Source organism: Oculina patagonica, chromosome 12 (assembly GCF_052425735.1).
Source record: "Oculina patagonica isolate OP01 chromosome 12, crgOcupat, whole genome shotgun sequence".
Taxonomy (NCBI): domain Eukaryota; kingdom Metazoa; phylum Cnidaria; class Anthozoa; order Scleractinia; family Oculinidae; genus Oculina; species Oculina patagonica.
In genome coordinates this window covers 1,508,725-1,569,672 of record NC_135769.1, presented here as the reverse complement: position 1 = coordinate 1,569,672, position 60,948 = coordinate 1,508,725, and the positions used below count along the sequence as shown (strand labels likewise).

General features: G+C 39.7%; 6 protein-coding genes across 9 annotated transcripts; 4 read left to right on the top strand and 2 right to left on the bottom strand.

The window, feature by feature from the left end:
- Positions 1–1,291: 1,291 nt before the first annotated feature.
- On the bottom strand, positions 1,292–13,137 carry LOC144633759 (uncharacterized). Of its 2 annotated transcripts, none has more exons than XM_078492626.1 (7): positions 12,242–13,137; positions 9,798–10,135; positions 8,782–8,931; positions 6,647–8,534; positions 5,277–5,719; positions 4,390–4,557; positions 1,292–3,092 (listed from the first exon to the last, which is right to left on the bottom strand). In XM_078492626.1, exons 1-7 carry the CDS (start codon positions 12,339–12,341, stop codon positions 2,916–2,918), a joined length of 3,264 nt encoding a protein of 1,087 aa, XP_078348752.1. In that variant the 5' UTR covers positions 12,342–13,137; the 3' UTR covers positions 1,292–2,915. The 2 variants fall into 2 exon arrangements, with proteins under 2 accessions (XP_078348752.1, XP_078348753.1); XM_078492627.1 differs by having other exon boundaries at positions 9,798–10,117.
- Positions 13,138–13,815: 678 nt separating this feature from the next.
- On the top strand, positions 13,816–23,262 carry LOC144633758 (uncharacterized). 2 transcript variants are annotated; one of them, XR_013567096.1, is made up of 8 exons: positions 13,816–14,502; positions 15,818–16,018; positions 16,815–18,053; positions 18,539–19,181; positions 19,639–19,990; positions 20,236–20,284; positions 20,810–22,375; positions 22,790–22,810. XR_013567096.1 is itself a non-coding variant. In XM_078492625.1 (7 exons), the coding sequence occupies exons 1-7, from the start codon at positions 13,890–13,892 to the stop codon at positions 21,100–21,102; spliced, it is 3,390 nt and encodes a 1,129-aa protein (XP_078348751.1). In that variant the 5' UTR covers positions 13,816–13,889; the 3' UTR covers positions 21,103–23,262. The 2 variants fall into 2 exon arrangements, 1 of the variants encoding a protein (XP_078348751.1); XM_078492625.1 differs by having other exon boundaries at positions 20,810–23,262.
- A 2,772-nt stretch (positions 23,263–26,034) lies between these two features.
- On the top strand, positions 26,035–35,831 carry LOC144632360 (uncharacterized). The gene is made up of 7 exons (XM_078490988.1): positions 26,035–26,678; positions 29,853–30,053; positions 30,851–31,813; positions 32,357–32,975; positions 33,419–33,770; positions 34,191–34,239; positions 35,539–35,831. The coding sequence occupies exons 1-7, from the start codon at positions 26,057–26,059 to the stop codon at positions 35,829–35,831; spliced, it is 3,099 nt and encodes a 1,032-aa protein (XP_078347114.1). The 5' UTR covers positions 26,035–26,056.
- Positions 35,832–39,379: 3,548 nt separating this feature from the next.
- Positions 39,380–46,950, top strand: LOC144633771 (uncharacterized). Of its 2 annotated transcripts, none has more exons than XM_078492638.1 (8): positions 39,380–39,507; positions 41,946–42,571; positions 42,860–43,036; positions 43,980–44,114; positions 44,824–44,973; positions 45,061–45,192; positions 45,587–45,877; positions 46,759–46,950. In XM_078492638.1, exons 1-8 carry the CDS (start codon positions 39,462–39,464, stop codon positions 46,816–46,818), a joined length of 1,617 nt encoding a protein of 538 aa, XP_078348764.1. In that variant the 5' UTR covers positions 39,380–39,461; the 3' UTR covers positions 46,819–46,950. The 2 variants fall into 2 exon arrangements, with proteins under 2 accessions (XP_078348764.1, XP_078348763.1); XM_078492637.1 differs by having other exon boundaries at positions 45,587–45,883.
- A 413-nt stretch (positions 46,951–47,363) lies between these two features.
- Positions 47,364–51,030, bottom strand: LOC144633785 (uncharacterized). The gene is made up of 3 exons (XM_078492659.1): positions 50,823–51,030; positions 48,438–49,180; positions 47,364–47,559 (listed from the first exon to the last, which is right to left on the bottom strand). The coding sequence occupies exons 1-3, from the start codon at positions 50,899–50,901 to the stop codon at positions 47,383–47,385; spliced, it is 999 nt and encodes a 332-aa protein (XP_078348785.1). The 5' UTR covers positions 50,902–51,030; the 3' UTR covers positions 47,364–47,382.
- A 3,597-nt stretch (positions 51,031–54,627) lies between these two features.
- Positions 54,628–57,268, top strand: LOC144632358 (uncharacterized; the record flags this gene model as incomplete). Its single annotated transcript, XM_078490986.1, has 3 exons — positions 54,628–54,926; positions 54,974–55,547; positions 56,136–57,268. Coding segments are annotated over 3 exons (963 nt in total), but the record flags the coding sequence as incomplete, so codon positions are not given.
- Positions 57,269–60,948: the final 3,680 nt, after the last annotated feature.

Sequence of the window (60,948 nt, the reverse complement as noted above, 5' to 3'; positions counted from 1 at the left end):
ATCTTTGTATCCGAACAACTCTGCCATTATGAGTCAGTTAGCAGCCCTCCCAAGACCTCAAATGAATGGCTCGCTACACTGCGAGAAAACAATAGAACAAACGACAGGAATAGTGCCTCAAGCCCTCAAAACAATAGCAACTGCTACACTAAAGGACCAGTCAATTACAAGCTTACAAAAGCTGCTTCACCCAGTAGTATACGGGGTAATCTAACAAAATGCTAAGTCTGGGTTCATCTGCGATGGACTAACATTTCATCAATGGGGAGTAGCATGATACCCCAGCCACTCTATGCTACGGAAACCGGTATTGAGCGCCGGCAAAGATCAGCCACGCCTAGGGCTTTCCACGAGTTGCTCCAAATTTCCCAAAAAGTTGCCCGTAATTTCTCAAAAAGTTGCTCAAAAGTTGCTCCAAAATTCCAGAAAGTTGCTTCTGATAATAAAAGTTGCTCGAAAGTTGCCCCCAAAAATCCAAAACGCTGCTTCTAATCAAGACAATTTCTCTAAATATATGCTAATTTCCCTTTGAGTATAAGATTTCTAAGCAGTTTTATGCAATTTTACAACAAATGAAGTATCTGAATAAGGGGAAAATTTGTTAAATAATAAGGATTTCTTTAACTGAGAAAAAGATATCGATGACGTCATGTTTGCCGACGAGTTTTGTATCGTTTTTTTGCAGAATGACTGAAAGTTAAAACGTCGTCAGATGTTCCTCAAAAATCTTCGGCAAACTTCGTTAATCTCCGGAAACGTTCGCTTGGCCTTTAAACAACACTCGGATAATCTTTGGAGATTTTCGGTCGGAAAATTGCTCAATATCCAACAAGTTGCTCGAGAGGAAAAAAGTTGCTCGAATAGGAAAAAGTTGCTCGTAATATGAAAAGTTGCCAAAACGTTGCCGAGCAACTTGTAGAAAGCCATAGCCGAGCAACTTGTGAAAAGCCTTGCTTTTGATTGGAGCTATTATAAGCCACGTAAGGGAGGCGCGGTGGCCTAATAGTTTGTGCGCTGTACTCCAGATCGAGCACTTAGGATTCGAGCACTGGGTACCGGTGAATTTAATGCCGTAGGTAACACTGCGATATCGATGGACTAACATCCCATCCAAGGGGAAGTAAAAATACTCCTATTCGCTTCATGTTACTGAAACCTACATAAGCTCCCGGATAAGCTCCGGCCTGATGGACCATTAGGCTCGAATACAGACTTTACCTTTACCTTACCCATTAAAGATACCGAAATTAAGATCTCTGCGGCATATTAATGGCACAAAATAATATAATGTACAATGTTGACTGTCATTGTTTTAATTAAGCTGATCGAATACAAAACACCATCGTCACTGTGGACTTTAAATACAAAACGTTGCTCTCAGCTAATTAATAAATAAATCTATTTTACTTAAAATAGCACACAAAGGACTTTTGTTCATCAATCCAGTTCCTCTGAATACTAGATAATAGTGACGTCACCTGTTATATTATTATACCAACCACAAATACTTTTAATTATAACGGTTTGCAAATTAAAATACAAAAGAAAAACACTCAATACGCGACAAAATCCAAGTGCGACCGTCATTTGATTGAATACCTATCAGAGGGACGTTAAAGGGGCAGTTGTCATGGTGATTTTGATGCAATTGTGGCCATAACGGAGTTAAAATTATGACTAAATAGCTCCGCTCATTCACAAGATGCGCCTAAAACACAAAGGTGAAGATATTAAGTGAATCATTCAAAGGAAAGCAAAATGTAATTAGTTTTAACGATTCATCCAAGACACATGGGCAGAGTTTGAAAACGTCTGCCAGAAGTTTTCAATTTTTGATTGAAGTCTCATGCCTGTATAACTCATGATAATACCTCTTTTGTTACCTTAGTGGACTGTAATAGTCATTTTTGACAAAGCTAGGTTTCCATTAATATAAATATTTCTTTTGACTTATGACTTTTCGAAGTGGAGCTCGTGATACTGCCCCTTTAAACAGGGACATGATACTCCCTATGCTCTGCTTGAGTATCCCTGCTACTAAAAACTCATGTGCACTACCTGTCAAGCTGAAAGTTAATCTGTTTTGAAAAATTCTTTTAAAAAAAATTAAAAAAATTGGCTTAATATTTGTTTTAATAAAGATGCAGGGTTTACACACGGCCTCATTTTGAAACAGAGGTAAATTAAGGTTACTCGTAAATGGTCTGTTAGCTCGTATCACAGCTTAGGGTTAAAACTAATCAGTTACTAGCAAGCATTTAATTCTTTGTCTCGACTCTCAATCAAATCTCTGTGCAGTTTTCTCTGTAGGAATATGGATACTTCGTTACTCTTTAAAAGGTTTCATTCACGTTCTTTAATCATCGAACAATTAATTTTTACGCCCACTTAAGACACTTTATCAAAGTGGAAAAAGGAAAATATTCAACATAAAGTGCGCCGAGGTGGAGTGTGATCACCACTGACCTACCAGGGAGCTGGCTCCCAGATTTCGTAAATTTAACCAGATATCGTCTTACCCTTACAAATATAGAGAGCTAAACCGTAAAAAGGCGAACCGAACTTACCGAAGTGAATAGTAGGAACTAGTTACCAGTCAATGACCGTAAGTGGCGGCCATCTTGAAGTGGGCGGAAAAAAAATTGCCCTCGTCGGTTGGTTGGCTGATTCTACTACTTGAAATTTTCCTTACTGCCTATCGCAAACTCTTACAAAAGTTATATTAGCTCTGAGAATTGTGTATTTAATTATGTTATAACAGAATTCTGAACAGTAAGGAAAAACTATCCGTCGATCTAACAACTTTTTGCCCTCTTATTTCACTCTTGCCACAGACCTTGTCGATGACTTTAAACCTCGACGAACTTTCACGTTTGTCCACCGTTCCCTTAACAATTGATTACACAGCAATATTACTAAATGAAACCATTTTCAGGCGAGAAGCTAACATCTTCATCTCTGTCTTCGTCTGATGCATCACTTTTATCCCCGTCTAGCAACTGATTCTTTTCTCGCTCTGTTGTGCTCTCATCGGATTTTTGGTAAGCTGCATTACTGGCGCCATTGAAGCCTTCATTATCAGCGCTAAATGTCTGTAGATACAAAAAACAAATGAACATCAATTGAATTGCAGCTAATGGAAATACTGATAAAGTCACTGCGTAACTCCACTCCGTTAATAGGGGAACAAGGGAAAACTAAACACCATTTAATCAAGTAACGATCTTCCTTATCACTGGACAGGGGCGGATCCAGGATTTCAAAAGGGGGGGGGGATGGCAGACCATTAGGGCCTAACCCTAAGTGGCGGCAGACGGCGAAACGTGGCGTAACAACAACCAGACATGAGCGAGAGCTAATTTTTCTTTCTTTATTTATTTTCTATTTCAAATAAAATGACATTTCGATTTTTTTTTACTGAAAAATGGGGGGTGGATATCCACCCTATCCACCCCCCCCCCCTGTATCCGCCCCTGCTGGAATGACTCACACAATAATACTGCAGCTTAGTAGCAGAACTTTCGACCGAGTTACGGAAGTTCACTGATTATCGGTAAAGCTAGAAGTCAGCAATATGGGGCTGTATGGGATTATCCTACCGAGTTCAAGCGACCATAGGTGGCTGTATGGTTAGTGACGGTGGTGTAAATCCCTCTACATTTTTTAAACCACCACTAAGTGCCTAAGTCCCTAAATTAAATTCATTCGAAGTCGTTTCTAAAGTCACTGAAAGTCACAGCGACTTCATCACCAAAAGAAATTGTTTTAGTCTTCTGGCCGGGTTGTTGAAAGCACGATTAAGCTAATCCAGGATTAATGTAAATTTTGATTTAAGTTCTTTTCTGTCCTCCAATTTTGACATCGACTTATCTCAAACTCCACAAAACATAAGCAATAAAAACACTTTTATACACGAGAAATTGAACCAATTGAACAGACTTTTAACTTAGTGTTAATCGGCTTCCCAACAATCCAGCCCTGTACTACAAAGGAATTGCCTGACCGATAAAAGGGCCTATGTCACGTTATTTTAGGTAATTTTATTTATTTTCATTATTTAAGAGCTCTAAACTTCAAATTGGCAGAGCAAAAGTCTTTTATTGGCAAAATCACGGCAACATAACCAACAAGGATGATTTTCGAGCATTGTAAATGAAACTTTCATACAAATTGAGATTAACTTGAAAAAAAGCGGCCCGACGTTTTTCAAGTTTACCCTGCCGAACGCAATCCCCTTTTTGATCTTTCCGTGTTTCTTTTGAGTTCTTCTACAGTTTTAAGCCGTTATTGTGATATTTCAGTTAATTCTATGACCAGTTGGTCAATGCCGAAATTGCCTAAAATTGCGTGGCATAGCCCCTTTAACCTTACTAAAAACATTAAACCTACCGTTAAAGCATGACTACTCGTGCGGGCTGTATTCTCTTCAGGACCAGATAACTGGTACATTTCCTTGGAAGATACGCTGTACATACGGGGCTGCACAAACTTGTCGTTGTCATGGTGATGTACAGAAAGATTCCTTATATGTAAACTCCTCAGCCTTCTGTTTTGCCGCTAGTGTGTTGAAAAAAAGACAAAGGATGCAGTTAGTATTGCAATTGGTGACAATCAAGTGCTACCAAGAAAGAAACAACAAAATCAAGAAACAAAAGGTGGTGGGAAAACCGCGAAGTAACTGGTAGACATTTCGATTTCCTAAAGTTTGTTCACTGGCTGTCAAATATGGTTTATCTTGTAAAAATCTGTGAATGTGTACCTTAGATCTGTGAAGTCTGTGAAGTGTTTTATTGGTTGATACTTGTGCGGGAAAACAAACTGAGCAACAACCAATTGCAATCCGAGATTGATGTCTTAAACGATGTTATCAACTTAATAAATGTAGATGTAGATGTAGAGAGGGAAGATTTGAACGCGCGAAGAGTAACCTCGTCCCCAGGGTCTTCTTTCTTGAAAGCAGAGATGGCCCTGAGGACGAGGCTGCGCGAAGAGTGAAATCCGTATATTCTGACTAAAGCTATGAAGCAAAATAAGGAGGGCATATGTCAAACACGAGCGATACCATCAGTTTCATCAGATTTCCAACACGAGAACAAAGCCACAAATAAGACGCAAAGCGCAGTCGGCTGTTTTTCTTATGAAATTCGAAGTAATTGGAAATCGGATGAAAAATACTGTCGCTCGTGGTTGATTTATCACATCATTTCCAGCTAGGTAGCTAGAGATCTCTGTATTTTTGTGGGTATGGTGACAAAAGCATTAGACTGAAGACTTACCACGACAACAAGCAGTGCAATAAGTAAAATAACAATGACAGCTCCAGTTACTATCAAAACAATAATCCATTTCTCTAATCCCGACTCTGGCTTCTCTGTCGAGCTCGTGGTTGGCTTGGGACCAGAGACCTGTGTCACACTTACACCCGAGATATTGAACTTTGAACTTCCGTCTCCCTTCTGTATTACATCTTTCAGTGTGTCCTCGCTAACACTCGTCGTGGCTTTTAGGTTAACTATAAAATCGAATTTGATGCTTCCACGCCGAAAGTTTTTCACTTCTACTCCAATAAAATCGTCTTTATATTGTTTCTTGAGGACTGCAGTCAAATGGTTTTCGAGATCGCTAGAGAGTTGCTGGTACTCGGGAGTACTGCTGTTGGCATAGTTACTGTTCCAATCAGCATCCACTGATCCACTTCCTTCAAATTGCTTGGAGCCTTCTGTTGTTGTCATATGAAAGAAACAACTTGACATTAAGAAAGGTCATATAAAACATTTGATGATTGTAAATAACAAAACATATGTTTTCAGGGACTTTGGCCTACAATAAGGCCTTTAGACTTTCAGTTCCTACTCAAAGGGATTCTACACCAGAGATCTGAGACGTGGATGCTATTCAAATATTTCCAATATATGGGTATTCTACTCTTATCTGAGGTACCGGACTGAAGGTAAAAACTAATCAAAACATGACATTTTGCGGCATTGGTTTGGGTTTCTTTAAAAAATTAGCCTGGACATGAATTAAATTCAGAAATGCCCAATTCCCTGTATTAGATGTGCCTGCAGGAAGTAATGGAAGTCGTATTCAAAACATGTGCAAGTCTAAGCAACATTTAATAAAACTATCATGATTCAGAGTACATGGAAATGTTTTGAACCTTTAAATTTGTGCCGCATAAAGGTACATGGAAATTTCCATGTGCCTTTATTCACGTACAGGTAGCGTACAGGTAGATGGAAATTTTCATGTACCAGGAGGGCCACAGACTTGTAAGCTCCTTTGAGCTTAGTATTGTCACCCTCGTAGAATAAAGACATTACTGACTGACTGACTGACTGACTGACTTGCTTGCTTGCTTACGTGGTACATAGAAATTTTCGTGTATTTTTATACTTTTGCCAGTTCTTTCCTGACATGGCAACACCAGTGATATTTATGTTGTTAAAGTACTAAATTAAAGAAAAGAAAAGTCAAATATTCTCTTGACAAAATAACGACATTCGATATGATTATTTCCGTATTTGATCATCATATGGCAGAAAACGTGGTTGTGTTTTAGTTTACTCTTACTACTTGGTATCAGCAAATTAAGTAACGTCAGTTTCTAGAGTTTGTTAAACTAAATCTCATTAACTCTCATTACCTGTTGACGGTGTTGTAAATGATTCCGCTGTCGACGACACCGAAGCTACGATAGACGACGTTACTATAATTTCCGTTGTCATCGGTGTCGCTTGTTCTGAATATGTTAGTGTTGCCGATGATAATGATGATAATATTGGTGATGATTGTAAAGATAATGATATTTTTGCTGATGTCGATAAAGGCGGTTGCTTTGATGAAGATGGTTGATGTGGTTGTCCAGTTGCCGATGATGAAAGCGATGGTGGTGGTTGTGGCTGTCCTGTTGCCGATGATGAAGGTGATGGTTGTGGTGGTGGCTGTCCTGTTGCCGATGATAAAGGTGATGGTGGTGGTGGTGGTTGTCCTGTTGCCGATGATGAAGGTGATGGTGGTGGTTGTGGCTGTCCTGTTGCCGATGATGAAGGTGATGGTTGTGGTGGTGGTTGTTCTGTTGCCGATGATGAAGGTGATGGTGGTGGTGGTGGTTGTCCTGTTGCCGATGATGAAGGTGATGGTGGTGGTGGTGGCTGTCCTGTTGCCGATGATGAAGGTGATGGTTGTGGTGGTGGTTGTCCTGTTGCCGATGATGAAGGTGATGGTGGTGGTGGTGGTTGTCCTGTTGCCGATGATGAAGGTGATGGTGGTGGTTGTGGCTGTCCTGTTGCCGATGATGAAGGTGATGGTTGTGGTTGTCCTGTTGCCGATGATGAAGGTGATGGTTGTGGTGGTGGTTGTCCTGTTGCCGATAATGAAGGTGATGGTGGTGGTGGTGGCTGTCCTGTTGCCGATGATGAAGGTGATGGTTGTGGTGGTGGCTGTCCTGTTGCCGATGATGAAGGTGATGGTTGTGGTGGTGGTTGTCCTGTTGCCGATGATGAAGGTGATGGTGGTGGTGATGGTTGTCCTGTTGCCGATGATGAAGGTGATGGTGGTGGTTGTGGCTGTCCTGTTGCCGATGATGAAGGTGATGGTTGTGGTGGTGGCTGTCCTGTTGCCAATGATGAAGGTGATGGTGGTGGTGGTGGTTGTCCTGTTGCCGATGATGAAGGTGATGGTGGTGGTTGTGGCTGTCCTGTTGCCGATGATGAAGGTGATGGTGGTGGTGGTGGTTGTCCTGTTGCCGATGATGAAGGTGATGGTGGTGGTGGTGGTTGTCCTGTTGCCGATGATGAAGGTGATGGTTGTGGTGGTGGTTGTCCTGTTGCCGATAATGAAGGTGATGGTGGTGGTGGTGGTTGTCCTGTTGCCGATGATGAAGGTGATGGTGGTGGTGGTGGCTGTCCTGTTGCCGATGATGAAGGTGATGGTGGTGGTGGTGGTTGTCCTGTTGCCGATGATGAAGGTGATGGTGGTGGTGGTGGTTGTCCTTTTGCCGATGATGAAGGTGATGGTGGTGGTGGTGGTTGTCCTGTTGCCGATGATGAAGGTGATGGTTGTGGTTGTCCTGTTGCCGATGATGAAGGTGATGGTGGTGGTGGTGGTTGTCCTGTTGCCGATGATGAGGGTGATGGTAGTGGTGGTGGTTGTCCTGTTGCCGATGATGCAGGTGATGGTGGTGGTGGTGGTTGTCCTGTTGCCGATGATGAAGGTGATGGTTGTGGTGGTGGTTGTCCTGTTGCCGATGATGAAGGTGATGGTGGTGGTGGCGGCTGTCCTGTTGCCGATGATGCAGGTGATGGTGGTGGCGGCGGCTGTCCTGTTGCCGATGATGAAGGGGGTGACACCGGCTGTGTTATTAATGGTGGTAGTTGTGGTTGTGCCGTTGTTGATGACGAAGGTGATGGCGCTGGTAGAAGTGTTTGGTTATTAAAACCTTTTGTACCGTATGGCTCGTGAGAAGGAAAGGTAGCTGGTTCAACATCGTCTGTAAAGTGATAGGCCCATACAACAAAAGGCGGAATCCCTGGCTGTCGAACCAACGACAGAAAATCTTCATTAGTATTTTACAGTTGCTCTTTTCCCTTAATGCCAAATATAATTTTCTACAAGAGCTTAAAAAAATCTCGCACTCCCCAAATAACGATTTTGTATGGCCATACTCAAACTGCTGCCCAAAAAGGTTACCATACTGCCAAAAAGTTGATAAACTAGTCGTTGGTAGTGCTAAACTGTGAAAGGTGTCTCAGTAGAGTTGTCAAATGGTACCATTTTTACCTGAATGACGGTATCATTTACAGAATCACTGGTGTCTCGCTGACGATAAAACTTTAACGTCGTTACACCATTTTCTTCTTTGGCGTAGGTCAAGTTCCAGTCCTGCTGGGAATCCAACTGGGGCTGTTTGCGTCCAACAGTCAGATAATCCTGGCAGAATAATGCAGATTAGTAACGTATATTTAACGTATATTGTATAGGAATGTAGTCTGGTACTTTTGTTTTTGACATATTTTCCCCACTATTTTGTTATTATTTGAAAATTTAGTTTAATCGAATAATTGGGTCTAAGAAACCAAAAAACTTGGTCTCTGCTACCACGTTTGAATGCCTCAAATCCAACACCGCTTCCGGTTGTCTGAGCTGTGAAATTTTGGCCAATCAAAGCAATCTGCGATGGGTTGTCTCGTTTTTCTGCATGACCGATTTTTTAAAAACACGAAGCACAGTGATTGAACGCACTTACTTGAAAGTCTGTTCTCAAAAAAATAAACAGATCAATTCAACAACCACAACACACACACCTCTTTCTTAACCCTTTCAGTTCCTTTTTACATAAAGTAAGACGGCAATTAAAATAAAAACAAGGGTACTGGCAACCCGAACAATCTATCTAAGGGTACGAATGCAAGGTTGTCAGTTTACAAATTGACCCTCCTCACAGATCTCGGATCTTGATTTTAATTTATTATATATCCCCAATATTTGTTCATAGAAACGTTTTTCAAATCTGTTTTCTACGTTTTGACAGAAACGTCCTTTAATTTAATGTAGCTTTTTCGCCAATAAAATAGAAGCCATTGCTTTTTTATCTGTAATTTCTTGCTTTACAAGCCAAATCATCTAGAAATTGGTTTCATTAGCAAATAAATAAAGCTAGCTGTTGTGTTCTAAAGAAGGGACTGGCGTACTTTCGTCCTGTGATCAAACTGAAGGTCGGCAAACCCGCAAGCGACTTGTGTACATGTATCTCAAAGGAAAAATCAAAGGATGCAAATAGCAGATAAAAGTGTTACCTTTAAGTAGCCTGCTCCATTCAACACTCCTCCTACAGCGACATCGTAACCCATCATGTTGTTCGGGGCTTGACTAGCAATGCCAAAGCCTATCCAACCCGTGGTCTTCACTTGGACCAGAAAGTGCAAAGTGTCCATACTCCTATTGAACATCCAGGACATGTTGTAGTTGCCATTGTCGAACGAGAGAAAGTTTTTTGGTGTGGTTGGTGGTCGGGGCTGTGCTGTTGCCGATGACGAAGGTGATGGCACCGGCTGTGCTGTTGATGATGGCTGTAGTTGCGATGTTGCCGATAATGTTGATGATGGTTGTGCTGCTGCTACTGCGATCGTCGCTGCTAAAGATTCAAAGGAAATTTTTTACAGTTAATTTTTAAATGATTTATTGAAGCTTATATCTTCCATTATTGTTATCATCATCATCATCGTCGTCGTCGTCATCGTCTTCAATAATGAAAACTAAAATTTCAAGGGCTCTGTAAACCCCTTCTGTAGAATATTTTCAAACTTTGCAAAATGTTTCATCTCACTACTCTATATTTACAATTTCATAGTAAAAGTAGGATTCACCCGGCTCAATCTTGAGTTTTAAGCATCTAAAGCTAGAAATAAGAGCTGCTGCTATGACGAGCTGTCAAGAAAATGTCAAGAAAATGACGTCAACGTTACTTGCATGACAAACAATGACTGGGCATTTGTTTGATAACGTTATTGTAGCATGAACTGATAAAGGGCGGTTCTATTGAGGTATCAAAGTAGAAATGCAGAAATCATTTACAAAAATAGAAATGAATAGAAATAAGAATGACTGCATTGTATAACTTATTTTTTAGAAGAAATATTTAGTCAGAAGCCGGTTTGCTAGATTGTTAATTGGTATCTTGGTTTTCTTAACTGATACACGACATCTTAATAATCTTCGGTTGATCAATTTGCTTGAATCGTAAGTCCACATTTTCAATATTTATTGAGCATTTTAACCACAAATGAAACAGCCTTAAAACGTGCTTCAAGGGTCACTGACGCTTAAGTAACTTATTCAAATGATGACTACAGCTCTACTAAAGCAGTTTGAACAAACATGTATTCATTGTCTGTTCCGCAAAAACCCAGTACTCCCGGGGGGGGGGGGGGGCACTGCACTATATGAGCTATATAGGTATGTGCCGCTGTGAAGGGTATGGTTTTCAAGCAGTTTAGTCTGGGATAGGGTATAGAAATCACAGAGTTTTTGGTCTAGAATAGGGTGTCATTTGCCGGGAAACTGATCGGTGTATGATGAATTATATCCAGAATAGTAATAGAAACTGGAAAGAGAAAGAGGCTTTCCTAAACGCAAATAAAATCATCATGGCATCGTTGTTGGCAGATAGTTTTCTATTAAAACACTGATAGTGATACAGTTCTAAAAAATGCAAGTCTGGGATAGGGTAGGGATTTTCGGTGTCTAGTATAGTATAGGGTTGCAAAATCAGCTAAACATGGTCTGGTATAGGGTGAGGGTTTCAAATTCCTAGCGGCACACCCCCACCCAAAAATATATAGGGTGCCCCCTCCCCCCGGGCCAGCCACAATAGATTCAGACGACCGTAAACGTCATTCCCACGCTGTCAGACTACCACAGCCAGCGGGTGGTTAAAATATAAAGGAAATATATAAACGGATGGATGGTTTTTAATCTGAATAAACACTTAAGTAACTCATAGTTATTAAGGAAAGTTCGTGGACCGTGAAGTGCATAAATTGTTTTCACTCACGCTACCTGAAATAAATAGTTGTGACAGTGCATTGTTGTCCTTTCGAATAGTTATTTACTTCCTTGTTAGCTGACTGATGACAAGTTATGCTAATTATATCAATTAGTCTTGGCAAAGAACTCGAGAAATTGAAAAAATTATAAAAAGCAGAGAAAGCATATCAGATTTTTTTTCATATTTTTGGCGCCTATGTTAATAGCAGTCTGCTTGGCTTCCTTGTCATAACATGTCTATATCTTAGACAAACAGCGCGCGTAAACCATTCCTCACTATCGGTATTGCCTAATCGGTTGATACGGCATACCTGAGCATTGATTGAAAAGCACCAAAGGAAGTAACCACAGCTAAATGATAACTCGAACTATTCTCATGATATAATTATCGCTTTTCAATACTAAATGGTTTGAAGAATACAATACGTTTTGACCTTTGATACTGTGAAAGCCTGCTACCGTGTGCTCTGCACAGTAAACTGATAAGAATCTTATTTATGTGTCTGTGCAAAGATTCTTCTGAAACCTTAATGGAACATCTGACCAGCAAATTAAAAGAGAGATTAAACTAGTTAGTTGTTGAGTTTTCCAAAAAAGGCAAGATCAGACATTGAGACTACAGCGAACAAAGTGCAAGCTTGCCAAAATGTGATTTCGCTCACGCACTCTCAAACTCATAAGAATCTTTGTTTACCTTGAGCTGTACTTGAATTCTCAGACGCTCCAAGGACGAATAAGAAAGATGTGACCGCAAGCAACACGCAAAGAATGATGCAAAATTTGATTGGATCCATTTTGACTGCTCAGGAAGAGTTGTCCGAATGTTACTGTCGCGTCCTGTGTGATGTTTCTTTTTCGTTGAAGTGCAGTTCACTGCTACCCTCAGGCGGAAACAGGAAGCTGGGTACTGGTTGGCGTACTTCAATGGGATAACAAAGTAATGTTTATCTTTTCCAGCCGTTAAAATAAATCAAAAAGCAATTGTTCTATGAGTTATCCTACATAGATTCCTTTCTATTCGCTTCAGGTGGCCTGTAAAGGAAAATTAGACAGGAATTAATTCTAGAAACAGAAACATTTCATGTAAATTAATCTCGTGTCTGACGTGAGAGTCCCGATTGGTGCGGCTGCTGAGACGACTAAGAACCTCTTTGTTCGTTGAATGTAATTATTTTAACTGACTGCTTGATTGAGTCCACAGTCAATTATTACACGGAACATATTCCATAGCCAGTGCCGGATAAACACAGGACCATTTGTTCGGGAAAAAACGCTAAGCTTATCTGCCGTTCACTCATACTATCTGACGCCGTATATGTTTCGATCTCTGCGTTTCGAAAAAGGAAATTTTCCCTTTTATATTAAACGTCAGATAAAATCTTTTGATTAATGCCATTGAAGCGTGATATTTGTAAGTGACAGCTATTTTGCTAACTAATTTAAATGATTATGAAAAGTTGAGTGCATTTTTCGTACAGGCCAAATTACCATCAGTTTCGGCTGACAACAGTTATATTTTGTCACTGGCAAGTCTATCGCCTTGATTGTCAGTCGGTCGACTCCTAAAGCTTTTGAATTTGGGAAAAAAATTAAGGGATAACGGTAAACAGTTCTCGTTCGCCTTATTCTAGAGGCGACAAATCCAATTATCTTGAGGCGAACATGTTGCTAGCTTCTATAACGAAGAACGAAAGCTGGATTGAGTCAAGGGACCACAAACGTTTTAGAACGGAATGCATCGATTTCAAGAAGACTGAATTAACTCAGGGAATAATTGTTCGTGAGAGGAACCGGAAGTCAGTTTGTGACTGATTTGTAGTATCCTGGTCCCAGAGGCTTTAACTATTTTTTTCCCGATATCTTCTCTTTTGACGATCCAATTTGATCCGTTCGCGAAGCGATGGCGACGGGTCGAAGATTGAACGAAAGAAAACCTATGGGGCCGTAGGACCAGGGTTTGGAGAACTTCTGAAAGAAAGAAAAATCTGTTTTTCTTTCGTAAGATAACATTTTCTCGATTATTAAAGCAGGGATTATCTGTTATCAAAATTCTGCTTAACAAAACAGCGCAATCAATTCTGTATCTTTTCTCAACCTCGTTCCCAGGGTTGATCTTTTCTTACTTTCAAGACCGCAAAAATGTGGCTTTTGTCGAAAACCGGAAGTATGCTCGCAGTATTCCGCGAAGTTCAGAGACGCGAAGGAATGGGAACGAATTCTTGGGAAATCAGAACCATGCGGATTCTAGGAAACTTCGTGTAACAGTAGCAGGTATTATGGGGTAACAGCCGCTATTTAGGCTTCATTTAGGGACGTTTTCTCGTTATATTATTTGGAAGAAAATGCCGTTCATCGACAAAAATAAGCCCTGTGTAAGGGCTATTCACAGCTGCTCTAAATGCCATCGAAGATTCACGGGGAAAGATTCAAAAGAGAGTTTGATACAACATCTAAGCGCAGAACACAAGATACCGTGCGTGCCCGAGAGCTGCAATCATTGTGGAAGATCCTTTTCGGATACTAAAGCTCTGATCCAACACCTACAAAACAATCGACATCATCTAAAAGATCTACACCATGCCGCCTGCACGGGGAAGTTTCAACTTGTAGATCAACTTTTGAGAAATGGATTCGCGAACTCACCGGGAGATTCGCATCGTCCGCCGACTTCGAAAGACCAGACCGGCTATACACCGATGCATTGTGCCGCATTTGGCGGTCATGACGATTGTTTGAAGATCATGCTTAGCTGGCCGGATGGAGAGCCCAATGTCGTCGACCCTAGTGATGGCAGAACGCCAGTTCATCTTGCGGCGTGGAAGGGACATGGAAAATGTCTCACGTTGTTGCTCAGAAAAGGAGGTGATTTACATCTACGAGATCGCGGTGGAAACACTCCAATATCCTTAGCACGAGATCCATATTGTTTGTCAATAATTGCATATCGTTTGGCCGGTAAGTTTAGTATGTAAGTTGAGTTTAAACCCACTGATAAAAATAGGTAAACATGCACTTTACAGTGGCGGATCTAGACCTCAGATAAGTGGGGCCCGATCATCTAGACCCAGGAATGGGGTGGTGGGGTCGCTTTAGAAAATAATTTTCCCGTACTGGCCACTTTTTGTCCTAAAAATGAGGTGGGGCCCCGGGCAAATTTTTTTTACGCCCACTTTAGACACTTAGTTTTTTTTTTTCGAATTTTATGAAAGAGGAAAAAGGAAAATCTTCAATGTAATGCGCCCCGGGGTAGAATCGAACTCGGGTCGTCTGCCTGAAGAGCGAGTGTGATACCGCTATGCCACCGGGAGCCGGCTCCCAGAATTGGTAAATTTTAACTATACACTAGCTAACTGTAAACAGGCTAACCAAAGTGCATAGTAGGCTAACCGAAGTGCATAGTAGGCTGACCGAAGTGAATAGTAGGCTAACCAGAGTGCATAGTAGGCTAACCGAAATGAATAGTAGGCCAACCGGAGTGCATAGCAGGCTAACCGGTACTAGTTACCAGTCGACGACCGTAAGTGGCGGCCATCTTGAAGTGGGCGTAAAAAAAAAAATTGCGGGGCCCGGTCCCCCGGAGCCCTCCCCTAGGTCTGCCACTGCCACAAAGGAGGACTATTGGAAAATATATTTCCCAATATAAGCACTGGTCGTTTGATCTAAAATTACTGGGGACTTTAAATTGTGACTGTGCATAAAGTAAGTTTCAAATGGGGTTTGGATTTTGGAGTACAGTCGCTGTACAGATCTAAAAATATGATGGGTACCTGTCAAAGTTGATAGTGGCATAAAAGCATAAAGACAAAGAAAAAAAGCACAACTATTAATTTCTCTTAAAATGAATTATAACTTGTATATAGGTCATGCATAATTGTAATTTTAATTTAGCTGCTTTTGCATTTAAGTATATTATAAAAACAGATTGATGCAGGCCATGTGTTAAACTAAAATACACATTCATCATTATTTACACCCGCTTTCAGTGTTACGTGCATAGCTATCTTTCTACATCCATCTTTCGACATCATCTTTCGACATCGTCTTTCGACGTGCTGTTTGAAATGAGCCAATCAAAACCTATACATACCGTTGTTGATTTCATGCAAATGTGCGAAAAGGTCAGAAGGTCATGCTAGTGGGCTGTGATTGGCGGATTTCGATCCGTGTTGTTTGTTTAGCACGTCGAAAGATGGATGTCGACAGAAAGCCGCTATGCACGTAACACTGAAAGCGGGTGTAATCTGAGACTGCAAATGATTGTTGTTTATAGGAAGAGAGTCACAACACAATATAAGACTTTCCCAGGGGATAGACAACTCGATGATACTTGTATTGAACAGCCTTTCTGGTGAAAATCGTTCGGGGCACGCTGTGCAGTTCAGAGCTGTACAAGAATCCTGTCAAGTTGAAGAGGTCAGTCAGGGAAGTGAAGTAGCCTGTCAAGTGTCACAGTTTCAATCAAACAGTGAAGGTAAATTACCAGAAAGTGTAATATACACATTTGGGAGATGTGGTGGTCGTTAATGGTTAGGGCATTGGACTTTGGATCAAGCAGTCCAGGTTCAAGTGCTGAGTACTGTGTGTGTTCTTGGGTAAGATACTTAACTTGGATCGGTAGTGGCAAACAGTTAGGGCAGCCTGTCAAGCATTTTGAGGGGAAACCATAACCTGACATTGGAGTAGTGCTGGTACCCAAAAGGTTTAGCAAATTCTCGTGGTTGCTTCAATTGTACAGAATCTGGGATAATCTTTGGATATATGGGTCCGTTTGCCTTGAGAGTGACTTCATCTTACACTTGGAATATACATCTAACCTGATTTGGCCAAAGTTATTCTCAACCTGAACGTCATCAGACTTTGCCCTCCTTCCCTCCCCCATATATTTGCTCTGAGAATACTGGTAGTAACAAAATCTACTTCCTCATGCACAGTGTACCACAAACCCCACCCCTTTGCAACTGGGCCAAGGCAAACCCTAGTTGGTATTTTGGGTTTGAGATAGTGACATCTGCCAAAATTGTAAGAGTTTAAGCCTCGTCTTCTGTTCTTAGCCATTGGCAATTAAGACACTTTGCTCTCTTAAGGTCCTACTTGATCCCCACCCAGTTGTACCAATGATTAATAAAAAGCTAAAATGACCTGGCAGAGATTTGAGTAGTGACCTATCCATGAAGGAGCAGCAATTCTTCTTTTCACTTGATTGATCCATAAGGCGAATTTAAAAGACGTTTGTATTGAAAATACAGTGTTTTCTTTTCTGAACCTAGTACCTTGCAGTGAACCCTATGAAGTCCTTGCTAGGGGAGAAATGGCAGTTCAAATATTCAATCAGGCGCTACGTGAAGGGAAAGCCTGTGTGTCTCGCATGCAGCTCACTGTGATTGGAGATGTAGGCGCAGGCAAAACAAGCCTAGTACGCACTCTCAGTGGAGAGGAGTTCACAGAAGAAAGAAGAGAAACACATGGAATCGATACATCGATGGTTGAGATGACAGAATTAGATGATTCATGGCATGCCGTTGACCTGAACAAGTCTCACGTGGATGACATTTTGGCAGATAAAGTATGCCAAGGAATTAAAGATTACCCCTGGGGCGAACAGTCACGAACCATTCAGGGAAAGTTGTTGAGTTCCTCTGATGCAGGACCGTCCTTTTTAACCAAACAGCATCGTCCTTCCGACATAAGACGACTTCCCAGTATTGAGGGTCCACCTACATCAGAAACTAGTGATAATGCAGGTGAGGACACGAGTATTATTCCAGTGCCTTCTTCCAGATGTCTCAGCGTACGTGAAGAAACACCACCACGAGATATACCAATCAAGCAGATTGCAAGAAGGCTGAGCAAAGCGTCATTAAATGAAGTAGAAAAAAAGTACACGAAAATCAGCATTTGGGACTTTGCTGGCCACCCATTGTATCAAGCAATGCACCATGTTTTTCTAAACAGGCGCTCGTTCTATCTTGTGGTGTTGAATCTGGTTGAGCTATGTAGCCCTGAGAGTACCAGCCGAGCACACGCACTAGCAAACGTTGACTTCTGGCTGAACTCCATACGTGTACACACTCCCCAGACGACACCTGTCTTCCTGGTGGGAACCCGTCGCAGTGCAGTAAGCGAGGAGGAAATTTCTCGTGCGGAGAAAATTCTTTATGATGAACTGATTGAGAAATTTGGGCAGCAGCTAGTGACAAGCAAGGAAAATAGCTTTTTGTTCGCCGTCGAAAACTCCCATGGTGGTACTGATGCTGGTGCCGTGGAGTTGAAGAAAGCTATCGAAGATGAGGCTTCTCGCCTTATGCTAACGGATGAGGAACTTCCTCTCTTGTGGCTTCATTTTGAAGAGGAAATTCTCAAGTATAGAGAGAAGCCAGTTTGCCCAGCCTGTGTTCGCAAGACCTTCCTGAAAGACATGATGGAGAGAAGCTATCGTGTCTTGGAAGAAACAGAGTTTGAAAGCATGCTGCACTTTTACCATGACAGTGGTGTGATCATCTTGCCAGGTAATCAGGTTTCCTTTTCTCAGATGTGCTTTGCTGACTTCATCATCATCATCATCATCATCATCATCATCATCATCATATTCATCCTATACTGTAAAAACGTAAGAGCAAAACTAAAATGAAAGATCATTCTGTAGGAATATGGAAATATTAAAGTAAGTAGTGAGAACACAGGAACACAGGAACACAGGAAAATTTCACAATTTACCTATAATTTCCCTAATTTGACACACAATTGTAAATTTTCAAAGTTTCGAATCCACCAGATCTCGGACAAGATCTCTGTTGTCAAAAATACACACGCTATTTAAACTTGGTTTTCGTCTTTTAGCACAGTTGTTGATAAGCAAACTGCCTGCTGCATTGTACTTGTATTCTTTGATTGTATGGTAGTTTAGTCTCGCCCTATGAAAGATTAAATCCGCAAATAATGGTGCGCATTTTATCACGGTGACTGAAGAAACCCTGTTTTAATCTGTTTTCAGAAGAGTTAATTGGACCAAAGACGCAGAGCCCAGAGCCACATGACTTGGTAGTCATTAATCCGCAGTATCTGGTTAATGTCATGACCTGTCTTCATGACATTCCCAAGCACTTGGATGTTGACCGTGAGCACAGGAAACAATGGGAGACATTGAGAGAGGAAGGAATAACGGACATCGGTCTTCTAGAGCATTTGTGGAAAGACTTTGATAGCCCTGCCAAAGAACTTGTTGGCATTTTGGAAGCTTCAGGTTTGCTTTGTCCCGCCTCGAGTTTGACAGAGGTTGAAGACCCCGAGGACGGTGATGTGCAAGATGGAAGTGAAGGTCCTGGCTCGGAAATCAGCAAGTACATCGTTCCTTTTCACCTAAAAGAGAAATGCCTGGAAGGAAAGTGGAAAAGGCTTTGCCGTAAAACTTGGACAGGAATTTGCAACTCGGATAAAGTCCTAATGTTTGATTTCCACAGTTTCCTGCCCCCTGCTCTGTTCCACTACTTCATTGTCCGTACTGGTGCAAAGAGCAAATCTAGCAATGGTATGAGACCTGTCATTGCCAAAGATATGGCCATCTTCTCCTTTGGAGACAGCTACTTCATTCTTGCAAAGAAGTGCCAGAAGTACAATCAGATTCGAATAAGTGGCAGGCAAGTTTATGTCAGCTTATCTGACAGTCACCTTAAAATTTGTTAAATTTATAATAAGCTGACGTTTACTAAAACATAAGTGTATTCGATCAACTTTACTGTTTGAAATTGTGGTGGTACATGTGAAACGCTTCCGAAAAAAATTGAAAGTAATTGGAATTAATTAGAAAAAGAGACTCTTGAGAGTGTTTTTGCTATTTTTTGGAATTTGTTTCTTTGAAGTGTAACTACAGTGGAACCCCGTTAATACGGACACCAAGGGGGCAGGCGAAATTGTCCGTATTAACGGGCTATTGAATATTGGTTCGCAGGCAATGACAAAGAAATGATTATAAGAAAAAATGTTTTAGGATTACAATTAAACAATCGAAGAGTGGAAATGTAGTAGAAAACGGCATATGGTAATTAAAGCAGGTAGAAGTGTTTTGACGTAGACCGCTCTTTTATATGTCATTAGGGCCAAAAATGGCAAAAAGCTCCATGAATTGTTCAGCATCTTGATGTCAATCATGACAGATATCTGTCAACGCCAGTTCAGATTCCTTAAGTTCAGCTTTGGACCTGTCTGTCCTAACCCAAGGTGCCCTGGTTCCTCCCCTGATGGCAAGGCTCTTCCACTAGACCCGTCCTCTGACGAAAGTGATGAGGAAAACGATGGCAACTCGACCTGTGATGAAGGCAATGAAGAGCCCACAGCGGAAGGTCGTCCGCACGTAATAGGTATTGAACCAGCAGTGCCTTCAAGGCCATTATGGTGCAACAGTACTCCAGTCCATGAGTTTGAAGAAATGAAGGAGTGGCTTGTTAAGGCAAGAGAGTTTAGAAGTAGAAATGCCCATTAATATTTAATTTTTTCCTTCAAAGTTTGACAAATTTCTTTGGAGGGAAGACAGGTTATCAAGGGGCTTGGGCAAATTGGACTAATGTTCGCTATGTCAGCCGCTTGCTAAACTTTGGTTTTACAGAGGTTGACAGTTTAAGCCCCTAGCTCATGCTTAATAAAAGTATTCTAGAGAATAGTCAATTTATATACTCACCACTCTGGTTTGTTCAGCCACAGAACGCTGTCGCAAAAGTCCCGGAGGATTCTTCGTGCTTTTCCAGTAAGTGAAGTACCATTTTAAGCCCATCGTTCTCAAGATATCCTTGTAATTTAGAATAATTATCGTGAATAGCTTAATATCTGTTTGATAGCTACTCGAAAACTGAGACCGCATAGCAATGACATTTTGCAGTCAAACCTCTTTTTACGGACACTTTCAAAATACAGACACCTCCCTGTTAACGGACAGTTAACATGGCCCAAAGATTCCAAAATTCGTATAAACCCTACCTCCGTAATACGGACACTCTTCCCTGTCCACTTGGTGTCCGTAGTAAAGAGGTTCGACTGTACTGCATGCTGTGGCAACATACTGAAAACAGCTCCTAAAGAAATGCACACGTCACGCTAGTTTTGATAATTATTGGCTTGCTTTCTTAATTAACATCTTTAAGAAGCTAACTCCTGCTGAAATTTATTTTTCGAGGCTTTTTTATTTGTTTTGACCTATTTTACGATGGATCAGTCTCTCTGTCACAATTTTAACAATTGTAAATTTTTAATTCATTGTTGTCGTTTTAACCAGGGAACGTCGAGGTATGCTGCCTTGCTTTAGTTGCCAAAGCAATGGCCAACGAATGGAGGTGGCTTGGTAGATCGCTTGGTGTGCCAGACACTACCATCAACAACATTGTTACTGAGTACGATTCAGAAGACGAACGGTCATATCAAGTCCTCAGATGCTGGCTTCGATTAAAGGGCTCTGAAGCTACTGTTCACTTCCTAATGAAAGCAATTCAAGAAACTGGTAATGTAGAAGCTATGGAGGGATTCGATCGACACTTAGGCGAGCGTCATGTTGAAGGGACCACAACTTGAAGATGGTCTACTGTACTTCACGGAACTTGTCGCCAGATCGTTTGGTTTCCTTTCGTACAATTTCGTTGTTCCGATGGACCACAAATTGAAATGGGAAATATTACCTATATCGTTTGTTTCTTTGCATTTTTTGTTGTGTTTGTTTGTTGATGCAGAGAGCGATTATACACACGCATGTCGCAAAGTCAAACTGATTTCCGGAAACGAACCGATTTCATCACGATTATTTGATCGTTTTTCATCGTAACCCCTGATCAACGTCTAAGACGTTGATGGGTTACTGATTTCGATAAGACTCTTGATCGAAATCAGTCCTTATACGCTTGTGGAATTCTGAAAAAGTTTAAATATTAGCTTTTCTGTGAGGGAGAAATCTTGAAAACAAATTGTTCCCTGATACCATTCCGTACGACATTTCTCATCAGGGTACGTATTAAAATTTCTTATTTCGCTGATTTTTTTTAGCGATATAGGATGATCACAAATAGTTAACCCTCACTTTTAATGCTGAGGATTGGCAAGGAACAATAACCATACGAGATATTATCATAATCTGGGGTTGAAATTGGCTCGGCGGACTGAAGGCCTAACTATCGTTTGTTGGCTTGTTAGTTGAAAACTTAGCACGCTTTACATTAGTCAGAACTGGCCGGCCGGTCCAGTGGTTTTTAATGTGAAATGGGCCTTCTTCACCGGATTTTCCCACAAATCGACCACAACTATGAATAATATTTTTGCAGATTGATTTGACAGGACAAATCTGACTAACAACGGAATTCTGTTCTCGATTTTACCGGTCTGACCGGCCAGTTCTGACTAATGGAAAGCGCCCTTGGCTTGGGTCTGCCCCTTAGCTTTGAATGACAAAATTGAGCCCCCATCTTATAAACCATGCAAAACGAAATTTTAAATAAACGGTAAATTGAACGATCTTATTATAGACATCAAACAGCATCAAGAATGACTTACGTTGAAAAAGGCTCGAAAAACCAGCAGCATACTTCCATTAACACGTTTCGATATAAGAATTATACTCCACCAGGCAGCAAAAAAGAATAACTTAAGGTGTTTGGGGTGAAAGTGATTAGTGGTTAAGTTAAATATAGGCGTAAAACGCTTTCTAAAAAGAGCTTGTGTAAGGAACGTCGGTTAACATGTTTGAACTTTCCGATGATAGACGATGATATACATTATATAACATAGAGTACATACTGTTATTTTATGTAGTGTGCAGTATGTGGTATTTAATATGTAGTATAGTCTGTAGAATGTTGTAGTAGTATGTAGAATATATGTAGTATATATAGTATGTAGTCAGTGTGTAGTATGTAGGAGAGTATATTTAACAATGATTCCACGAGCGCGCGTTGGATATGAGATGGTAGATAGCCCACGAGGCGCGTAGCGCCGAGTTGGCTATAACGATCTCATATCCAACAAGCGCGAGTGGAATAATTGTTTTATTAAAAACGCCCAAAGAATTGCAATATTTGAGCTCCCCAGCTGTTTTCGTTGACGCGTACCGGCTACCATATTTGTGGTCAATGGTATATGAGCTCGTATACCATTGCCTGTTAACCAATCAAAACGCAGGAATTGCAATTTACCATTGCTAGCAGTATGTAGTATATATGTGGAATAGTATTTAGTAATTTTTTAAAAATATGTAGTATATGTTTGTATCTAGCATAGTATGTAGTAGTATGTAAAATATATGTAGGGTATATAGCATGTAGTATGGAGGATATGGTTTTCCAAGTGAGGAAATTAATTAAAGGTGTAGATGCTGATAATATATTTTTTATTGAAAGAAAATTAAGTGATTATCTAGTTTATGACTTCAAAATGGCTACTACTTCAGTTCAGAACTTTTCTATTTGTCATGTTTTAAGTTATTAACATTATTATATAGTATCTACAGCGATTTGTCAACGATTGCATCATAACAGCCGTTTTAATCAAATAGCCTTGAAGGTCTATAAAAGGTTTATCCAAGAGTCTATTGGTACACTCAGAAACATTATTTAGCTTTTCCGCTCTAAATTGATTTATTAAATATCTTTAGTATAATATCTCTGTACGGCTTTTATTGTCATTTGTATTTGTCTCTGTTCTCTCTCTCAATCTATGCTTATTTGAGAAAACTGTATACTCTGTAAGACGTTTAGTACACGTACGCTTCTGTGATTTCTTCAATTAATAAAAAAATACCTGGTACTCTGGCTGTATTTCGTCACATGGTAGAAGTATTTTCGTAATTAATCTTTGTTCACTCTACCCTGCGGCACATAAACGAAACCCTGTGTTCGGGTCAGGAAAACTGTTCTCAATGGCCGAAGTGTAGCTAAGGCGAGCGTTTCAACAACATAGCAAAAGTCAACGGCAGTTTTTGAGTTACAACTCACCAAGTGAGGCAGATGCAAGTTTAAAACCTCCTCCCCTCTACAAAAAAAATAACAAGCCTTTTAAGGGATAAAGGGACTGTATTTTTTAGGTATATACAAAAGAAAATAGATAATTAAAACAGTTCTCGTTCGCCTTATTCTAGAGGCGACAAATCCAATTTTCTTGAGGCGAACATATTGCTAGCTTCTATAACGAAGAACAAAAGCTGGATTGAGTCACGGGATCACAAACGTTTTAGAACGGAATGCATCGATTTCAAGAAGACTGAATTAACCTTGCGAATAATTATTCGTGAGAGGAACCGGAAGTCAGTTTGTGACTGATCTGTAGTATCCTGGTCCCAGAGGCTTCAAATATTTTTTTCAGATATCTTCTCTTTTGTCGATCCAATTTGATCCGCTTGCGAAGGGATGGCGACTGGTCGAAGATTGAACGAAAGAAAACCTATAGGACCTTAGGACCAGAGGTTTGAGCTTCCTAACGAAAAAAACAAAACCTCTTTTCGAAAATGTAAGATGACATTTTCTCAATAGGCCTTATGCATGATAACGTCAAAAGCTCGGCGGAGCTGGGGGGGCTGGGGGGCTTTAGCCCCCCCCCCACTTCAAGTCACTAGTCAGCCCCCCCAGTTGGAAAAATGCTCTGCCGTCCATATTCACCACCAAGCGTCGTTTACACGAATTATTCTCAACCTTCATGCAGTTTTCATGTGGGCCTTATTATGCTTTGGGAATTCGTTCATGATAATATTTACAAGTTGACACTTCGAAAGCGAGGCTTGGTGGTGAAACTAGCCAGTCTGACGTAAACACGCATAAGGGCTATTATTAAAGCAGGGATTATGTGTTTTCATAATTCTGCTAAACAAAACAGCTGCCTCGTCCCCAGTCGCTCGCGATCGTTGGGGGAAAAGCTAGTTAATTATTGAGGAACGTGCTTGCTCCCAATTTTCCCAATCCTCCCACTCGTGAATCCGCGCTAAAAAGCCTGTGGAGGAGGCAGACAAAACAGTGCAATGAATCTACATGACTGCACAAAATGTTAGTTCTAGGAAAACCGGAAGTATACTCTCAGTATTCACTTCAGCGAAGTTCAGAGACGTGAGGGAATGGGAACTAATTCTCGGAAAATCGGAACCAAGCGGATTCTCAATCTCGAGCCCAGAGTGTCTCCCGGCTCCGCGGTCCGTCAGCGGTTGGTCAGCGGTAGGGTCGCCGGTAGACACTCTGGGAAACTGAAATGTATTTCTCTTTCTCTATTGGCCCTCACAGAACAACAGAAATCAACACGGAAGTCTGAAAATCTTCCCGGAAGTAAACCAAACCGGAAACCCTGGAAAAACATTTTTTTTGTTTTCCATGGTCAAATGTTCAGAAGTATCAGCTTAATTTTGTAAAAACACCTAAGAAATCGTGATATGGCTCTAAATAAATGAAGTATTTTCTAATTCTTCCCTTCTCTTTGAACGTAAAAGATACCATGAATAAAAAAGGACTTCCTTTAAACGTCGATTCCGAACGGAGTTTTTAAACAACAAACGACGGCGTCACCAAGGACAAGGTCGATTGAAAACTCAATTTATAGTTGACTTACAAATCTCGCTAGAACTACTGTTTTCATTCAAATCTCCGTTCCGGTTGAAAAACGGAATATGGCAGACAGTGCACGATTCAAAATAATTACTAATGACGCAGAATTTGAACAAAACGCGTTGTTGTTTTGCTGAAGAAAATGAATTGTACAAAAATTATAACACACGTGTGCACGTGCTAAGTCGCCAAAATGCTAATTACGCCTTTTGAATAGCGTTGACCTGTGTGCGTGTGGCCTTCAACGTCTTTATTAATATCACCGCCATTCAACGAGGAAAAAATTGTTTGCTTGAAAACATGCAACCTATCCTGAAAAGATGCGCTGTCAGCGAGAAGCCTTTCCAATAAACGAAAGTATGCGAAAGTCGCCAAACAAAATTTTTTTATGAACAGAACAATAGCTTGTTTGTGCGCTGTGTATTATGTAAATTTCTTAGCTGTCCTCGGCAAAACAACAACGGACACACACACGCAGTCTTCACGGACGGAATCCTGGAAGGCTAACAACACCTTTGATTCAAAACAAACATAGCAGAATGCTCAAGGAAGAGACTTAAGGAAATCAAAACACCAGACGCATTTTTGTTAACTCTCTCTTTTGTTAACTGCAGGACGTTATTGTTACTTTTGTTGAATCAATAAACACCAGTAATACTGTAGTTCAACTTTCTCGATTTACTTCCGTTCTGGGAAATTTACTTCCGCTTGGAACTACGAGCATGCGCAATAAAAACCGGAAGACCAAGGTTCTACCTGAAATCGACCTGAAATTGATCTGATCGATTCCAGTTTCCCAGAGTCCATCCCATACCGCTGACCGACTAGATGGACTCTGGGCTCGAGATTGGCGGATTCTTGGAAACAACGTGATCAGTCAACCTCGAGGCAAAATGTCTCTGTCCCTAAATGAACCCTAATCAGCAGCAGTACGTTTTTTCGTTATTGTCTGAAAGAAAATGCCGTTCATTAACAAGGATATGCCCTGTGTAAGGGCTATTCATAACTGCTCTAAATGTAATCGAACATTCACGGGGAAAGATTCAAAAAAAAATTTGATACAGCATTTACAGAAAAGCGCAAAACACAAGCAACCTTGCGTGCCCGAGAGCTGCAATCATTGTGGAAGATCCTTTTCGGATACTAGAGCTCTAATCCAACATCTACAAAATAATCGACATCATTTACAAGATCTACACCACGCCGCTTGTACGGGGGAGTTTCAACTTGTATATAAACTCATGAGAAATGACTACGCGAACTCGCCAGGAGATTCGCATCTTCCGACGCTGTCTTCAAAACATCAAACGGGCCATACACCAATGCACTGTGCCGCATTTGGCGGTCATGACGATTGTCTGAAGATCATGCTTAGTTGGCCGGATGGTGACCCAAATGTTGTTGATCCTAGTGATGGCAGAACGCCAGTTCATCTTGCGGCGTGGAAGGGACATGGCAAATGTCTCAAAATTTTACTCAGAAAAGGAGGCGATTTACATCTACAAGATCACGATGGAAACACTCCACAATCCTTAGCACGAGATCCATACTGTTGGGGATTAATTGAATATCATTTGACCGGTGAGTTTAGTATTTGAGTTTTACTGATAAAAAATAGGGCCCCAGTTGGACCATGTGTTCTGCTGGTATAACGTATAACGTATCAACAGTGTTAAAGTATAAACTGTTTACAAACTTTTTTTCCCGGTAATACTAGGTGATCAGTCATCACGACATTCGAAACCTAGGTCGCAACCCTCGTACATGCAGAGCAACATGCCACCAGAAAGTAAAGGTAGACAAAACGTGCAAATCTTGCTTGTCGATCGTTCGTCATGCTTTCAGTGCTTTCACTCGGACGTATACAGGATGGTATCTTCGGTTATTTTTTATTTCACGTTAGCTAACGGGCGGTCAGGGTTTATTTTTTTTCCTCCCACGGAAAAAAGGCTGATCGCGTATTCGTCGTCACTCCAATATAATAAGCGGTAAGCAACCGCTACGTACGTCACAAACCGCAATAAGATCTGTTTCAGCGCGTATAAATACCAAACGTGCAAAAACAATCCAATATCTTTTTTTACCGAATGGTAATGAGGTGTAGTGATGATTCGCGAACTTGAAGTGACGTGTTTCCGTCACTCCATTCTGATATTAAACCGCAATTAATTCATGCATTAACGTGCTGACAGAAAGGTTGTTTAAAACGCCATTCAGCACATGTCAATCAAAAACAAATTATCCTATAACCTCATTCCCAGGGTCTCTCTCTTTCAGGGAACAAGGTTGAATTTTTACAAAACAAATCGAAAGAGGATCAATTACACTTATCCTCTGGTGATAAAAGAGAATAGAATTCGCTCTACGAAGCCGTAGAGCATACTCTATCAATGACCCATTCACCTAAGAAAACATTCAAACGCAAATGAAGTGAGATTGTGACATAACTGATAGCAGCTATAAGCTACATGCAGTTACCGCGTCTTTATTGTAAACACAACATTCATGCTGCACGATTTTGTTTCGCGTCACATTATCTACGTGTCACGTCATCCGTTTTTCATCTTTTTGAGTCGTGCAGAAACGCGCATCTTTCTCAAGTTTTATTCGCTGCTCAAAATAACGCTATACGTGCTGACAGAAAAGTAAACATATCCACAAAACAAATTTACCTAATGCTAAATGGATCAAAGGTTACACTTTTGTGATGAAATAGAATTCGCGCTACGAAGCCTGAGAGCACGAACCATCAATGACACAATTCCCATGGAAAAATAAAACATTCAAAGGCACATTATTGAACGCTTATTTGAAGAAAAAAAACTATCAATGACCCATTCACGCAAGAAAACATTGAAAGGCAAATTAAGTGAAATTGTGACATTACTGATAGCAGCTGTGAGTTACACGTAGTTACGGTTAAAAAATTATTACGCTCGCCATGTGACGTGTTGTAGTTAACACTACATCCACAGCTTGAATCCACAGCACGTTTCTGTTTCGCGTGACGTCACCCCGTGTCACGTCATCTGTTTTTCATCTTTTTGAGTCGAGCAGAAACACGAAGTGCTCGGGCGTATCTTTCTCTCGAATTTTATCCGCTGCTCAAAAATAACGCTATACGTGCTGACAGAAAAGTATAGATATTCACAAAACAAATTTACTTAACGCTAAAAAGGATCAAAGGTAATACACTAACCGGTAAATGTTTTTGTGGTGAAAACTGAATAGCGCTACGAAACCTGAGAGCACGAACCATCAATGACGCAACTCATGTGGAAAAATAAAACATTCAAACGCAAATAAAATGAGATTGAATTACTTTATTGGACACTTATTTAGAAAAAAATGCGAAGGTCAGCACTTCATCGAATTACCAAATTACCATGAGGTTGCTCGAAGAGCCTTTGATTGTCGGTCGTTAGTTTTTCTTTCACTCGGACCTATACAGGATGAGATCTTCAGTTATTTTTTATTTCATATAAGCTAACGGGCGATCAGAGTTTATTTTTTACCCGCCGCGAAATTATAAGGCTGATCACAGATTCGTCGACAATTATGTAAACCACAAGACTGAATAAATTGACAACACAACGAGTACATAACAAGTTCAATGGCGGTTCAGTTCTCTCTCGTGCAGTGGAGCACGTTTTTCAACACGCACCGTTTCTGCACATGCGCGCAACGCGGTCTAAACTAGTCACCAGATTCCACATCAATCCTTTTTTTGTTTTTTGTTTTTTTGAATGTCTGATTGCAGGTTCATCGTTAGTGACCACTGCGTACGTGACGAGCCACAACTCTGAAAGCAGCCGAAAACCGTCGTAAACACACGTACAAATCTAGCGCGATATAGAGCTGTTAGCAGGAGCCCAACTGGTTCGGCTCCAACATGGCGGTCAGATCACCCTGATGAACAACTGAACATTCACATAAACACTTCTCGCAAAACCACTACTGTTTAGGCATTTTTTTAAGAAAACGTGAGCCACAGCCTTCTGGCGGCCATCTTTGGATGCTCTATCTTAAAGACGGCGAATGCTACCGAGCTAAAAACCTTCAGCAAAATAAAATTTTAAGGACCTCTAATAGCCCGTGAAGGATAAAAACTCAGGGGTCTTGCGATTCTGGGTTTTATAATTTTGATGACGTCACATGAAAACCAAGAATACATGCGTGGGCGAGGGAGAAGGGGGGAGGTAATGGTAATGAACAGGGGCCTATTAGAAACGATATCTCCCAATATATGAAGTGGTCGTTTGATCTTAAGTTACTGGGGACCTTAAATTATCTAGCAAGACTGTGCATAAAGAAAGTTTTAAAGTTTTAAAGTTCAGATCTGAAAATATGATGGGTCTGTGGTGAAGGTGACATCGGCGAAGAAAAGACACTTTTCTTCGCCGATGTCACCTTGACAGACCCATCATATTTTCAGCTCTGAACTTTAAAACTTTAAAACTTTCTTTATGTTTTTTTCGCCCGTATAGACTTTACCCCGCCCCCACTAACTGCCCCTGAATCTCCGAGGATGTCAAGGTGATAGTGACATAATGGCATAAAGGCAAAGAGGATAGCCAAATTCTTTTTTTCCAAAGGCATTATTACTTGTACATAACTCATGCACAATTGTAATATTTATTCAGTTGTTTTTTATATTCAAGTAAATTATTGAAACAGATCGGCGCAGGCCATATGTTGTATTAAGGCACCTTTACGATAATTTAACATGAGACTATAAATGACTGTTGTTTATAGAGATAAAGTCACGACACAATAGAAGACTCTTCCTGGCAATAGAGGACTCAGTGGAACTTGTTAGGAACAGCCTGTCTGGTGCAAATCGTTCTGGGCATCCTGTACAGTTCAGAACTCTTCAAGAATCCTGCCGAGTTGAAGAAATCAGTCAAGGAAGTCAAGTTGCCTGTCAAGCCTCACAGTTTCAATCAAACAATAAAGGTAAAATTACCAGCAAGTGTGAGTATACATTCTTGGCAGATGTGGTGGTCTTTAATGGTTAGGGCATTGAATTTTGGATCAGGCAGTCCTGGTTCAAGTGCTGACCAGGGGCATTGTTTTGTGTTCTTTGATAAGACACAACTTTTGCCCCCAGGAGTATTAATGGGTACTGGCAAAATGGTAGGGCAACCTTACAAACATGTTGAAGGATAACCAGCACATTATCCTAATTGTTTTAAATTGTATACAGAATCTGGGATAATCTCTGGATATGTGGACCTGTTTGCCTTTAGTGTGACCACCCATACATCTCACCTGATTTAACCAAAGTTATTTTCAACGTAAGCCTCGTCATATTTTGTCCTCCTCCCCTTCCCCATGTATTTACTCTGGAAATACAGGTAGTACCGAAATTTACCTTCTCATACAGTTTACCGAAAAAACACACCAATCCCATTTCCTTCTGCAACTGGTCCAAGGCAGACCCCAGTTGGTATTTTGGGATTGAGATAGTGACATCTGCCAAGATTGTAAGAGTTTGAGGCTCAACTTCTGTTCTTAGCCATTGGCAATTAAGACACTCTGCTCTCTTAGAGCTTTACTCGATCTCCACCCAGTTGTAACAATGGTTATTGGAAAATCTATTAAAATGACCTGGCAAAATTTTGTGGAGTAACCTATCCGGACGGGGGTGGGGTCGGGGGCAGCAATTTTTCTTTTGGCTTTATTGTGATTCATAAGGTGTAATCAAAAGACGTTTGCATTGAAAATACAGTGGTTTCTTTTTCTGAACCCAGAACCTTGCAGTGAACCCTATGAAGTCCTTGCTAGGGGAGAAATGGCAGTTGAAATATTCAATCAGGCTCTATGTGAAGGGAAAGCCTGTGTGTCTCGCATACAGCTCACTGTGATTGGAGATATAGGCGCAGGCAAAACAAGTCTAGTACGCACTCTCAGTGGAGAGAAGTTTATAGAAGAAAGGACAGAGACACCGGGGATCGATACATCGATGGTTGAGATGACAGAAGTAGATGATTCATGGCATGCCGTTGACCTTAACAAGTCTCACGTGGATGCCATTTTGGCAGATAAAGTATGCCAACGTATGTCATTAAATGACGAAGAAAAAAAGTACACCAAAATCAGCATTTGGGACTTTGCTGGCCATCCATTGTATCAAGCAATGCACCATGTTTTTCTAAACAGGCGCTCGTTCTATCTTGTGGTGTTGAATCTGGTTGAGCTATGTAGCCCTGAGAGTACCAGCCGAGCACACGCACTAGCAAACGTTGACTTCTGGCTGAACTCCATACGTGTCCACACTCCGCAGACGACACCTATCTTCCTGGTGGGAACCCGTCGCAGTGCAGTAAGCGAGGAGGAAATTTCTCGTGCGGAGAAAATTCTTTATGATGAACTGATTGAGAAATTTGGGCAGCAGCTAGTGAAAAGCAAGGAGAAGAGCTTTTTGTTCGCCGTCGAAAACTCCCATGGTGGTACTGATGCTGGTGCTGTGGAGTTGAAGAAAGCTATCGAAGATGAGGCTTCTCGCCTTATGCTAACAGATGAGGAACTTCCTCTCTTGTGGCTTCATTTTGAAGAGGAAATCCTCAAGTATAGAGAGAAGCCAGTTTGCCCAGCCTGTGTTCGTAAGACCTTTCTGAAAGACATCATGGAGAGAAGCTATCGTGTCTTGGAAGAAACAGAGTTTGAAAGCATGCTGCACTTTTACCATGACAGTGGTGTGATCATCTTGCCAGGTAATCAGGTTTTCTTTTCTCAGATGTGCTTTGCTGACTTCATCATCATCATCATCATCATCATCATCATCATCATCATCATCATCATCATCATCAGCAATCATCAGCATCATCATCCTTGTTGCGACTCCATTTGTTGCATGACTTAGTGTGTTTTAATTTATATACTGTGAAACTTAAAAGTAAAACTTAAATGAAAGAGCATTCTGTAGGTACATGGAAATATCAAAGTAAGTAGTGAGAACACAGGAACACAGGAAAATTACACAATTTACCTATAATTTACCTAATTTGACACACAATTTCAAATTTCCAAAGTTTTGAATCCATCAGTTGGCAAAAATACACAGATCACGTCCTAAAGATCAAACGCTATTTAAACTTGGTTTTCTTCTTTTTGCACAGTCGTTGATAAGCAAACTGCCTGCTGCATTGTTCTTGTATGGTAGTTCCGTCTTGCCCTATGAAAGATTAAAACAACCGCAAATAATGGTGTGCATTTTATCACGGTGACTGAAGAAACCCTGTTAAATCTGTTTTCAGAAGAGTTAATCGGTCCAAAGACGCAAAGCCCAGAGCCACATGACTTGGTAGTCATTAATCCGCAGTATCTGGTTAAAGTCATGACCTGTCTTCACGACATTCCCAAGCACTTGGATGTTGACCGTGAGCACAGGAAACAATGGGAGACATTGAAAGAGGAAGGAATAACGGACATCGGTCTTCTAGAGCATTTGTGGAAGGACTTTGATAGCCCTGCCAAAGAACTTGTTGGCATCTTGGAAGCTTCAGGTTTACTTTGTCCCGCCTCGAGTTTGACAGAGGTTGAAGACCCCGAGGAAGGCCCGGGCTCGGAAATCAGCAAGTACATCGTTCCTTTTCACCTAAAAGAGAAATGCCTGGAAGGAAAGTGGAAATGGCTTTGCCGCAAAACTTGGGCAGGAATTTGCAACTCGGATAAAGTCCTAATGTTTGATTTCCACAGTTTCCTGCCCCCTGCACTGTTCCACTATTTCATTGTTCGTACCGGTGCAAAGAGCAAATCTAGCAATGGTATGAGACCTGTCATTGCCAAAGATATGGCAATCTTCTCCTTTGGAGACAGCTACTTCATTCTTGCAAAGAAGTGCCAGAAGTACAATCAGATTCGAATAAGTGGCAGGCAAGTTTATGTCAGCTTATCTGACAGTCACCTTAAAATTGTTAAATTTCTAATGAGCTGACGTTTACTAAAATATAAGTGTATTCGATCAACTTTACTTTGAGGTACATGTAAAACTCTTCCGAAAAAATGGAAACTCGTTGGTATTAATAAGAAAAACAGACTTTTGACAGTGTTTGTGCTATTTCAAATATTTGGTGGAATTTGTTTGTTATAACTACAAAGAAAAGAATATTCCTTAGGAAACAGTCACATTCTAAACGGACTATTGAAAATTCGACCGTGGGCAATGTCAAAGAACCTTTTCCCAGAACTTGATTATAAGAAAATGGCTTAGGATTACAATCGAACAAAGGAAGAGTGGAAATGTGATAGAAAATGGCATGGTAATTAAAGCAGGTTGAAGCGTTTTGACTTAGACTGCTCTTTCATTTCGCCATTAGGTACAAAAATGGCAAAAAGCTTCATGAATTGTTCAGCATCTTGATGTCAATCATGACAGACATCTGTCAACGCCAGTTCAGATTCCTTAAGTTTAGCTTTGGACCTGTCTGTCCTAATCCAAGATGTCCTGGTTCCTCCCCTGATGGCAGGGTTCTTCCACTAGACCCATCCTTAGACGAAAGTGATGATGAAAACGATGGCAACTCGACTTGTGATGAAGGCAATGAAAAGTCCACAGCGGAAGGTCGTCCGCACGTAATATGTATTGACCCAGCAGTACCATCAAGGCCATTATGGTGCAACAGTACTCCAGTCCATGAGTTTGAAGAAATAAAGCAGTGGCTTGTTAAGGCAAGGGAGTATATATGTAGAAATGCCCTTTTATGTTTAATATCTTCCTCCAGAGTTAGACAATCAATGGTATTTGAATATTATAAATTGGATTAGTTTTGGACTATACGAACTTTGTCATTTAAAACCACATCATGAGCAACCAGTGTACTCAGCTTGTACATTAGGACATTTTTTAAACATTCGTCGACTAGGGGTTGAGAGGGGGCAGGAGAAGAATGGTCAGGACCAAGGTTTTGATTGTAGTGGCGGTAGTGAGATATTTTTGAAATCGAAAACCCTTAAACAGAACTCTGAAGAGCTACGAGAGTCCTTTGCACAAACAGTTAAGTAAAAGTTCGTTATGCTGTACGTCTGCCGTTGAAGCCAATTTACCTTTTTAGCCTAGCCGACTAACTAGCGATGGTCTATTTTGTTTAGCCCCAGAATGCTGTCTCAAAAGTCCCGGAAGACTCGCCTTGTTATTATAGTAAGTAAATTGCCACTTTAAGGTACTCAAGATTATATATGATTGCTGTAATGAAACAATAGAGTTGATGTTCGCGAGTGTGAATGTGTATTTGGCCCGACTGAAGCTCATTTTAGCCCTTGCCTGCGGCTCTGGCTAAAATGAACTTTGAGAGGGGCCAAAAATATGTTTACTCCCAAGAACATCAATTCAACTCTTTTCCTATTAACATAACTTCAAAGGGCAATTAGAAAAGGAATAAAAAAACAGTCAGCGAAAAAAAAAAACAGTCATCTTGAACAATACGGCTTCGAGTCGGCGTTTATTTCTGATTGAGAACCAGCCTATACAGTTTGCACAACTCGGTAGAAAACCACAAATTACTCAAATCAATCTTTGTTGTAAAGTTTCCTTGAAAAGGAAATTATAGATTTCTAAAGGAAGAAAAATAATGGTCGCTATTGAGAAGTGTAAAATTAATTGTGAAGTTAAGTGAACTGGCAGTTTAACATATTATAAATGCCTGAACTGAGCGAGACAAATTAACATGGTCTTATATTCACTTTGCTGCCTGGATTCTTCGTTTGGTTCATGTAGTTCCTCTTCATCTAGCTGAGAAGACTGAGAAGTTGCTTCCTCGTTAGACGTTTCAGCCATTTTGTAGTTATAAAGCTCACAAACAGTTTGCATTTGCAGATTGAAGCGCTTCGGCTCAAATTAAACAAAGCTTGAAGTGCTGTCAGCCAGCAGGAAAAGGCTTACAGTTGAATGGTTTTCAGTTCTGATTGGCTGGCTCCGTTATTTTCTTGTTTCTGGTCCACGCCAGCGGGCTAAAAATTTTTAACCCGTTGAATAGGCCAATTCCGATATATTAATATTCTAACTTGGCTCCGAGGCTTGGGGGAATAAAACATCCTTCAACCTCGATGTGATTTCTTTTGTTTTATTCCTCCAAGCCTCGGAGCCGAGTTAGAATTTTAATATATCGGAATTGGTCTATTCTCCGTTTTAGCCAGCAAAATTCACAACAATGCCGGATGAAGTAATTATAATTGAGAATAGTCATTTACTGTTGAAATTCTGGTACATTCAGAGCAAACTGATATCAAGTGACCAATGCTTGACAATCTGTCAACCCGATAGAAATCAAATTCGAATCTTGTTTAAAAGCATACGTAAGTTTTAACTCTTGTTCAGGATTGGACATCGGTACTCCTTATTGTATTTCTAATATCTCGTTTGTCGTATTCTTCATTTCGATGTTTATTCGGTTTAAAAATCGGTATGTTTTTGTTTCTTCCTTATTGCTGTTTTAACTAGGAGAAGTTGAGACATGTTGTCTCGCTTTAGTCGCTCAAGCAATGGTCAACAAGTGGAAGTGGCTTGGCAGATCTCTTGATGTTCCAGAGACAACCATCGAGAACATTCAGATCGAGAACGATAAACAAGACGAACGGTCGTATCAAATCCTCAATTACTGGCGTCGAACAAAGGGCTCCAAAGCGACTGTACAGTCCCTTATGAAGGCAATTGAAGATGTTGGCGTTGTAGAAGCACTGGAAGGATTCGACCGTCACTTAGGCGATCGTCACGTTGAAGAACCCTCAGCTTGAAGACGGCTCTATTGCTATCTTCTTGCAAATAATAATAATAATAATAATAATAATAATAATAATAATAATAACAATAATAAAAATAATAATCTCGTAATAAAAATTAACGGTAAAAGTAAGCGACGTTTCGACCGATCTTCGGTCATTATCAAGCTAAGTGTAAGAAATAAAATTTGCATAGTTATATATAACTACAAAGAGGTAAAAATGTGTAAGGAATATTAATGAAGTAAAAATATGTAAGAATGTAAGTAAAAAGAATTTACAACTTCGCGTATTTTGAGATCTCGCTCGATCTTATGGCTAATGAAAACCGGTTGGATGGCGTGGTCGATTTTTTGGCCAAGATCTTTCAGTTGCGCGCGAAGAGAATCAGCTGAAGATTGATCTTTAAATGGTAAGACAACCCGAACGGGCTCTGGAGTGTTGTTGTCGGTCGGTGAAGGAACAGGTTGCTCAGAAGCTTTGATGGCAATGAAGCGTGTTATAGCCGCCGGTCGTAAGCCAACAATCCCTCATTTATCATTTTAAATGTGACCTGTGCGATGCAGGTTATGTTGGTTTTACGCGCCGGCACTTGCACCAACGCGTCGATGAGCACAAGAACGCGTCGTCATCAATTGGAAAACATTATCGCGAGGAACATTCTTTGGCCCCTAAGGATCTAACCAAGAATTTTTCGATTTTAAAGAAGTGTAAAACGAAGTTTGATTGTCTTGTTTTTGAAATGTTTTTTATCCACGAACTGAGACCTAGTCTCAATGTACAATCTGACTCTATACGTGCGAAAGTTTTTAAATAATTTTTTTTTTATCATTATTTATTTATTAGCCTTGCATGCCTTTTTATTGTTTTTAGCAACTACGTTGTAAATTCTTTTTACTTACATTCTTACATATTTTTACTTCATTAATATTCCTTACACATTTTTACCTCTTTGTAGTTATATATAACTATGCACATTTTATTTCTTACACTTAGCTTGATAATGACCGAAGATCGGTCGAAACGTCGCTTACTTTTACCGTTAATTTTTATTACGAAATGTTTTAAAAAACCCTTGTTGATAAAAATAATAATACCTGTAAAAACAAATCCTTTATTAACAAAATCTAAGATAATTCGCTGTGGCGCAAAACTATTTACAATAAACGATTCTATAGTATAATACAGTCGTTAAATGAAGAGCAAAATAATAATAATAACAACAATAATAATAATAATAATGATAATAATAATAATAAACTTTATTTCAGTGTCAGGGTAAGTATTTAGTATTTAATACTTAGTAATAAGTTAGTATTTAATTTTAGTAAGTATTTAGTATTTAAACTAAACGATTCTATAATACAGTCGTTAAATGAAGAGCAAAATAATAATAATAATAACAATAATAATAATAATAATAATAATAATAATAATAATAAACTTTAATTAAGTGTCAAGGTAAGTATTTAGCTTAAGAATCTAATTGGGAACAATTCTACTACTTTACAATATATTAAAAAATGTCGGGAGATCAGCTTTCCTTCATAAAAGTTCGTTGTTCTGGGAGGCCCCAAGGAATACTGAAAATTTGTTGAAATGAAAAAGTTGCCTCTCTTGTTTTAATTTATTTTTTGGCTTGTTTAGACAGCGTAATTTCACACACGCATGCATGTCACAAAACGAACCAATTAAAATCACAATTATTTGATCGTTTTTCATAGTACTCATGTAATTGCAGATCGGAAATCAATTTGTTCAAAGATGACATTGCTTTAAAGAAGAAATCCATGGCACTATTCCATTCAGCCTTTGAATGCTTAACATTCCCCACTAGCACACATTTTTTCGTCAAAATTTCTTTTTTTAGCTTGCCGGCTTAAGGGCGTGAATAAAATGGAACATATCTGTGTTTTCTTTTACACGTAAGACTTGGCATGCAAGGAAAAATAACCACACGAGGTTTTATAACAATTAGATTTTTAAATTTTTCTCTTTGAAAATGGCGTGGCAGACTAATAACACTTGTCACCTTAGATGCCATGATTGTGGGTGGGTTGCTCAGGGTACTAAGGTTAATTTGGAGTCTTCTCCTTAGAATAACTAAGTTAAGGTGTCAAAAATGAGAGCCACCATCTAAGAAACCGCACAAAACGATATTTTAAATTAAATAGTTAAACTCCATACCTTATTATAGATAGCGGCATGGCATCAAGAATGATCTACTTTGCAAAAGGCTCGAAAAACCAAATGCACATTTCGCTAGAGATTAACGATCTTCGAGCAATGTAGATTATATAGCAAAGAATACATAGTAGTATGTAGCGTGTAGTCGTATGTAGTATTTTGACAAGTGTGTAATATGTAGTAGTACAGTATTTGTAGCAGTATTTTGTAGGAGTATGTAGTTTATATGTAGTATAACAATAGACCGCATTTATAAAACCACGCGGGTTTGAACAATTGCTTTCATCATATGTACCTTCAGGTAAAGAGGGACTTCGGATCGGAATACGAGTACGTGATCGAGTACGAGTACGGCTTTTAAAGTCAATTCAGTTAAGTTCTCAGAGTTCCAATCCTTCCTGTTGCTGACCAGTTGAATAGGAGACTATCGGTACGAAATTGGTGTGAAACGTGATAATCGAAAGGATAAGCACTAGGTTTAAAAAGTCGTACTCGTACTCCGATTTTGAGCCCCTTATATCATGTATACAGATTGCACCCAAAAATCCATAGGTACACTCAAAAATATCATTTTGTTTTTCCGCCCATAATTGAGTTATTAACTGTTTTTAGTGTAGTATCGCTCTACATTTTTATTGCCATTTGTATTTATGTCCGTTCTCCCTCCAAATCGATTACTATTTGAGAATACCGTATACTTTGTAAGATTTTCAGTACATTATGCTTCTGTGATTTTATCAATTAATTAAAAAATTGCCCAGCACTATGCCTGTAATTCCTCACATGGTAGTAGTATTTTCTTAAAGGAGCAATATCATAAAAACGCGAAAATAAGCAAGAAATATTTATTTTTTTTCTCTTGTTTTGACTGAAAAAGATTAAGACAAATTTCGAACGACAAATTTGAAAAACTTTGCCAATTTTTTCAAAATGTTTTTTTCCGCGACTTACAGCTCCTTAATCTTGGTCACACTAGCCTGCGACACGGAGTGACAGGTTTGGCAACACCGCGGGCTAGGTTCGCTCATAAACGAAAAGGTATGATCGGTTCAGGAAAACTGTCCTTACTGGCCAGATGGAGCTAAGACAAACGTTTGAACAACAAAACAAGACATTCAACAGCAAATTTTTTAGTTAAGGCACCGGCTGCTAACTCACCAAGCGAGGCAGATGTAAATTTAAATTTCTCCCATTCCACAAAAATAAGCCCCCCAAATAACGTTTTTCTGAACAACAAAGTCGTCTGCTGTTTTGTTTTTGTTTTGAAGGTGGCCTTGTAGACACTATAGTTTGTTCACAGGGCACCGACCCTTATGAAATTTTAATTCTTTCTTTGAGCACACCCCGGGCCCGGAGAAAACTAAAACCGAGCTGCTCGCAGTGATTCTTTGGCTGTTGAATACAATGTTAGTGGCTAAATAGTTGCGTCGACTTTTAGCAAAACGGTGACAGCTTGCGATGATGAGACTCCGAGTGTATTGGCAGTTATTTCTGTTAATCGGAGGTAGGTAGTATCACAAGTTGGAATGTGGAATACTATTTAATTTCAATTTTTTAAGCAATTTTACTGATAAATCTCACGACACTCGAAATTGTTTCCCTGCTGTGATGGGTTCTGTTAACTCACGATAATGAATTCCGAGGAACAGAAAGCATCATTTAGGATTTCTTAGAACCTCGTCATAATTGCCTGAGTTTTCAGAGAAAAAAACGGAATTTCCAGCATCACAAAGCGAAATTTTCGGATTCAAAATCTGTCGCCTCGGAGGGCGGGAAGCAATCACTTTTCTTCGTCCCTGCAAGATATCACTTGTTATTTTATAGGAGGCTGGATAAAAATAAGTACGCACTAGTTAGTCGGATATTGCCAACCCGGAGCGATAAAGAGGGAGAAAAATAACAGCGCGGACAATTTTCGTATTTCTCCAGATAACTTTTTTAACATAAATGAGGGCAGTCGATCGTCGTTATTTTAACACAATACATCTTTCTTTTCAAGGTTCTTTGTGTTTTATGTTTATCACATCAAGAGTCACGCTCGAAATTCAGCATTGCTTAAACGTTTGCATTTACTATTTTATTTATTACTATCTATATTAAGTACTTGCACTACTCAACTTTAAAAGTTATGCCACTTGTAAACAATGTGAACTATGGTTAGGCAAGGTTTTTTTGTTGGAGAATATCTTTTTGCTTTGTGAAACAAATATCCTAGTTTGAACTCATGACTTGAAGGGACTTGCTAGTCAAGTTATGCCTCAGTTGTGCGATTTGTTTTTATCTTATCCTGTTTAGGCAATTCAAGGTCTAAAACAAAATATCTTGAGCAAATAATATGCATAAGAATAGCATTGATAAGTTGTTGTTTGGAGGAATTGCTTGCAGGTGAAAATCGAAAACAGGAGTTGAAAATTAAAAACTCCGTCCCTTAAATTATTTCAATAAATGCCAGAATCACAAGTCCGTCCATTTCACCAATGTACATAACATAAAGGTGGCCTTTGATATTGACTTTTGTTTTGGATTTTGGTCTTAACAATGCAAATGTCAAAATAATGTTTCTTTTTGTTTCGGCTGAGAACCGTTTGCAGGTGTAAAGGACTTAAAGGGGTTAAAATCACGCTGTTACCGCGTGAAAAACAGATTTATTTAATTAGATATCCTTGTAAAAAACGCCTTTTTGAGAATGTGGGTAAAAACTTGACGAAAACGGGGCCGTGTTCTGAAGTACTTTTTGTTTTAAAATATTTGAAAGTAGCTACTATATTAACGTCATTGTTGCTAATGACGTTTCCTTCGGTCGCGCAAACTTCGCGTTATACGTTAATGTTTTTGTAAATTCTCGCTTGCATGCATATTAATAAATGAACGGCTCTCGGGAATTCATACACGAGTCCTATTTTCAAGATTTTACATCAAAATTCCTCTATCTGACTACTAAAAATATGGCTTTTGGCACTGTATAACAGCCTGTGAACAGACACTCCAGGGAAAAAACTTCGAAGGAAAGAAATTAAAAAGTTCAAAAGAAGAGCCCATGAATAGCACATGTCAATAAGATTTTTGAATTCCCAGTTCAGCCGTATTATTGACATCTCAAACCAATTCGACTAGGTAAAATCAGTTCTTCTTTTTCCTTGTACGAGGAATAATCGTTCTCGTCCTTCGCAAATGTACCGTAAAGCCAAGAAAAGCACCGCGTTCTTCCAAGAACGTCCGTGAACTTGTCTGAACTGATCTCATAAATTTGACTTACTCATTTATCCGTATTGAAATTATAAAATGATTGAAATCAGTATTGAATTCATAAAATAATCAATTTTACGGAAATAATTTCCTCGATGCCTGTACAAACGCTTTATTGCCTGCCCCTCATTCAAAACTGGCTATTTGGGCTCTAAAGAGACGAAACCAAAGACTGAGGCAAAAATGAGATCGATTTTTGAGTTATTTTTTCAAAATAGCTCTTGTCGCCGCGTGTCCCGTGTCGTGCGTGGTTCGGAGGCGTCGAGGTAACCGCGCGCGCCCCGCCCGCCTCTCTCCCCGCCTCGCTGCGCCTCGCCCCCCACTCCGCAGCGCCCCCGGCCGCCCCCCCCCCCTCCCCCCCCTCGTCGCCACCCGCCCGGGGGTCTCGCCGCAGGATGACAGATGGCGTGCGAGCACGGGCACAAGCAGAGTGACTCGGGGCCGCATCACCTCCCCACCCCCCACCCCATATGACTCTCCTAGCGCATGTTATAAAAAATCAACTAGGTAAGATTATAACATTTGGAAGTCAGTAATTTTTTTATCACGTCTCATTTTGAATCGGGGGAAAGATAACTCAACCTTCTTCAGTAGGTAACCGAATGAATTGCGACACAGACATTCAGTTGAATTTCGCGAAACATTTCGTGCCCGTTTTAAGCAGCTTTTTGACATTTTTTCTTTCTTGTTTCCCAGTTTTGTCGATCGTATCACAAAGCAGTGAAAATGAAAGCTCTATTGCACCTTCAGCAACATCTCAACATACAATAATGACGATAACACCATCACCATCATCGTCATCATCATCGTCATCATCTGTGTCACCCACACAAAACACGAGAGCTGGCGACTTAGACAACAGAGATGTTGTCGTCACAAGGCCGCGCGAATTTAAAGGCAGATTTACTATCACAAACATTCCCTGGAAGTCTCAATACTCCAACGTAAAAAGCCCTGAATACAACTCTCTTAAGTCATCTCTTGAGACAGTATTGAACAACGCTTTAGAAAATAAAATTTCTGACTTTATTGTGTGCGTGGTTCAGTGGTTTAACAAGGGAAGCGTTATTACAGACTTTGCTGTCTTCGTGAAAGGAAATTCAGAGCTCAGCAATGAAGGACTGCAAAGGATTATGTCAGAAATCTCGTCCTCTGGTTCACTGGCGAATTTTTCGCTGGGGAATATAGTTATGGAATCACAGCCGACCCAAGACCCAACAGAGGGAACCGAAGCTCCACTTATGATTGAACTATGGAAGATAATTTCTATCGGTGGCTTGCTGATTGTTTTTATTCTTCTTATCTTCATTCTTGGTCTGCTGGTATGTATCCAGACCCTTGAAAACATTCGTTCGGTATTGTATTATGGCCGCCGTTCCCTTGTTTTGGAACACCAATATGGCTGCCGTGACGTCATGATATGAAAACGCTCTATTGGTAGATTGGTTATTTGAGTCAATAATACCTTTAAACTCTATTTGCAAATGGGCTAAATTGCCCTCAATGAATTTAAAGGGAGAGGGACTCGTTAGTTTTGGTAAAAAAATCGTCTTATTTCATTCGTTTATATTTGTAGCAAATCCCCAATAACAATAATTTGAAAATTGCAGATGAGAAATAGACTGTTGAAGAAAGCTTTAACTCGAGAAAGACGTAACACTGAAGAACGTCAGCAACGTCTCCAGCTACAGAGGCGGCAAGTAGAGACAAGAGAGGCGCTCTCTATCATAGCAGCGTCATCTACTGATGAACTGTCAACGTTTATACACAACGAACACGGAGTACAGGTTTGGATTTCACTTGAGTGACGAAAGTAAATTGCGTTTGCTTTGGCTTTGCTTTACCACGCTTAGCGATTGGTTGAAAAAGTCCGCGCCACTTTCTCAGCCAATCAGGAGTAAAAACAAAACCAATCGTGACTCGCTCGCACACGTTTTCCCGCGCTTCGTGTTGGCTTCGAGTTTTGATTGGTTAACTGGATTGCCTGTGCTCTTTGTGATTCGCCAGAGTGATTACTTTTGTTTTGGTTTTACGGCAATTGCTCTATGCATGTCCGAATAAAAACAAAATTAACTTTATATGTTAAACAAAATTACTGTTGTCTCAGTAGTTTACATTGTGGCCGTTGAATATATAAGCAAAACAAATATTGGTTAAACAATATTAAAGTAAACAGGAGCTGGGTAAAAACCTCAACTGGCGGGAGGCTGACCAGTTGGCTATATACAAAGCGTGAAGGAGTTGAATTAGGGACGATCAAACACAAATCCATCTGGCCCGTGGCATGTAGGAATATTTGAACCCAGGAACTCCGGATAACAAGTTCCGTGCCCTAACAACTAGGCCATGCTGCCTCTCTGAAATGACAAATTAATTCACTCCTGAAACGGGACTTTTAAATTAACTATATTCCCTCCTCGCACCGGTGTACAGGCTCGGTTGTTCAAGAGCCAATTGACGTTAATCCAAGTTAAAAAGCCAGGCTAAGATTTATTTCCCTTGTTTACTGCTACGGGGAACAAGCCCAGAAATCTTTATATAAGTTAACTTATTAGTAAGTAAATCAAACTAAACTGGAATTCGACATTTATTCACCCTGATGGTTTTTGCGACAGACCGTTCAAGACCTAGAATTGTGTCAGTAAGGTGAAGGTTTCTAGTCCCATACGATCTAAGTATAACACCTTCGGGGTTTTCATTGTTACGTTGTTGTATGTTTAATTCCTCTAGGGCCGGAGGTTCCAAAGTCAGACATTTTCCATCGGAACCTCAAGGTCAGTGGAGAGGCTTGCCGATCTGTTAAGAAATTCTGGACAACGACATAACAGAAGCAGAGATACACTGGGAGATTATGACGAGACGCAGGTCAGGAGTGAAATTAACCGAGTGCAAATAAGTATTGATGAAATATTTTCAAAATGAAGAAATACTACTACGTAGCAGTAGTGAAGGATTTGGCCAATTACAAACATAGAAACTTACAGTGTCCTTACAACTTGTCCGCGCATTTCACGCTTAAGCTTTTTTACTTCAGACATGCATAGAATCCAATCTGTAAGTTGAAGAGCATGCAGAAACACTTGACTCTAGGGACGAGTGTTATACGGCTGTTCGACAATTAGTCACTTCCACAGTCGTTACTCGGGCTGTCACACAACGCTTTTCCGTAGTGTTAATGCGTGACGGTATCAATGGGGAGTTCATTTTCTTCCGGGTGGTGGGGGACTCCCATATAAAAGGGGCACGGATGCTTGTCGGAAAGTTTAAAAAGAACCCCAAGAGACCAACCTGGGCGTGGCTCAAGCTTTTTTGATCCCTAAAAGAAACCGAAATACTAAAAACAGAGTTTATATTTGTATATTTCTTCGTGTACAACCCTAAACGTTACCTTGACGGCTAAAATTATTGGTGTTTTCCCCAAAACAACCTACGTGTGACCAAAAAATTCGAAATTAACATCCCTTAACGAGACGACGAGCATCCCCGCTCCTTTTACACGGCAATGGTCCCGGACATTTAATTTTCTGCTAAGCAGCGTGACACCACTTAGGTTAAAAGATTTTATGTTATCTAGTTTCAGCCTTTAAGATCAATACAAGCTCAAGACACTACTAAAGAAAATCAAGAAATTAAAGATGCACATTTAAACAATAAAAACAAGAAAGGCGAGCTTCACCCCGGGTCTGTGCTAACATCTTCCACTTCAAACCGTTCCACACTAGAGGTTAGTACTTTGTATTTTCTATAATTGCTACGCTTTTTTAAAAACTGATACTATTTGTACCAATTTGTATAACTGACTTTTTTTCAGGAAAGTTTAAACCCTCCTGTCCCAAAGGATGACATTATGCCAAGAAACGATGTACATTCAAAACCTAAGGTCTCCTTCACTGAACCATCACACGAGAACAAAATGCTGCCAGCCCGAGCGGAAAAACAGAAGGTATGTAACAACGAAACATTAGTTGAGGTAGCGAGTAGAAGGGCTTAAATTGCCCTCACTCAGGAGGGCGAGGCCGAGAAAGGTAGGACCGTAGATGGACGACGGAGTAAAAGACATTCGTTGTAACGTTGTAATAATAGTTCAGTCTGTTTTCCAAGCTAGTGACTAATCGGACAAGCACTTATCTGTGATTTACGTAGCAAAAGTGACTACGACTATTATCTCTTTTTCTCAAAGAGGGGGAGGGGGCTATATTTAATAGTCTAGCGCAAGTTGCTCCAAAGTTTTTACGTAGTTATTAGATAGATGATGATTAGTAATTCGATTTTGAGGACAGTATAGCTCGGCGTAAATTACATATACAATATCTGGCTATAATAATTTCGTTTTTAAGGATCAACTTCCAAAGGACAAACAAGATGAAGAAATTTCTAGTCGTGATCAACCCGAGAACCAGGTGAATGAAACAAAGAATAAAGCAATGATACTTCCTAAAGTTCAAGCGTTTGAAAAAGGAGCTGACACAAACGACGAAGAGCAAGCACAGGATAAAAGGCGTCAAGAAACAAGAAAAGAACCAAAGAAATTAAAGCACATCTCGTTCCATAATCCTTCATCGCCAAAACCTGATACTTTAGCAGAGCGTGAAAAGCGAGAAGAGGAGATTCGACCACTGGGAGGCGTTGTAAGGGTTAGTTTTCTCATTATTCCCAAAGAGAAAATAATCAGCTAGATGATATTGCTTAAATGTGCCACTTAATTCTCAGAAATAATATTCAAAGAATGTATGGCAAAAAAATGTACAAAAAAATCCTGGGTTGGGATTGTCATGACAAACAGGGAAAACCCAAGCACGCATAAAAGGATATATATGTCTCAGTAAAAGAAAAGGAAAAAGCCTTAATAATACAATACAGTACAATACAATGTTTAATGTGTTCATTACACTTAGCTATGGTTTCGATGCGTCCCGCAGATATGGTTAGCAAAATCTGCGGGAACGCACCAGCTAGTTTACAGGTAAGCCACAATGAAAAAAAAAAATAAAAAAAAAAATAAAATAAAGTGAATAACATTCTCCAAAGCTTTAAAGCTTTAAATATGTGCGACGCATTTCCTGATATTGGAAAATCTTCCATTATGTAATGTATAAGCAACTTCCCTCAACTGCTAAAAATGTAACAAAACATGACTGCTCATACCTTCGAGACTTGTGGGAGGCGCGGTGGCCTAATGGTTAGCGCGCTCGACTTCGAGTCAAACGGCCCGGGTTAGAGCCCTGGCTGGGGCGCTGTGATGTGTTCTTGGGCAAGACACTTAACTCTCACAGTGCCTCTCTCCACCCAGGTGTATAAATGGATACCGGCGAATTTACTCCTGGGGGTAACCGTGCGATGGACTAGCATCCCATCCAGGCGGGAGTAGCAATACTTAATGCTACGAAAACCGGGATAAGCTCCGGCTGTATGGGCCACGTTGCTCGGACACAGACTTTACCTTTACCTTACCATCGAGACTTTTAAAATGGTTGACAGTACTGATATGTATATTTTGCATCTTTTTCAGAGATTTACTGTGAATCCATTTCGCCAACCTTCAGTAGAGCAGAAGGGAGATGAGCAATGACTGAGTTGCGTGGGCTTCTACAGTCTATGGTAACGATCTTCAGAAAAGGTGGTAGAGAGTAGACACACGCTGACAAGATTGAAGAAAGAAGAATTTTTTCTCAAACATTTGATGGGCAATAGCACTTATTTTAGTCTTTTTTATTATTTTTTAATTGATTCGTTGCATTTATTATTATTTTACTATATTTTTTTTTATTAGTCGTTAAGTACAAAGGGCCGATAGTGCTAATTATATAAACATTGTTAAGCCCTATTAGTTGAGCCACATAGAAATAAAGAACGTTACTGCAAGCCTTTTTTAATGCCCAGAAATTGCAATTGTGAGGCGAATATAATTCAAAATTAAATTAACACATTATTTATATAAATATACATGTGCAGAAGCGGAAATGCACTAAAAATTGACAATTTGTATCAGCTGCTGTTGCAATAAAATACAAGAAAAACGTCATTTCTACTTACAAGCAAAAAAAAGAGGAATCCGAAAGAAAATTCATCTAGTTTAAAATGGGTTTGGATTGTCATTAAACAGAAAAGAAGCTCGTTCGTTACAAATGTGATACTATACTGGTCTTTCACATAATTCCAAAACAACGCTTTCCACGGTTATAGCCGGGACAGTGTTAGACTGCTCTGTCACGGTAACAGTCTCGATGCCATCACCTTCTCGGCTCTGGTATGATTCAAAACGTGCCTCGGGTGAGTGCTCTTTGATGTACTTCCAGTTCTGACGAACAATCTGTCAAGACAACCAAGAGATTACACATTAGTCTACTTTGTGTGGGAGGCGAGGTGGTTAGTGCGTTGGACACCGGATCGTTGATTCAGGTTCGACCCTGGCCAGGCATTTCGCTGTGTTCTTGGGCAAGCCCTTTAACGCTCAAGATGCTCACGATGCTTATCTTTACCCAGGGAAACGTATATAATCAGGTACCGGCGAGTTAAATGTTGGGGTGCCCCTGCGATGGACTGGCATTCTTATCCAGGGGGAAGGAAATACTACTTAGAGATATTAAAGATACTACACCAGAGATATCTGCCGGCCCGATGGACCACTATATATAAGTTAAGCTTGAACACAGATTTTACCTACCTATTAGCAAATACACAATCGACAAAATCTAGTTGCAAGTACACGTACAGTTGTCAGTTGACTTACGTATGGACATTAGAGAGGTTACGAATGGACAAAAAAAAAAAATTTAAAATTTTTTTTAAAAAAAAAATTTTTATAAAAAAAAAAAAAAACAAAAACCTTTACGGCAAGTGCTGGAGTTTATTAAAGTCCACAAAGGCACGTAGAATTATTTAAAAGCCCTTATTTAATCTCATATTCATCCTATTTCTTAAGAACCTAACATCTAAATGAAATGCTATACTCTCATTAAACGAGCTGATCTTATCACAAATAAAGACGCCGTGTGATGCGTTGTAGGGTTTCTCGCCGCAACTGTTCTTGTTATATTTTTCAATGTCATAATACCATCATTGTTCATCTTTTATTTGCTTTTTCTTCTTTTTAAGTGGCGAATAAAACGGAAATTCAAAAAAATAGTTTATTAGTACCGAACAAACTTAACGTGTATCAGATATTGCACTTCACATGAATCTACTCACCACAACAAGGAAGGTTAAAATCACCAAACACATTATCACCGCTGCAAACACGACCAGTCCGACTAGGGGCTTATCCTCCTCATTATCATCCTCACTTTCGGTTTGCGGCTGCTGCTGTTTCTTTACACCAGTTAACAATTTCCCAAAGCTGCCATTATTGGTGAATTCCTTGATTGTTTCTTCCAGGTCGTTTTTCTTCAAATCTGAGTCTGGATCCACAAGAACAATGTACTCCACCACGAGCGAATCATCTGGCGCTTCAGAGACCGAGACAATCTCAAAACCCACAACGTCTTCCGTGTCTTGATATACTTCTGAAAGAGCAGCTCCAATTGCGGCCGTCAGGTTTTTGTATTCTGAGCTGTTGTGATCATTGTAAGCTTCAATCCACGCCAAGCTTGAAAGACTCAAACTCATACTTATCTGAGTGTACGTTATCTCTACAGCGGCACCGATGTCGATGGTCATGTTGAGGGCATTTTCGATGTCTTCTTTTCTAACGTGCTTAGGATTCACTTTGCATTCAAACTCGCAAAATGTCTGAGATGTGTTTCCATCCATCTTCATGAATTTTTTTACTTTAATTTCACTTATACCTTGTAGTTCATCAAGATCCTTTCTCAACTGATTTCTTACAGCCAGTGACATTTCTTTAAACTCCTGGCTTCTCTTGTCTGATAGCTTTTTGTCCCATTCGATCGATGTGTTATTACGTTTAACCTCCACTTCAAAAACGACTTTATCTGCAAGATTTGGGGAAGCAAAATAAATAAAGGAAGATAGAAAGAAAGAAAGAAGAAAGATATAAAAAAAGAATTGTTTTATATTGTCGCATGTTCAACATACAATTTTTTCTAAAATCCTGACACTTTTTGTATAGCAATTGTTGTCTTGTAAGAAATTTTTGTCAAAAAATTAAATTTTTCGTTTGGAAAGAAGTCTTGTTATCACAACCTGCAACTTGACTTTTGCAATAATACCGAACAAATTAAGCCTTCTCATGAATTTTTAAGCTCGTCTCACTGGTACTCAAATTGATCCTTTAAAATTGTGTTCCGTTTAATTTTGTAGTGGCAGAATTCTTTTATATGCAAACACCTTTATATAAAAAAGTTGAGGCAAAGAAAGCCAAATAATACACATGATAGGAAATACAGATGAGGGAAAATTGGAATATTAAAAAAAAAAACAACCTTTACATTTTCTTTTTATCATGCTAATTAATTAGGAAATTTTTTTATTCAAACCACTCTATGGTTTTGAAATTTACATAATAAAGATGAATTTGATGAATGAATTTTCGTAGTCGAAGTGAAATAACAACGCCTTGTGAATGTACTATTCAACCTGTTACATGTAACATTTTCAATGCATTTTCGAGTGATTTTCTTAGCTAAGCAATAACGCCTTTTATTCGTGATTGAAATAAGGTAGACATTGTCGTTTCAAATCATCGATTATTAAGAACGTTGAGCAAAAACGTGCTGCGTTTTTTTTTATCTCAGTTAAATGAACTTAAATCTAACCGTTATGTTTTCAGGAATTTCTCACGTCATATAAGCGAATCAGAAGGCTGCAGGATGAATGAGTCACGAACTCAGTTGAAAGCTTTCCCATCATCAAGTTATTATTATTGTCATTGAAGACAGCTGCATTAAAACGCACTGACGATGCATTTTCTTCATAATTTCTAAACCCGAGACAGATCGTAGAAAGATGGTATCAAAAACGATGAACGGGAGGAATGACTTAGTTAGAAACAGACTAAACAATGAAAAGGAAAATAGCTCCGAAAAGTTTAAGATCAATCCTAAGTATAGATCACCTTCCATAAACATTTCTAGTCGTTGCAATAAGAATAAAGTATTTAATAAAGGATTACTTAAGTAATTAACATATGATCGCCTTTCAGGTCGTTTTCTTGAAAGTTCTATTCTTGAAGTCAGCTATATTGTAACTGCAAGTAATTAATTTTGTTTTACCATAAACAGTTTGAGTCGAACGTTTAGCTAACTTGACAACTTTAAACTTGTTGCAAGGTTTTACAATTTTTGCTAAAATTTCTGAAGCCACCTCTTCTTTAATTGGTGAATATTTACCGACATTTCGCACAGACAATTAAATGTGTCAGGTCAAAACTGACACTTTTTTGTGTAAATTTTGGCCTTTTTCGGCTTTTGCGATGTTTAGGTATATCACTGAAAATTTTACGTTCATCCATAGATGTTTACAAAGCGATAAAGGCTGCTTGAGAGAACAAAGTTGTATATATAAAATCTTGGAGTACAGTCAGTAACTAATTCAAGGAGAATGTTTTGAGTTCATTTACGACATGTAGCGTGTGTTTTCATGAAAAAAAAAAACTCGCAAAAATGCAAAACTCACCAAGTGTCCATACTGTAACGGCCAGTGCTGCCATAATAACCAAGCTTACGATGTGCGGTGACATTCGTGAGGAAAACATGATGTCTCCTATGAAAAAATGTCTCAAATTTTTCGGTTGGCAGATCGTTAAGAATTCACCTGCAGCTGGCTAACTTAAAAACATGTTTTTCTTCACGGGAATCATTAGAGCTTGTTATTCCAAAATACATTAAGCCAGCAGATGTTTTTTTGAAAGACTAATCAGATTAAATGAATATTTTTGTTTTGAAGCATTGTTTCTAAGCATCTTACACAGACGTTTAATGGCTTCATTTTCATGAAGACAAAACAGCGTTTTCGGCAAAAAAGTTTGAAATTGTTCGAGCTTTCGACTGTCTTAGTTATTTGTTTCCTTTTTACCCTTTAAAGGCCGCATCGAAGCGAAATTAACACGACAAGCCAAATATAAACAGAAACGTAAGGGTGGTAGGGAGGTGGATGTTTTTGTTCTCGTGATTATTCTTGCAGGGCCTGGGATTTGAATGTTATTTTTATCTTCATTCTCGTTCCCATGGCCTTCTTCGCTTCTCTTAACCCGATGGGGCCTTGGCCTTCGTTTTTCGTGCCAAACTCCCGTCGTCTAAGAGAAGGGAAAGAGCCATAGGAACGAGAATGTTATATCTTTTGAAATTAATTGAGAATGCTTCTTCCTAGGCTAAGCAAGTCCCAATTCAATTCCGAGAATACAAAAAATTATAGATACTGTTCTGCTGTGTTCTTCAAAACAGTACATAACGGCAAGGAGAATGTAAATTCCTGGCTTGAGGCAAGTGTCGCATTAAGGGCTTAGTATAGCCTCCAGTGCAATGATATTGCATTTAAATAGCGCAGATGTCAAATGCAGCCGATGATGTTATGCGCTTTTTAATGAATAACAACCGTGTCTCCTTACCAACTAAACTAAACAGGAAATTTAACATTTGATAATTTTTAGTATAGCTGGTCTGTAAGGGTTTCTACTTGATTCGTTTTGGACCTAGAGATATTGTTATATTTGAGTTTCATACATCTTTTACTAGCGTGTCAACATATTAAACTGTTCTTCAACTGTGAACTATCATCATCACAAAATTTTGTCACAAACGGGGCAAACTGTACTGAATGTTGATTGGCTGAGACAGAAGGTATTTTCTCTTAAACACAGGGCACTTTTAGTAATCAGAGGGCTGATTACTTGATCCTGATTGGCTGATCATGATTGGCTCGGGCAAATTTTTAATTGCCCTCCGTCGGGCCATGCGATTACATATGCTAATAGCTGCAAAATTAAAATTAGAACGCAACTAAATTTGACTAAAAAGATTCAAAGTTTGCAACGAAAATTTGCACATTTGAAAAACTTATTTAATAAAAAGCAAAACCCAAAATCGATTCAAGCCTAGCAGTCCGTAGTCCTGAGGTCGGCGGAAAACAGACTTGCAGATAAAAAAGTGATATATTTTTATCACAAAACGTAATTACATGCATGTGAATAACATATCCCATCATAACACTTAGCTTGCTTTACCTAAACATAATAATGGCACAGTGGGAATCTTTCATTAACCAACCCACATGACAGGGAACTCGAAAACGGCAGATAATTTTACGCTCAAGAAAAAAAAAACATATGGTGAAGTTAACGTTTCGGACATTTGTGAAAATCAAGAAGACTATTTTTTAAAAAAAAACTAAAACCAGTTATGAAACCAATACGAACCCATTGTTTGAATAAACAGCGTTCTAACTTTATAACATGCAGCTTGTCATAAAAACATTTGTTTTCATTTTGGACGACATAAACAAAAAGGAAGTCAGTGAACATAATTAACAGCACGGGTCGTTCTAGAAACCAATTAGGCGTACAAGATGGTAAAACGTTCTCGAAATTAAGGGAGCTATGTCGCAGATGACACAACTTAAAAATGTTTGCCACAATTTTTTAACGTTTCTCAATTACATGCCATGTCAGTTTTCCTCATTCAAAACTATCATTGTTTATTCTCAGTTTATTGTTACCTCTTTTCGGTTGTCTTCTACATTGAACCTCGAGGTCAATGAACAATTACTCATCCCCATGGCAACAAAACTATTTTCTTCTTTGCGGGTGATGACAATTAGCGTTCAAAGGGTCCACCTTACACCCGAAAAAAGCCATTCAATTTGAGTTCACTTTATGTGTTACTGATTGAGGAATTTTTTACAAAGTGCAAAGTTAGAGAAGAGAATATTTAAATCTTGGCTAAGCATGGCTACAGCTTTGGTTATTCTCTGGTCCGGGATGCTGGCGATGAGCGTATTTTCCTTTGGTGAGCATTGGTTTTGAAAGATATTATTTTAGTTTTATTACAACTTTACAATTAGCTCATTTCGTTTTGACGAAAGAAACTTGATAATTCGCAAAAGAATTGAGATGGCACCAGCGATACTTAAACGATAAACAACACTTGACATCAGAGACGAAAATGTTGTAAGTGTTTGAAATTTGGCACAAAATAGAAACAGAATTTCAAACTTAGAAACTCTTTTGCGTAAGTTGATAACAGATGGGAAAAGCTGTGAAGTTTTAGCTGTAAAATGTTTTTCTTATCCATCTAAGCAAAATTTTGTTTAAGTTGTTGACAAAACAGTGCTAACTTTCTATATACACAAGGTTAACCGAGTTATAATTTATGGCTTGCAAAATATCCCCGAATTGATTCGATCATAGAATGAAAACTGTTGGTTTAAGAAAGTTACACCAGCATTTCTTTAAATTTAATCTGATGACACTGAAATTCACTCCACTCAAAATAAAAAAATTCTGAATTTCAAGACAGCTATACACTAGTTTTACAAGTTTTCTGCAAAATTTTCGATGATTGACAGCTTTTGAAGCTGTTTACTCAAACAAGATGTTATGCAAAAAATGAAACTCGAAGAAACTTTGGAAGAAAATCACTTTGGTTTGTTCTGTAGAATGTGGATTTTTTTAAGCGTCACAATCACAGGTTATTTCAGATGGTCATTGAACTTACTGAAATATCACAATAAAGCGTCTTAAGCTGTAAAAGAACTCAAAAGAAACACAAAAAAGCCAAGAATTTGAGAATTGGGGGAATTGGAGAAGATTAAAACGCATTGCATTTGGATCCAATTGAATATCATCGCCCAATTTTTTTTTCACGTATAGTTTCATACTCCTTGTTTGTTATGTGGCCTTGATGTTACCAACAAGAGACTCTTGCTCTGTCGAATTTTACAGCTCATAATTAGCAAAAATAAACAGAACTATTCCTTTGAACATCTTTTCTTTATCCCTTTTGTGTGTATATACCTGCAACAGGAACAGTGCAATCAACAGCCGCAACTTTAAGTACGAGGTGGCCATCGTCAAGCACAGGGGGGACAACACGAGGAACACGGCCAACCACTGGATCGTCAACAGGGGCACAACCGACCACAGGGTCGCCAACGGGGCAAATACAACCACAGGGTTGCCAACCGAAGTAAATTCAACCACAGGGTCACCAACAGGGGCACAGCCGACCACAGGGTCGCCAACAGAGGCACAGTCAAGTACCGAGCCGCCAACAGGGGCACAGTCAAGCACAGGGTCGCCAACAGGGGCACATTCCACTGCAGGATCGACAGCAGAGGCACAATCAACCCAGGGTTACCAACAGGGTCACCAACAGGGTCACATTCAACCGCAGGATCGACAGCAGGGGTAAAATCAACCACTGAGTCTCCTACTGAAGCACATTCAACCACAGGCTCGACAACAGGGTCACATTCAACCGCAGGGGGGAAACAACAACAGGGCACCAACAGGGTCACATTCAACCGCAGGAAGACAGCAGGGGTAAAATCAACCACTGAGTCTCCTACTGAAGCACATTCAATCACAGGGTCGACAACAGGGTCACATTCAACCGCAGGATCGACAGCAGGGGCACAATCAACAACAGGGTCACCAACAGGGTCACATTCAACCGCAGGATCGACAGCAGGGGCAAAATCAACAACAGGGTCACCAACAGGGTCACATTCAACCACAGGATCGACAGCAGGGACACAATCAACCACAGGCCGTCAGCCAACAGGGTCACATTCAACCGCAGGATCGACAGCAGGGGCAAAATCAACAACAGGGCTCAGATGCCAACAGGGTCACATTCAACCACAGGATCGACAGCAGGGGCACAATCAACCACAGGGTCACCAACAGGGTCACATTCAACCGCAGGATCGACAGCAGGGACACAATCAACCACAGGATGGTCACCAACAGGGTCACATTCAACCGCAGGATCGACAGCAGGGGCACAATCAACCACAGGAACTCAGTCAAGCACAGGATGGTCAACATCAGGAACTCAGTCAAGCACAGGATGGTCAACATCAGGAACTCAGTCAAGCACAGGATGGTCAACATCAGGAACTCAGTCAAGCACAGGATGGTCAACATCAGGAACTCAGTCAAGCACAGGGTGGTCAACGTCAGGAACTCAGTCAAGCACCGGAACCGATGAAAAACCAGAACTACCCGAAACAGAAAACGCAGGCTTTTCAAAAGGAATGGAGAGCAATTTTCAAGTTGATGATAAAGAAGGGGGCAAGGAGGAAAAGAAGAAAGACTCCCTGCCTGCTTGGGCGATAGCAGTAATAGTCGTTGCTTGTGTGGCTTTCCTGGTCTTGGTCATTGCCGCAGTTGTCATAAGAAAGGTACGTCCTCATGGTGTAGCGTTTTCATGGAACAATGCGGCGCTGCCATTTTTAATCTTATTTTTATTATTAAAAGTATTAAAGTAGACCCGTTATACTCAACTAAGCAATCTAAGTTGTTTACTTATAATAAAGCTAACTAATTATGAAAAAAAAATGAGTCTAAAATCATCTTTTTTGCCTGCCAGGTTCGTTAGAATGTCATTGGCTGTTTGTGCCTTATCTCAACTCGTTAATCCTGGGCGCCAGGGTCTTTTTTATGCCGTTTTACAGTTCTCGGTCCTGCCTTTATTAGCACTTCCTCAGCAAGCCAAGCTCACGAATCAGCATTAAGTTTTTTAAATTGTCGAAAATGAACCCAAGGAGTACTCCCAAAAGTCTTGACTTGTGGCCCGATAATTAATGAAACAGCATCTCTGTAAGACTAGAAACGATTCCAGAGCACATAACAAACCCTATTTTTGGTACAAAAATGGTAATTGTCTTTACCCTATTTCCGACTATAAACGAGAAAACACACATTGATCTCTTGGTAATGTAATGTTTCGTTGTAATTAAACAATTAATTTTTACAATTGAATTTCCCAGCGCTGGCGTGGAAAGAAGACTGACCGTGAAGTAGGAAACATCCCATGTAACATTGGAGAGAATCCAATCTTGGAAGAAGCAACCGCTTAAATAGCCACTGCCTCACTTGAGTTGGAAAGAGATGTTACACTTAGCTATAGCATTGTATTATCCTAGTAGCATGGACTAGGCTCAACATCGAAACCGCATCAGTTTAGTTTAATACGTTTGTAAAAATACATAAAGGCAGAAACAGCCATTTCTTGGCTTTTACAGTTTAGGCATTACCTTTTTTGTCCCCGAGGGAGGGGAGGGGGCAGCAACTTACGTTTTGTGCAAATCTGAAATTGGACTTTTACAACATAAGTGTGCCACGCCCAATCAGATGGTCCAAAGGTCAAACCATAAGTGTAATTATCGCTAGAGTTTGCGTTTACAGGCAACTTTCTCTAAAGCGGACATCCTCGGACCAACTTTAGCTGTCCGGCTTAGAGAGGTGTCTAAGAGAGTTCAGTTACAGACAAACAAGAAAAATTTGGCCACCACTAGCCAGCCAACCATGTCCGCCTAAGGGAGGTGTCTGCCTTACCATAGTGTTCTCGTAGAGAGAGTTGACTGTATTCCATTTCATAGTAGGTTGGTTTTTTCTCGCGACACAATAGTATTCCATGTAAAATTCTAATAATCACGCTGTTTTGATTCAAACTTTTGTTATGCGCTGGTTTTTGTATTATCGTAGTGAGTTTGCTGCAGTACATAACATATCCATGGTGATCGTTTTTTAATTGACATTACACATGTATATAGCTATTCTCTGTATCTGGGTGATGTAGCTATGGCTTTTCTTAGTTGCAAGTTCATTCTCAACTCCAGGGCTCTTTCGTGCACGTGCGCCGGGGAAGAGAGCTCTTGGGACCCTGAAACCGAACCTGCTCTGAAGTTGATTTTCGGTTGCAACAATGAAAACGCTTTTTATTGGTCAATCTGTTTTCGCGGAAATTTGAACATGCGGTTCAAATTTCGTACGTCATGATGATGTCGAAGCCTAAGCACTGGGGTCGGAATGAAGACCCCGTATGTAAAAGTGCTTCAGGATGCATCTGTCGAACACCATTAAAGTTCATAAACACACCAAACAGATTCCAGTTTTTTCCTCTTTTTAGTCTATGCACGTTTATATTTCCTCATGAAATAAAAAAGACAAATTGCAACTGCACTACAACGTTATTGCGTATCAATGTCACTGACAAGAAAGTCAATAAAAGTTATTACTTTTTAAGGAAACTGTTGGCTGCGTCGTTGGGCAAGTGAAGCACTTAGTTGATAACGGGGGGACTCCCATAAATTTCGGATAGGGGTGTGCCGCGAAGGTTCTTAAACCCTGACCCTATTTAAGGATAAAGAAACCGAAAAATGAAAACAAAAAATACACCCTATTTAAGGGGAGGAGAAACGTTCCGTGACGACCCAGATAACGGCTTACCGCGCACGGCAAAACACAAATCGTTATCAAACCGCTTTACTCATACTTGAACAGAAAGTTCAGTTTAATTAAAGTTACCTTTTTTTCGTTTAGCTGGGCATTTATTTTAGCTGATAGAATTTAGGTACCCTATCTAAGGATCACACTGGGAACACATTGCGAAAACGAGCAAAAATGATACCCTATTTAAGGACCAAGAACCTCAAAAACCATACCCTATCCCGCGGCACATACCTATATAGCACACATATGGGAGTACCCCCCCCCCCCACCCCGGGGTTGATAATAAACTGGAAGTTGATAAAAATAAACTAACCACCGAAGCGAGCTTTGAAAAGCTGACGTTTTGCGCGTTAACCCTTCGGTGGAGCAAAGTGGTGGATTGTGGTGTGTGTGTGTATGTCCCTAAACTAGAGTATGGCGTAACGATATTGGAGTACATACATACATACATACATACTTTATTGCATAGCTCCCCCTTGGGGGCTCTTCCGCCATACAGAAATTAAAAAGATAAAAGATAAAAATATTTACAATAAAGAAGAAAAAAGAAAAAAAAAAAAAAAAAAAAAATCAGAAAAAAAGGGGGTATAGTTGAAATAAAAAATTCGCAATTAAAATTATATACATTACAGTTAAAGGGGCATTTACAAATTTATAATATGTTTAAAAATTCTCTTTTTAAAAAGGTTCAGGTCATTTGTCTCTCTAATGTTCTTAGGCAAGTTATTAACATAACATAAGTCGGTCTACAAGTTGCTCGGCATTTCTCAAAACGTTGCTCAAAAATTCGCTTAAGTTGCTCAAAAAATTTCCACGAAGTTATTTCTTTTCGAAAAAAGTGCTCTTTTCTGTCATTTGGCCTCTAGTTTAAATATGCTTTATTGCAAAAGTAAGATTTCTAACCATTTTCTGATGCAATTTTGCCGCAAAAGGAGTTGCTAAGTCACTTGATTTGTCTCTAATTACAACTACCGTTTAATGTGAACTAGAGTGATATAGATAACGATGACGTCACGTTTGCTGACGAAAGTAATGTTTATACCGTAAAATTCCGGTTATAAGCCCCCCCCCCCACTTATAAGCCCTCCCGGTTATAGGCCCATCTACCTGGAAACAAAAACAAAAACCACCGATTATAAGCCCCCCTCCCGGATATAAGCCATCTGAAATCTTCCGAATATGATAACACTAATTTAAACACTACAAGACGCTGTCATCTCTCAGAATGGATAAAATTTGCTTAGAATGTAGAAAGTTGCCAAAAAGTTGCCGAGCAACTTGTGAACAGTCATAATGATGCATGAAAAATCGTTCGTCATAGACTGCAGGAAATCTACGTAGAGCCCACATCGGGGATTTTCAAATTGCTAAGTAGCAGATTCGACACGCGTAAAAATTGTTGAAAATAATTTCATGCTAAGACGTTTTATGTGTCTCAAGGCCGTAAATGTTTCGTGTATTTTTTCCTCGCAAAAGAAAAGTAGCAATAATTTGCCATGCAATGTAAAAGGTGAGTGCTGAAAAGGAGAAAGAAGCCGACATGGAGCCCTTAAAACGAAGATATTCCTGTGTCCATCGCCCCGCGACATCGTTGCAATTAAAGTTCATTCTTTAAAAAGACCTGATTTGTTTTGTTCTTTTGGACAAATAGAACAAAGGATAATGCCAAATTAAAAAATATCTTCCTAGCAACTGTTTCCACTTATTGGACTCAAAAATCTTGCGTTAAGTTTCTTTTAGATAAACGTCCAAGGCGCAAACAACTAGGCCATTTTTTGCTCCATCTCCAGAAAATTGCCCCTCGTTAAGTTTTTACTAAGAGCAAAACCTTATTTTACAGTTTGTAAAAACGTATGTTGGGATGCGTCATGTGAATTTTTGTGGCATTGTGGCACTTGGTTTTACAGAAAAATGCAAACAGTGAAAAATAATCGATCACAGCAGCAGTATACATTGAAATTCATCTTTGCGGGTTATTAAAATTTTGCCTTTATAGTAGCAGTTAGCGCATAGGAGATTTGCATTCAGTAAAAGAGCTACGCAGTGTGAGCTCACTTCACTTTGCAAACTAAAAGAAGAAGTATTTACGAACGGCCGAAGCATGGGTGCAACATTGAATTTTTTTTGGATCGGAATACTTCTGAGCTTCTTCTATATGTTTGGTGAGTACCAATTTTACCATAAGTATACCCTAGCTTGGATTGGTTTGAGTAAGCTTCACTGCCCCTTAGTTGTTTCTACCAAAAAATAATTACTTGACCGTTCTTTAGTTTTGTTTCATTTAGTAAATAGCAACAAATTTAGATTTCAAAATCCTTTTTAAAAATTGCTAGGCTTAGTTTCGTTCTGTAATAATTAGCTGCGAAACGCTTAATTTTCTGCCGAAAACGACAACAAATAAACAGTAAAAGCAGAAGCCATAATCGCGAGTCCTTACTTGTCACAACATTCAGCGAGATACGAGATATGAAAAAAGCCTTCCAAATTTTACTTCATGAATTTATTGATCGTTTCAATTCTTTGGCCACAAAACAAGAAAAAGATAAACCCAAATATCCCTCTAAAAACTAAACGAACAAATCATTTTCGACAAATTTTACAGCTTTTTGTGGGTTTGAGCTGCTTGTGCTATCAAAAATTACAAAGACAGCATGCCATATTGTTCTCGAAAGTTAATCACATATACCGCACACGACCTGAATAATTTTCGTCCCTAAATCTGCTCTCTTAACACATTTTTAGTATTGGACAGAAACCCATAAGAGTTAAAACGTGTAACTCCCTATGATTCGCATTGTACAAAGCGTTTGCACATTCGTTTTGCACTAAGTACCATATTTGGAAAATCACGAGAAACATTTAACCAATCAAAATTGCAACATTTGGATTAAATTCACAGCGCGCGCTAGCTCACGCTCGATGGCGTAATCTTGTTTTTGAACAAGCTGGGTTGAATTAAGTTAAATTTGATTAAATTCTCATGTTTCATCTTCTTGAAGTAATCCGGATAACTTCGCTTCAATACACTTTATGTTTTTTTTTAGTTTCTGTAAGAAATTTATGGCGTTTAGGTCGAAATTCAAGCAACTTACCGCAAAACCAAAAATTATGTTGCGTGTGCCATTACGTGTATAAGGCATTCGCGACCAAATTCTTCGTGTTTCCAAATATGGTACTTAGCAAAATGAATATTCAAACGCTGTGCGCGCACGTTACACGTTTCAACCCTTATGGGTTTCTGTATTGGAGTTAAAGATAACGTAGTTTTATAATCAACCTCTGCGTTCGAGTTCTAGTGGGCCCATCACGCCGGAGCTTATCCCGGTTTCCGTAGCATGAAACGATTAG

Excerpts from the sequence above, each read along its gene's own strand:
- LOC144633759 (XM_078492626.1), bottom strand. The coding sequence starts at position 12,341 with ATGGATCCAATCAAATTTTGCATCATTCTTTGCGTGTTGCTTGCGGTC. Across the intron at positions 5,720-6,646 it reads ATTTACAACACCGTCAACAG|AAGGCTCCAAGCAATTTGAA; the intron begins GTAATGAGAGTT and ends TGACAACAACAG. Across the intron at positions 3,093-4,389 it reads CGAGTAGTCATGCTTTAACG|ACATTTAGCGCTGATAATGA; the intron begins GTAGGTTTAATG and ends TTGTATCTACAG.
- LOC144633758 (XM_078492625.1), top strand. The coding sequence starts at position 13,890 with ATGCCGTTCATCGACAAAAATAAGCCCTGTGTAAGGGCTATTCACAGC. Across the intron at positions 16,019-16,814 it reads GTTTCAATCAAACAGTGAAG|TACCTTGCAGTGAACCCTAT; the intron begins GTAAATTACCAG and ends TTCTGAACCTAG. Across the intron at positions 20,285-20,809 it reads GGATTCTTCGTGCTTTTCCA|GGAACGTCGAGGTATGCTGC; the intron begins GTAAGTGAAGTA and ends CGTTTTAACCAG.
- LOC144632360 (XM_078490988.1), top strand. The coding sequence starts at position 26,057 with ATGCCGTTCATTAACAAGGATATGCCCTGTGTAAGGGCTATTCATAAC. Across the intron at positions 32,976-33,418 it reads CAGATTCGAATAAGTGGCAG|GTACAAAAATGGCAAAAAGC; the intron begins GCAAGTTTATGT and ends TTTCGCCATTAG. Across the intron at positions 34,240-35,538 it reads AGACTCGCCTTGTTATTATA|GAGAAGTTGAGACATGTTGT; the intron begins GTAAGTAAATTG and ends TGTTTTAACTAG.
- LOC144633771 (XM_078492637.1), top strand. The coding sequence starts at position 39,462 with ATGATGAGACTCCGAGTGTATTGGCAGTTATTTCTGTTAATCGGAG. Across the intron at positions 39,508-41,945 it reads GTTATTTCTGTTAATCGGAG|TTTTGTCGATCGTATCACAA; the intron begins GTAGGTAGTATC and ends CTTGTTTCCCAG. Across the intron at positions 44,974-45,060 it reads CAAACCGTTCCACACTAGAG|GAAAGTTTAAACCCTCCTGT; the intron begins GTTAGTACTTTG and ends ACTTTTTTTCAG.
- LOC144633785 (XM_078492659.1), bottom strand. The coding sequence starts at position 50,901 with ATGTTTTCCTCACGAATGTCACCGCACATCGTAAGCTTGGTTATTATG. Across the intron at positions 49,181-50,822 it reads CGTTACAGTATGGACACTTG|ATAAAGTCGTTTTTGAAGTG; the intron begins GTGAGTTTTGCA and ends CAAATCTTGCAG. Across the intron at positions 47,560-48,437 it reads TTTTAACCTTCCTTGTTGTG|ATTGTTCGTCAGAACTGGAA; the intron begins GTGAGTAGATTC and ends TTGTCTTGACAG.